This window comes from Benincasa hispida, chromosome 9 (genome assembly GCF_009727055.1).
Source record: "Benincasa hispida cultivar B227 chromosome 9, ASM972705v1, whole genome shotgun sequence".
NCBI lineage: Eukaryota > Viridiplantae > Streptophyta > Magnoliopsida > Cucurbitales > Cucurbitaceae > Benincasa > Benincasa hispida.
The window spans coordinates 4,475,779-4,547,718 of record NC_052357.1 but is presented as its reverse complement, the minus strand read 5'-3'; the positions used below and the strand labels follow the sequence as shown (position 1 = coordinate 4,547,718).

Below are 71,940 nucleotides of genomic sequence, written 5' to 3'. Positions count from 1 at the left end.
GTATATCTGAGCCCACTTATTCACTAAAAAGGTGGACTTCCCAGGTATGAAATGTGCTAACTTTGTAAGTTTGTCTACCATAACCGCTATCACAGTGAACACTTTGACTGTCGGAGGCAAACCTATGATGAAGTCCATAGACACATGCTCCCACTTTCATTCTGGTACACTCAATGGCTGTAACAAGCTTGCTGGTTTTTGCCTCGGGGCTTTCACTTGCTGGCACACCAAGCACTTACTGACGAAATCTGCAACCTTTTTTTTCATATCATTCCACTAATAGTAACGTTTCAGGTCCCGATACATCTTGGTGCTGCCGGGGTGAATCGAAAATAAGGAACTATGAGCCTCTAACAACAACTCATCTTTAATATCACTAACTGCTGGCATGCACAAACGCCCCTGATAAAGAAGGCCACCTTCCACTAAAATTGAGAACTTGCTAACCTGGCCTGATTTCACCCTACAAACTCTCTCTTCCAGATAAGAGTCGTCTCACTGCGCATCAATAATCTTCTGCCTTAGGCTCGATCGCACCGATAACTGTGCTAACTGTGTCGTGACCTTTCCCACAGCCACTGCAATCTTTGCCCTATCTAATTCCCTGCACAAGTGAGTCTGTCTGATAATGAGGGCTGTTGAATGAGCCACCTTTTTGCTTAGAGCATCTGCCACTACATTTTCTTTTCAAGGGTGGTACAAAATTTCACAGTCATAATCCTTCACCAGCTTCAACCACTTTTTTTGCCTCATGTTTAACTCTTTCTGAGTGAAAAAGTACTTCAAACTCTTGTGGTCGGTGAAGATTTGTATCTTCTCTCCATATAAGTAATGCCTCAAGATCTTGAGAGCAAAAACCACTGATGCTAACTCTAAGTCGTGCATGGGATAATTTTGTTCATGCTTCTTTAGCTGATGTGAAGCGTAAGCAACTACTTTGCCCTGCTGCACCAATACGCATCCCAACCCCTTCTTGGACGCATCATTGTAAATGACAAAACCATCTGATCCATCCGGTACTATAAGAACTGAGGCTGAATCCAACCTCTGCTTGAGGTCCTGGAAACTGTTTTCACAAGCCTCATTCCAAAAAAATGTTGCTCCCTTCCGGATCAACTGAGTAAATGGGGCGGCTATGCGAGAGAAGTCCTTTACAAATCGTCTATAGTAGCCTACTAACCCCAAAAAACTGCATACCTCACTGACTGTGGTTGGACGAGCCCAACTCGTAACTCCCTCAACCTTTGCAGGATCCACATAGACACCTTCCTTCGATACTACATGCCCTAGAAAGGACACTTGCCTCAACCAAAATTCACATTTAGAAAACTTAGCATACAACTTATTGGCCTTCAACGTCTCTAAAACTTTCCGCAAATACTCCTCATGCTCGGCCTCTGTCTTAGAATAAACAAGATGTCATCAATAAAAACAATCACAAAGGTGTTGAGGAATTCCTTGAACACCATATTCATCAAATCTATGAACACTGTTGGTGCATTCATTAGACCGAACGACATCACTATGAACTCATAATGTCCATACCTCGAACGAAAAGCTGTCTTGGGTATGTCACTGTTCTTTATTCTCAACTGGTGGTATCATGACCGGAATCAATCTTAGAGAATACCGTAGCTCCCTACAACTGGTCAAACAAATCATCAATCTTGGGAAGGGGATACTTGTTCTTGAAGGTCATCTTGTTCAGCTCTCTGTAATCAATGCACAGACGTAACGATCCATCCTTCTTTTTCACAAACGAAACAGGTGCACCCCATGGTGACACGATAGGGCGTATGAAACCCTTGTCCAACAACTCCTGCAATTGGACCATCAGTTCCTTCAACTCTGTCGGGACCATTCTTTATGGAGCCCCCGAAATAGGGGTTGTGCCTGGCTCCAACTCAATAGAAAAATATATCTCCCGCTGTGGGGGCAGTCCGAGAAGATCCTCTGGAAAAACGTCTGGAAAATCCCTCACTACTTGCTCCAAAGTCAAGGTGACTTCAGTCTCTCTAGTGTTCACCACACTGGCCATAAAGCCCCAGACTCCTTGGTCGAATAGTCTACTGGCCTTCAATGCAGAAATCACTTTGGGTAGGACTACGGTCCCAATCCCTTTAAACTTAAAAATGGCTCCTGTAGGAGGGTTAAAGATGACCTCCTTACGAGAGCAATTTATGCTAGCATGATTAGCAGCTAACCAATCCATGCCCAATATCACATCAAAATCGCGCATATCTAAAATTATCAAGGTTACATCTAATGCATGATTGGCTACATCTACCTGACATGTTTTTATCTTTTCTGTAGCTAACATGATCTCTCCTGATGGAATGGAAATGAACAATGCAAATGGCAAAGGTTCTGAGTCTAACATGGCATGCCTCATAAATATAGCAGATATAAACGAATGCGAAGAGCCAGATCAAATAAAACTAAAGCATGGTGCCCCAAAATGGGAAGTGTACCTGTCACCACTGTGCCTGACTTCTCGGCCTCACGCCGAGTGGTAGAAAACGCCCTACCCAGTTGTTGCTGATGACTCGGGCCTCCCTGAAATGAACTTACGGGCTGGCCCATGTGTTCAGACGCATTCCTCCTCGGGCATCTATCTGATATATGCCCTTTCTGGCCACATCGAAAACAGATCTCAGAGTCGGCTAGATAACATCCTCAGTGTCGCTTACCACAAGTGGTACATATCGGCCTATCCTCCCTGCCAGTCATAACCTGGGAACCCTGCTGTCCCCACTGACATGGAGCATTCACTATGTTCTGGCTCCTCTGCTGATGCTCAGGAGCCCTGTGTTCAGCCTTCCTTTTCTGACCTGCGGAGGCCCCAATCCCGAGCGACCTCCTGTATTCCTCTCCCACCTAGGAGTCAGTATCAATCCTCACGACGGCCCGTAGTGCCGCAGCATACGTCTTGAGATCCAAGACATGCACCATCCCTCGCATTCCGCTCCTCAAGCCCTGGATGAATCTCTCTGTCCTTGCTGCCTCGGTGGCTACTAGTTCAGGAGTAAAGTGAGACAGCTTATCGTATTCTTGTTTGTATTCCTCCACCGACATAACTCCCTGCCTCAAGTTCAAAAATTCTGCCTGTTTGTTGTATCGGGTGTTGGCCGAAAAGTATTTCTCATAAAAGCGCTTCTTGAACTGCTCCCAGGTTGCAAGTTCACCACCAATATCAATCATCTTTTATGCTAAACGCCATCAGATTTCCGCGTTACCAGTCAACATGAAGACTGCGCATTGAAGCTTGTGCTCTTCCGGGCACCTCATAAAATGGAATATTGTCTCAATAGATGACAACCACATTTCTGCTTTGGTGGGGTCCCCCAACGATCCATCAAAGGGGCGAGGGTCATACTTCTGGAAATCCCTCAGATGTTTAACCTCAAGAGACAGGCCCTGCATGTCTCTATCCTGCGGTCGGGTCTGTTGTAACGGCTCGGGTGGCACCAGTTCCTCCTGAGCTTGGGTCTGGGCAAACTGTCCTGCCATCATGCTACGAATCATCTCCTGTAGCTTTCCCATTAGAGAGGATGCAACAGCTTCACTAATTCTAGCTTCCATCGCCTTTTCATCAATTTAGGTCACAGGCAGATTTGGAGCTGCCGGAACAGTCTGGCTACTCTCTACTCTCTCTGCTTGTGTTTCTTCTCTAACTGTCTTTCTTGTTCTAGGTTTAGGTGCCATGTCATGTCATAAATTCATACGTTAACTAGCTATTTCTGGGTCTTTCTCAAACGTCATGCACTTAAAACACTACATCAGTGTTCTTATATATGCATTGAAACTTTCATTAGTATAATGTACCTGGCGATGACGAGGGATCCGTTACTAGGCCACGAGGACTATCTAGACTTACGTAGTAAGTCAGTCTACAGAACCCAAAACATGGGCTCTGATACCAACTGTAACGAACCGACTCCCTAGGACTTAAGTTAGGCCGTTACTAAATACATGCATGCATGGAACTCAAAACAACACTCTGTTATGGCGAAATAAATGCTAATTAAATAAGGTAAGTTCAAAAGACTTTCATTAAATTCAAATATTAAAACAATAGTAGGGTACCTATGAATCATAAAGGATAGTAAATAAGTATGAAAAACGATTCTTAAATGTAAGTTTTAAACATCAAAACTAAAAGTTAAGAGAAACATGAAAAGAACTCTAAATTTCATGATGCGGAAGCGTAATAACTAGTCCCAGTGGCTCGATCACGAATTTTGCTTGTCCATCGCTGGTGCATCTCTACCCTTACCTGAAACAACAACATGAGAAAAAATGAGTATAAAATACTCAGTAAAAAACCCCACTACTGGGGTCAGGCTAGGAATCTATGTCCTCTAGATATCCACCTCTGGTGAAACATATACACTGCTCTAGTCCTCATGGGACACATATACATGAAACAAGAAGGAGACTATCAGTTTCCAACAATGTGCGGGGTGTTATAGAGGCAATGTGGATCAAAGTCAAAAGATCTATCAGCTTCCAACAAAGCATTAAACAGTCAAGCTATTTTGGAGAAGTCCTTCACAAATTTTCTGTAAAACCCCGCGTGTCCTAAGAAACTCCTCAAAGCTTTCACATTTGCGGGAGATGGAAGTTTTTCTATAGCTTCAATTTTTGCTTTATCCACCTCTAGCCTATTCTTTGAAATCTTATGTCCAAGCACAATTCCTTCTTTGACCATGAAATGACATTTTTCCCAGTTCAGCACTAGATTAGTCTCTTCACATCTTTTCAGTATTCTCTCCAAGTTTTGCAGACAGATTTCATATGTTTGCCCATAGACTGAGAAATCATCCATAAAGATTTCAACAGAGTCTTCAAGGTACTCGGATAAGATTGCCATCATACACCTTTGAAACGTACTAGGCACATTGCATAGTCCAAAAGGCATGCGACGAAAGGCGAACTTTCCATATGGACATGTGAACGTGGTCTTTTCTTGATCATCTGGTGTGATCATAATTTGGTTATAGCCTGCGTACCCATTAAGGAAATAGAAATAGTCATTCCCAAATGAACATTTCGGGGATCTAAAGCGAAATGAGGAAATTCACGATCAAAATGTTTCCACCCCTCTACATCAGCTGGATGTCTCAATACATCCTCCGTTTCAACTCGCTTATCTTTATGCCATCTCATGTCAAAAGCGTCTTCTTTTAATGCAAATACTCTTTTTAATCTCGGTATCAATGGAAAATGACGCAATACCTTATGTGGTATTTTTTTACCCTTGTCATCATTAATTTTGTACCGAGACTCACCACAAATTGGGCATTGTTGCAAATCTGTAAACTTTTTCCAATACAATACACAAACATATTTGCACGCATGAATAGACTCATAATCTAGGTCTAAATCACGCAATTTTCGATTGGTTTCATAAAAGGAAGTAGGGTAAGAGGTGCCAGCTGGAAACGCTACTTTTAACAATTTCAGCAACATGTCAAACGATTTGTTACTCCAGCCGTTGAGAACTTTGATATGCATCAACTTCACTAAAAAGTTCAAGGACGAAAATTGCGAACAACCAGGGTCTATATATATATACTATATCTTATATCAAATACAACACATAGTCTATAGTTTTTATATTGTATAAAGTACAATATAACCTATGGTTTTATTTTCTCTCATCATTACATGACATTTAATATAAATCATATTTATATCAAATTCAATTATATGAATCTCATCTATATAACTAATATTTGAATCATATTCAAATATTTAATTTCTCTCACAATACTTTATATTATAATGTAATTAATACATTATATTAAGTATATCATATATAATCAATTTAATTAATTATATCACATATAACTAATTATATCATATATAACTAATTCCCTCGTTTAATTTGAACAATTCAAATTTGTCCAAAATCAATTCTCAATGATCGTTGTCAAGCTACAGAGGGGACCTTATGGACATAGATTGAAGCTCCAATGGTACTTGGATAAATAATAAAACTCTTTAACGAAAATACCCAACGTCCATCAACTGTCGGTCACTCCACTAAAGATCGATAGTTGCACTCTTCGCACTGCAGAGATATTTCTGTATCCATTAGATATAACTTTTGGGGTTGATGCCCTAAACTCTCGTTGGGTCTTGTAGTATGTAAATATTTATTTTGAACAAACGCTTGTGATGTAATAATATGAGATATTTTCTTCACTGTTGTCTATGAAACATTAAATGTTTTATTTGCTTTACTACAAACTAATAAACTAAGATCCCTGGTTGTTGTTGTAACTTAAGCATGTATGTGGAGACATACAAGTGGATCATGTCTTAAGTGATAACCTAAATGGTCTGTAGTATATGGATATAGGAGGGAAACCTTATCCTGGTGACACTACGGATGCGGCCCGCTTTGTAGATTGTTACAAGTGTTGTGACGTGCTACGGATGGTTTGATCCTGATCATTCATGTGGAAACATGCGAGCGGGGGCATCATATACAAAGGAGTTTGTATAAGATCGGACCACGAAGTGTATAGTCTCGTTATATAACACTGTTCTATAGAGACTTCACTTCAACTAGGATGACTATAGGTAACATGACCTTAATCCTAAGTGAGTTGGGAACTCATGTCTTTGAGGGCGGTCCTTTAATTTGCATGAGTGCGAATGGCCAGATTGCTGACTCAAGCCAACCATTTTGGGGATTTGTCTAATTGGGAAGCTGGGAACTTAACTACACAAATGGAATTCACTTCTTCCTCGAAGCAGAGGTAAGTAAATAGATTGCTCCCTTAATGGTTGATTTCGGGGCTTGAACGATGTGGCGCCACACACCTTCTCATGACCCGAGAGGTGTCTACTTATAGTAGGACTATCATGTATTGTTTATTAGAGGGATCAGTGGTACTTAAAGAGTTAGATGTAACTAGGGGCAAAACAGTAAATTGGCCCAGCTGTACTTACGAGCATCTGTGAAAGGTTATCATACTGTTGATTGTTTATATCCGAAGGACACATAAATATATCTGTAGTGAGAAGAGTCCAACTATCGGTCTTTAGTGGAGTGCCCGATAGTTAATGGATGGTGGATCTCGTGGCTAAAGAGTTTAATCAGTTATTTACGTACCGTTGGAGTTTCAAGCTACATGTTCATAAGATCCCCTTGGTAGCTCAATGGATTTAAAGTGAGAATAAGTTTTTGGGTCAGTTTGAAGTGTTCAAATTGATAAGAGGGAGTTTGATTATATATGATATGATTAAACTGGTTCAATTATATATGATGTAGTTGAACGATGTTTGAGATACATTAATTGGAGGAAAATGATATAAATATGATTTATATCAAATAAAGGAGGAAAAGACCATGGTTTAAATGTTGCATATGATGTGATATTAATACTGTAAGTTATAAATATAATATGATAAGTTAGTTGTTATATTTATTTATAATTAAAACAATTATGAGATAATTATTGGTAGTTTTTTCATAACCGTGCATGAAAGTGGGAGGTTGTATTCAGTTTTCATAACTAAAGGATAAAATGAAAAATATTTTCATTTTGGAAAAGGTTCGTTGCATTGCTTCATTTGAGTACACAACCCATCGTTTAGCTCACGAGAGACTACACGACAGCTTCAAGTGTTTGTCTAAACGATCGTGTACATGCGTTATTGACTAAACAATTGTGTAAGGTTTTACTAAACAATCGCGCGCCTAAGCGAGCTTCACTAAACGATCGTGTAAACGATCTTATCTGATTTCTTAAACAATCATGTACCTTTACTAAACGATCAAGCATGAGTCTATACGATAGACACTTTCCCTCTCCCACTTGCTTGGTCGTCGAATACTATCGATGTTTCCTCCTTCCCTCTACCAAATCCAATAGAGCTCACACCTCTTGGATTCTCATTCCGAGAATACCAAGGTCACTAAGTGGTGGTGTCTGAGAGGTTGTTTGTTCATGGATAAGATTTTTTGTGTACTAAGCAACAACGAGAGATTTGGGTAGACGATTGCAGCGATAGCGAGAGGTTGCTGGTCCCAGTTCTTCACGAGAGCGAGAGAAAAATAAAAGAAGAGTTATTAAAAGGTGAGTCTCTCATTCCTTTATATTTATTTATGAAAGCATGTCGTAATTTGTACTGAAATGTATAACTAGTTTGTATGTTTGTGAATGCTCGTGATTCTGTCATAACGAATTTAGAACGATCTTGCTTCCACTCATAGGTCCTCTTTGATAAGAGTACCTTCAATAACCAGTCAACAGTGCAATGACCCTTCACAAATTGCTCTTAAGTACAATTGGACCAAAATTACCGTTTTGCCCCTATAGTTACATCTAACTCCTTAAGTACCACTGATTCCTCTAACGAACAATAGGTCATAGTCCAACTATGACCAACTCCCTCTCAGGCCAAGAGATGGTATGGCCATATTGTTCAAGCTCCGGGATCAGCTCTTAAGGGAGTAATTTATCTACTATCCCGACATCAGGGAATGAGTGAATTTCGTCTTGTGTAGTCGTGTTCCCAGCTCCCCAATCAGAAAAAATTCCAAAATGGTAGGCATATTGAGTTGATAATCTGGCCACCCTCACCCATACAAATCAAATGAGCGCCTTCATAGGCAGGAGCTCACGACTCACTCGAGATTTAGGTCATGTTACCTATGGTCATCCTAGTGAAATGCAAGTCTCTACTATTAATGGTGTTATATGATGAGACTAATCATTTTGTGGTCCGGTCTTATACAAAATCTTTATATAGGATACCCCTACTCACATGTGTCCACATGAATGATCAAGATCAAATCTTTTGTAGCACTTTACAACACATATACAAAGCGGGTCGTATCCGTAGTGTCATCAAGATAAGATACCCAGCCTTATTCATCTACTATAGATTGTTTAGGTTATCCATCTACTACATGAATGATCTTAGATTATTGGATTGAGTGTATGCTCATAAAATAACAATTATTTTATTAATAATAATCTGTTCATACAAAGTTTATAAACTACGAGAATACAATAGAGATTTAGGACACCAATTCCAACAGAAATGACTAGTCTCATTATATGATGTCGTTCATAATAAAGATTTATTTTTCACCAGGATGATAATAGGTGACATGACTTGAATCTTGAGTGAGTTGTGAACTTCTGCCTACGAAGGTGATCATTTGATTTGTATGGGTGATAGTGGTTAGATTGCCGACTCAATAAGCCTACCATTTTGGGATTCGTCTGATTGAGGAGCTGGGAACATAGTTACACAAGACGGAATTCACTAATTCCCAAATGTCAGGGTAAGTAGATAAATTGCTCCCTTAAGGGTTGATTTTGGAGCTTGAATCATGTGAATTGGATTCATATAATTAATTCTAATATAAATAGAATTTACATTAAATACCATGCATTGATGAGAGAATTAAAAACTATAAGTTGTATTGTATTTGATATAGTATAAACCATGAGTTACATGTTATATTGGATATAACATATAGTAAGTATATATTATATGTTAAGTTAATTAATGTATTTATATTTGTTTAAATAAATTAAAATTAGTTTTAATTTATTTAATTTTAATTTAATTTTAAAATTTTAAAATTTAAAATGAAGGGATAACTCACTCCCCCTAATATCTCTCATCTCTCCATGTGTGGTTAAGGATTGGGTAGTTTTTTGTTATTTTTTCTTCTTCACAAAAGAGATTCACAAAGACTGTTCAATATATTTTTTATCTAAGAAAATCTCAAATTGCTTACTCTCTCCTCTCAATTTCCTTTCCATTTCTTTCAAAACTAAGAGCCTACACACTCCTTAATGATTCTCATAAAAAAAAAAAAAAAAAATACAGGACCAGGAGGCTCCAATTGGTGGTGGTCATTTGAATTGTTTGTTTTTGTTCGTGGCCAAATTAGGAGAAGAGGAAATTTGTGAAGACTGCGAGTCTTCAAATGTAAGGTTTTCTAGAAATCCTAATTTTTCATTTTCTCAAATTTTTGGCATGCTATAATTATGTGATTTTGCATAATTTATCTTCTATATTTTTCGATTTTATGAAAATCAAAATTAGCACAATCCACGTTTTCGTTCAGGGCCTTCACAGGTTCCTTCAACCATGATTCATTGAGTTTAATCTCGCTGATCTCTCATCATCAAGCACTGTTGGTTACATTGAATTTCTCTTCCAATTTCCATATATTAGTGCAGTAATTGTCTATTGATAATGTTGATGGTTGAGTATTCATAGACAATGGAATATCATCCTTTTCTCGACTAAACTCATACGATTCTTCGTATTATCCGTTTACACCCGTATCATCAGAACTCATATTCACATTTTCATTATGGTTTGATTTTAGCGACAAAAATAACTGAACTCTACAAAGATCTTATTAGAAAATAAGGAAACGAACAACACCATCGTTCCATATGTACTGTGGAGGGGCTTCATAGTCGAGCTTATATTTAACTCTCACGATAACTTCGAACTCTGAAGAATTTGCATTTGTAACTCTGTAATTGTGAGTTTTAAGTTCTTTGTACTTCAATGTAATAGGCATAGTGGTTCTTGTCAGCTCGCCTCCAATATATAAACTTTGGTTCTCATTCTAATCACCTCTGTATCGAATGAGTAGACACTTTTTTGTCATCCTATAGAGCAAGAGAACATTTGTCATTAAGTTATATAAGCAAGTGAATATCCATCCATACATAATTTTAATTTTGCTTTGCTCTCTCTCGCTTTCGATCTCTCTTGCTCTCGCATTCTCTTACCATCGTTCTCTCTCGCTCTTTTCTAAAAACCCTAAACCAATGGTAATGATCTCTCACTCTCACTCTCCCATTGGTTTCACTCTCCACCTTTGATCTCTCTCTCACTCTCCTAATACACAATTCCCATTCGTAATGCTGTTTTCATACTTCTTTTTTTTTTTTTTTTTTAATTTTCCATTTTATAAAAAAATCTAAAAATATTTTTTTTTGAAGAAATCACACAGTTCCAACAACACACCTAAGCAATGAAACTACGTTATGGAAAAAACTCATTTCGGTATGAAAAACTCCATTATGGAAGACCTCGTACAATAAAACCCCGTTCAATAAAACACCATTGAAATGAACCCCTCTCGAAGAAAGCAACCATAGTTGAAATGAAGTTCTAAATTTAAAGAATTCACCATTGTATATTTAGGGTGTTAATGATTTGAGGCTTAAGACATATGATTTCGTGAAAATTATCAAATTAGATACTGACAAGTAATCACATCACGAAGGTAGAGCGAGAGCGAGACCAATATTGTGAGAAGGCAATTCCTGTAATGTGGCATGGCGATAATGTCGATTCATTTGACATCATTTTGAAAAAGAGGTCATTTGATATTTTAGGCCCAGATATTAGATCATTCCTACAATTTTTTCAAAAAAACAAATATATTTTCAAAAAGAGGTCGAGAAGTTTTTGGTATTTGAGTCAATTTGGGTAATTTTCCAATTTCGCTCCTCCATGATCCATCCGCTGTACTAAACAAAACCTCAGAACGTGCATGCGGATGGCAAAAATTAGGGTGTAGTTACGCATTTTAGTGAGTGCGAGGTTGTATTTCCTTTCCTTTCCTTTTGTTTCGTTTCCCGCGCCCCCCAAAACCGCCAAGCGAAACTGAGAGGGCGAGTGACTTTGATTGCACAATCCTCGCCCTATCGTCACCGGCACCGGCACCGGACTCACTGACCAAGCCTTGTCGATCAACCAAGAATAAGATTAACCAACCGAGAACAAGACCCTCTTTTCGAATCCCAATCTCTTCTCTTCTCCGTCTCTTCCCAGTCATCCACCGCCATGCATTCCCTTCTTATCTTTACTCACTCTCGTCTGCTTCCCATTTTATTAGCTTAATCCCACTTTCAGACTCTGTCTCTGGTCAATGACTTCGATGGCCCCCACGAAGACACAACTATTGGCCCGCTGGCGAGGCATCGAGGAAGAAGACGACACCGGCGGTGGCGTACACTTACAACCTCATCGTTTTCAACAGCTTAAAGAACAATGGTCTGTCGTTTGTATCTCATCCATACGGTCAACTCTGCCATTCTTCCCTAACTCCCACTTCAGTAAATTTATTCCATGCTTCCACTCTAGTTACTCTAGATGTTGCCAGAACAGGAATTTCATTTATCACATTGACATTTTAGCGGCATCATTAGTATTTAGTTACAGTATTGCAAATTTGCTACTTTTTGTGTTTTCTCAATTAAAGATTGTTTTATGTTCTTTCAAGTTAATATAGGTAAACTATGTTCTTTCAAGTTATGTAGCTTTAATTCGTTATGTGTTCTGTCAGGTTTGCAGACGCTTTCACTTATTTGATTAGTTTGCCGCAAGAAAGTCACATTTGGTGTGCATCTTGGGATATAATGGGGCCTCTTCTGGAAACATTTTACAATTATTTCAAAGATGAAAGCCACGACTCTCCTCTCAGGCGCCTATGGAAGAGGATCTCTATGGAAATGAATCATTGTATCCAGTGCATCTGCCAGCATCACCAAGCCAAAGATATGTATAGTTCGGAGTATGAGTCGAGTTCCATCGGTCCCCTTCTTGATGTATTGAGAAGACTTGACGAGGAAAGGGTCACTCAGTACTTGAGAAATATCAATCACAGAATATCACAGAATGAATATGATGCTGCAAAGGATAATTCTGAAGTTGTCAGTGTCGTTTATGAGGTTTGTCAATTTCTGGCCCCATCCCCCACCTTCTATTGCCTATTTTTCCAACACACATCTGAGTGATGAATTCTCACTTCCAATCTTTTCTTTGTTACTGCTGACCTTTTGTTCTCCTTCTTTGGAAAGGAAACAAAACTTTTCATCGATGAAGTGAAAAGGGTCTAATGCTCCAAATACAATGATACAAGATACAAATGAAAAGACAAGGAGGACTTTTAACAGATCAAATAACCATCAATATAACTAGAACTATTTATAGAAAATAAATGCTCCTCAATTCCAACAAATAACTTGAATAGAGAAATTAACATATAGCACACAAAGAGAACACCATGAGGATGCATTTAACCGTGCCGCTTCAAAATGCTCCACCCATGGAAGAGGTTTGTCATGAAACACCCTTTGGGAGAAACCAAATTTCTGATCGTTAACTTGAAATGCTGATACATTTTTAGGGAGAAAGGGTAGAATTTTTTAGAGAGGTCAAGAGATTATAGGAGGAGGTTTGGGAGGTAGCTAGATTTAATGTGTATGTTATCCGACTTCATTATAATTATGGTTTTTTTTTTTTTTTTGGATTGGAGACCTTTTCTGTAACCTGTTTGGACTCCTTTTTTTGTGGGCCTTTTTTTATGCCCTTGTATATTCTTTCATTTCTATCAATGAAAGTTCGGTTTCTTAAAAAAAAAAAAAAACGCTGATACATTTTTTGCGTTTAATCTTTGGTTTCATTGATTGTTTGACTGGTTGACGGCATTCTATTTACATGGTGGCTATTGGTGGTTGACAAAATGAGAAAGGCCGACTTCATGGGAAAAAGATTACTTTTCCAAAGCAGGGAAACACATTTTGATTCAGTTGGTCTTAAGTGGCATCCCCATCTACTTCTTCTTTCTGTTTGGAACTCCTATTAAGGTTTGCAAGGACATCGGAAAACTTATGCGTAACTTTATTTAGGAAGGGTTGGATGAAGGAAATGGGTCACACTTGGTTAGGTGGAATGTTGTTGTGAATTGAGGGGGTTTGACATTTGTAATTTGAGGACTCGTAACCAATCCCTGTGAGCCAAATGGCTTTGGCGATTCCCCCTTGAGCATAATACCCTACATAAGGTTATTACTAGCAGGTATGGGCCTCACCCTTTCAAGTGGTTATCGGGTGGGTTAAAGGCACCTACTGGAATTTGTGGAAGGATATCTCGAGCTTCCCTTCTTTTCCCTTTCTGTCTGTTGTGTGGTTGGAGAGGGTAAAGAAACATATTTCCAGGACGACTGTTTGGTGGGGGATGGTCTTCTTTGCTTCTCGTTCCCTTGCCCGTTTCATTTTTTTGAATCAAGAAACAACTTATTGTTGTAAGGAAAATGATTGGATGTTTAGGAGATACAAACTCTTACAAGGAGAGGGAAAAGAAAGATATGGTCAGCCAATACAACCAAATAGAGATAAACTTTCAAACAACTCCAACCTACAAGCCTCCTTCAGCTGCTGAAAAAGTAAAAGCTACTACAAAACTACCAAAGGAACCTAAAAGTTGGCCACTAACCAACAAGAGATCAACAAAGAGAAAATTGAAAACTTTGTAATGACGCACAAACTAAAAATCCTATGAAAGAAGCTTCTAATGAAGCAACATGATAGGAATGGTATTAGAGAGATATTAGGGGTAATGATAGGGGTATGTTAGTAATTAGTTAAGTAGTTGGTTATAAATAGAGGGGTAGAGAATGGAGAAGGCAAGCAATATTTTGGATAATGGAATAGGTCTCAAGAGTATCTCAAGATTAGGGAGGGTCCAAGTACCTCGAATGGTTTATCTTGTATTTTCGTTATTGTTTATTTTTTAATATATTCGGGGTTCTATCACAACACCAAGAAACTTGAAAAGAAACCTTTTCGTAACTCTAAAATCTTTCAACAGGGGAATGAAATGTAGGCTAACAAGTAATATTAAACCGCCACCACATAAAACTTCCAAAAACAGCGAACTAAAAACCAACCACCCTTTATAAAGCAACCCCAAAGAAAGTACACCCTACCTCCACTTGTTTCATTTATCCTCCTTTATTTCTGATTTCTTGATTTGGTCGGGAAGCTTGTTTTCCTTTTCTTTTGGATTTAGTCATTCTCTAACGAATAGGGAGGCGACCGACGTCGTCTCTGTGTTGTCGTTGTTGGGGGAGGTTAACTTTAGGTGTAAGAGAAGATATCTGCTGGTTTGGGATTCCTACCATCGGACCGGTTTCTCTTGTAAATCCCATTTCGATGTTTGTTGGATCCTTTCCCTCTAGTCTGTCTGTTTTTTCAACTCCTTGGAAGATTAAGATTCCTAAGAAAGTGAGATTCATTATCTGTTTGAAGGTGGAGGAAAACCTTGATCACATTGTTTGGAAACATGATTTTGCGTATTTTGTTCGGAATCTTTTCTTCTAAATGTTTGGCTTGACTCTTGCCCACTTGAAGGGCACCGAGGATATGATTGGGGAGTTCCTCCTCCATTCGCCCTTTCATGAGAAGAGTTGTTTCTTATGGGTAGCTGATGTGTGTGCTATTATGTGGAATCCTTTGGGGGGGGGGGGGACGATGGAGTATTTAGAGGATTGGAAAGGGAATCTAGTGATTTTTGATCAGGTTTCATGTATCTCTTTGGGTTTCTACCTCAAATTTTTTTCCGTAATTATTCTATAGGCACCATTTTCCTTGATTGGTCCCTTTTAATTTAGAGGGGTCCCTCTTTTGTAGGCTTGGTTTTTTGTCCACCCTCTTAATGTTTCATTTTTTCTCAATGAGAATGGTTTATTTCATTGGGAAAAAAAAATTACCCTTTGTTTTCTAAGGTTTCTTTGCAAGAATGTTTGCTGTATACAGATTCTTTTTGAGATGTCTAACGAATATCTATACTCTTTAATTGGGGATATTTGGAGTTTTGTTTCATTTTGTCCCATTCCTACACAGATATATATTTTTTTGGTAAATGGATACATGCTGTTGTCATCATTTCACATTGTAATGTTTGGGAATGTATGATTGAAAAGTTGCAAACTCCTTTTCTTTCCACAATATTATGTAATTGTATTTGCACGTGTAGTGACTGCACAAGTTTTGGTCTTATGACAGGTTCTAATGTTTCCTGTCCTTCTGGATGATCAATCGCTGTTTTCTGAATTTGGGAAGTTTATCGAATCTGTAGATGATATTCATGAACTTGCTTTGGATGGACAGCAGCAGTTTCCGGTACTAAAGAGGAATACCTAATTATTTTGTCCTTTTTTTTTTTTGAACAAGAAATACTCTCTTTATGATTCTTATATGGTGCATATTGTCTGTCAGGGTGCTTATGCCCTATTCTTTTTCAATAGAAGAGTGCGTTCTGTAGGTCATCGCTTAGCTGCATCAATGGGAAAACTGAGGTACTTTTCAACAAGACTTAGTCATCCATCTAGTTAACCATGTGAAATTTATTACCAGTCCTATCATTTTGTTGATGATTATTATGGACATTCTGTAGAAGCCTAATAGTACTTTTTGTTGTTTGTTGTTGTTGATCTTCTTCTTTCCCATACAATGAATCAGATGAAGCATTAGATATAAGTGTTAGTAGTATTGGGTCAGAACCATCGGAGTTGATTACTAAAGAAATTGATTTGATTTTAGGCTTGAGAGAAAGGATGCTTATATTTGGAGTCCTAATCCTTTAGAGGGTTTCTGTTGTAAGTCCTTTAGGTCTGTTGGATTTCCTTTCTCGTGTAATATTAGAGGTTTATTATGTGTATATTCATCATTTATGTTTATAAGATTTTTTTCCTGGTTGGTAGTTGTTTTTCTTCTATATAAGATGACTTTGTATTTGATTCATGATATAGAAGAATATAACAATATTTTATTCCCATTTTCAACTAGGTTTCTATTGGACACCTCTCTAGATCGTGAGTTGGTTTTTGATGTGTCATGGAGGATTAAGATTCCTAAGAAAATTAAGTTCTTTACTTGACAAGTTTTACTTGGCCGTGTGAACACCATGGATAGGCTTTGGAGAAAGATGCTTTTGGGTCCTTTTTGTTGTATTCATTGTCGGAGGGTAGAGGAAGAACTAGATCACCTTCTTTGGAGTTGTAGTTTGCGAGATCTATGTGGAATTGCTTTCTTCATTAATTTGATTTTGAGTTAGCTCGTTAGAAGGATTGTCGTGTGACGATTGGGGAGTTCCAGCTCCATCTGCCATTTAGAGAGAAAGGCTATTTCTTGTTGTTTGCTGGGGTGTGTGAAATCTACTGTGGGATCTCTGGAGGGAGAGAAACAACTGAATGTTTAGAGGTGTGGAGAGGGACCCTAGTGTTGTTTGGTCCTTGGTGAGGTTTCATGTTTCTATTTGGTCAACGGTCTTGAAGGCTTCTGGTAATTATTCTCTAGATAACATATTACTTAGTTGGAAACCCTTTCTTTATTGAGGTTGTGTAGATTTCTGTATAGTATAGTTGCATTTGGATTAGTCATCTACATTTTTTAATTTTTTTTTAGATGTCCTTTCCTTTTATAATTAGCTCCCTTGGTTAGAATTTATCTTGTATTATATTTACTCATTATTGGGTCCTTTTAAGAAATAAGAGAAAAAGATTATTCCTCTAAAAATAACATGGTATTAGAGGAGAAAACTAAACCCTAAACCTAACCCTAGCCATTAGCTGTCTTAAGCCATCGTGCCATCGCCACTATCAATTGCCACCGTTGTCGTTCTCTATCAACGCGTTTGTCAATGTCTGTCATAGAAGCTATTTCAATTCAAGACATTTAGTTTGCTCTTTAGGTTTTATGTTTCCCATTGTTATGTTGTTTTGTTTATGTTTTTGGAACAATTATATCTCTAAGGTTTGTCTTTTCCTTTTTGCTTCTAATTTGTTGTATCTTTTAGCACTAGTCTCTTTTTATTTACTTAGTGAAGAGTCTTGGTATCCTTTTTGAAAAAAAAAAAGAAAGAAAAACTACTTTCCAATCGGTAATTATCAATTTTTTTGTAGCATATAAAATCTTGTGTGCAAACTTGAAGAGCATGTTATCCTTTGTTTCTTAGCACTGAAGATGCAAGACTAAGATTTTTTGGATATGTTCCCTTGGTTGTAGGATGGCGACAGATTTGGAACCTTTGCAGCCCTTGCTTAAGAAATTTATAACTTTTCTGGAAACAGAAGTTCTGCCATCAACTTCTCAGATGATAAGGCCAAGAGTACAGCTAGACCGTTTATCTGTATGGCTTGGGATTAAGTCATTGTAGGAAGTGGTTGCTAAACCTTTGATATAATTATGATAATCTTTTCTCTTTTGCTTCTCATATACTATGTTTTTTGAAGGCTTGGATTCTTGGAGCCTCCTGCGTTTGAAGAAGGGATATTGGAGCGTTATCCCATTTTTCTTGACATCGTACTTAATCATATAAGTAGTGATTCACTTGAATTCTCTCATGCAGTTACATGCTTAAGACTACTCTTTGAGATGCTTGGTCAGTGAGCCACTTTCTGCTGTTTCCATGTGTGTGTGAGTTTTCAGTAAATGGCACAGGTTTTAACAGTTTTCTTCATTTTTTCATTTTCTATTTTTAAATTTTCTTTTAATAAATGTCCTTTAAGGCTGTGAGCTTTGGTTGAGGTCTACATTATCTCCTAGTGTGATGCGTAACACTTTATTGGGTCAGTGCTTCCACACTCGAAATGAGAAAAGTCATAAAGACATTTTTGATCTTTTTCTGCCGTTTTTGCGGGCAAGTATTTGGGGCCTTTGGCTAAGTTCATTTGACTTATTTATTTTTTTGTTGCTGTTGATATATCTTTTTTTCCTTTTTATAATTTAGTATATCCTCATTACTGAACTTAATGTGCTATGCCTCCAGTCTCTTGAGGCTTTGCAAGATGGGGAACATGAAAAGCAACGTAGGCATTTTCTTTATTTCCTTCTTCATCAAGTGCCAGTTAGCAGTAATTTTAGTGTCCTAACCAGGCAAAAGGCTTGTCAGGTTGTTTTTTCTCCCCCATGGATGGCCATACTAATTTCATTATTCAACAATTAAGAATTGTGTCACACACATTCGGTATATTTAGTGTTTTCTGGTTGTATGTATACGTAATATGTATCTATGCATGTAAACTTATTGCTCGACTTTATTTTCAGATAGCTCTTCAAATTGTTCACCGAGGATATAAGATGAATCCACCATGCCCTCCTTTTGAGTGCGCACATATGTGGTGAGTTAGCCTGATTATGACTTCGATTTAAAATGTGGACTATATATTTTTTTTCTACCATTCAATATGAACTATCTGATATATGCTTTCCCTGCTTCTAAAAAGAAACTCCATGTAAATTTATGCATTTGGGCGATAAGCCCAAGCTTAAATTTCTGCATGCAAGGCAGAGGAAGACGTGTGAAGATAGCAAGAAAATGGGAAATGAACAAAATGTGGGGAAAGTGCTAGCTTTATCTATTACTGCATGAAAATAATAGGAATGCTAGATGACGAGGATTGGTCTTTAGCATAGTATTCATCTTGCCCGTAGATAGTTGCTCTAGAGTTTTTGAAACCATATATATATATATATATATATATATATATTTTTGAAAGGAAACTAAACTTTTCATTAATAAAATGAAAAGAGACTTGATGTACCACCGAGTAGGAATTTTATTCAATGATCAAAGTCGTGAAAATACAAGAGAAGGATCCTTATTTATAGGTAAGATAGGATAACTTAAAGGGAATTAAAGTGTAACTAATCTAGGATTAATCAAGATTAACTTTGAATTTACCATTTTACCCAAATCCTATTACATCATATTCTATCCCTCCATAAAAAACTCGTCCTCGAGTTTTAAAATGAAAATTCTCTGCTTGTTGAGTATGATAGACTCCAACTGAAAATTTTCAGCATGAAATTTCCCAAATCCAAGTGGGAATTAAAATAAGTCTCCATGAAAATCTCATACAAATAGAATGGAAATTAATCATCAATTTGTCAAATTTGTAAATAGATTGAAATTGAAACTTCTGATATGAATGGCCCACTAGGTCCATTAGGGTTTTGGTGGAAAATATAAAAAACGCCCCTGATTTTATGATCCTTTCTTCCTCATTGTGAAATTGAAAAGCCGCCTTCCGCTGCTTCTTCCTCATCGTAGGGTTTTCTTCTTCGTCTGGTAACGTTGCGATGGCCAACTTCTGGTGCTCCTGTTTGATAGCGTGAACGTTCTCCTCCGACAAAGCTGCTTCACCTTCTTTCTCGTGAACGACTATGAACGAGGTGTTAACAAGCTTTCGGTGATCTCCTTCTTCAGTCATGTGATCTTCTTCTTCATCCGTCCTCGAGTTTTAAAATGAAAATTCTTGGCTCGTTGAGTGTGATAGACTCCAACTGAAAATTCTCATCATGAAATTTCCCAAATCCAAGTGGGAATTAAAATAAGTCTCCTTGAAAATCTCATACAAATGGAATGGAAATTAGTCATCAATTTGTCAATTCTGTAAATAGATTAAAATTGAAACTTCTGATATGAATGGCCCACTAGGTTCATTAGGGTTTTGTTGGAAAATATAAAAACCGCCCCTGATTTTATGATCCTTTCTTCCTCATCGTGAAATTGAAAAGCCACCTTCCACTGCTTCTTTCTCAGGGTTTTCTTCTTCGTCTGGTAACGTTGCGATGACCAACTTCTGGTGCTCCTATCTGATAGCGTGAACGTTCTCCTCTGACAAAGTTGCTTAACCTTCTTCTTTCTCGTGAACGACTATGAACGAGGTGTTAACAAGCTTTCGGTGATCTCCTTCTTCAGTAATGTGATCTTCTTCGTATTGCCAATGAAGCAGTGGAAGATTATCGAGTGAAAAAGAAAAAGAGGTGGATCCTTAAGCTTGACATGGAAAAGACTTTCGACCGTGTTGACTGGGATTTCTTAGAAAAAGTGTTGAGAAACAAGAATTTCAGTCTGAAATGGATAGAATGGATTATGGGGTGTGTAAAAAATCCAATGTTTTCAGTCTTCATTAACGGTAGACCAAGGGGAAGAGTGGCTGCCACAAGAGACTTAAGACAAGGTGACCCCCTTTCACCTTTTCTTTTCCTTCTTGTCAGTGAAGTGTTAAGTGCGTTGGTGTTCAAACTTATTCAATCCGGCCTTGTTGAAGGATTTGTGGTTGGCAAAGAAAAAATCCATGTTTCCATTCTTCAATTCGCAGATGACACTTTATTATTTTGTAAATATGACAGCACCATGCTTGCAAAACTTAAGCAAACAGTGGAGTTTTTTGAATGGTGTTCAGGTCAAAAAGTTAATTGGGATAAATCAGCCCTTTATGGTATCAATGTGGATGAAAACGAGGTGATATCCACAGCCGCTTCTCTGAATTGTAAGGCTGACCACCTCCCCTTCTCCTACCTAGGGTTGCCTCTAGGTGGTTATCCGAAAAGTCTTTCCTTTTGGCAACAGGTTTTGGACACATTCCAAGCTAAACTAGACAAATGGAAAAGATTCAACCTCTCAAGAGGAGGTAGAGCCACCTTATGCAAGTCAGTCCTATTAAATCTTCCAACTCATTACTTGTCCATCTTCCTCATGCCTGAAGGAGTTATTTCTAAAATGGAAAGGATAACAAGGAACTTCTTTTGGGAAGGACATACCTGTAGCAAGCTAAATCACTTGGTGAAGTTGGACTTGGTGCAAAAACCTTTAGCGGATGGAGGCCTTGGCCTCGGTGGCTTCAAATCAATGAATTTAGCACTCCTAGCTAAATGGGGGTGAAGATACTTTAACAAGGATGATTCCTTTTGGGGCAAGGTAATTAGAAGTATACATGGCAAAGACTCTTTTAATTGGCATACAGCTGGGAAAGGTGGTAGAAGTTTGAGAAGCCTTTGGGTTAGTATCTCGAAGTCTTGGCTAAAAGTTGAATCTTTGGCCAAATTCAAGCTTGGAAATGGCAGCCGGATTGCGTTTTGGTTAGACCCTTGAGAAGAAATGACTCCCTTCAACACCTTGTTTCCATGTCTTTTCAGAATCACCATGTTCCTAAATGGATCAGTAGCTGACCATTGGGACAGCCGCTTGGCCTCTTGGTCAATTTCCTTCCGCAGATTACTTAAAGATGAGGAGGTGCTGGCTTTCCAAGAGCTGCTGGGGAAAATTGCAGCAAGAAGAGTCGTCGAGACTTTTGATAAAAGGGTGTGGTCCATTTCAGCTTCGGGTCTTTTCACGGTCAACTCTCTTAGAATCTCACCTTTCCCCCACCTCCCCTTTAGATAAGTTTCTCTACTTGGCCCTATGGAAGACAAAAAGTCCTCGAAGAGTTAGCATTCTCATCTGGATAATGCTAAATGATAAGCTGGACGTAGCCTCAGTTTTACAAAGCAAGCAGCCATCCAACTCCCTCTCCCCTTCAATCTGCCTGTTGTGCCTTCACTCTAACGAAGATCCTCTCCACCTCTTCTTTTTGTGCCCTTACTCAGCTTGGTGCTGGGAGAGGCTGCTGTCCATCTTCAATTTCTCATGGGTTATGAGCAATGATTTTAGGGGAAATGTGCTGCAATTTCTAGCTGGAACAAGTCTTCATAATCCCAGCCAATTACTTTGGTTTAATGCCGTCAAAGCTCTCTTGGCAGATTTATGGTTTGAAAGGAATCAAAGGGTGTTCCATAATAAATCTCTTGGGTGTCACGATCGCCTCGAATCTGCCCGTCGTCATGCTTCTTCATGGAGTATCCTCTCCAAGCTTTTCAATAGCTACAGTTTAATGGATTTCAACCTAAATTGGAGAGCCATTATCTCCATTCCCAACGGTGGATCTTAGCTTAGCCAGCTGTTTGCTCTCTCTCGTCTAGTTCAACTTGTTTAGTTTTAAGTTTTCCCCCCTATTCGGCCATTGTTTGGGCCTAGTTATGCTGTTTTATCTCATGTTTTTGACTTCTCTATTTATTAGTTTTATATCCCGTTTCTTTGGATATGATGAGGGCGCTAAGGGGGTGTCAACCTAGTTGAGATGCCCGGGTGCACCTGCTGATTCTTAAGTCTTAGTCTTTGCTTTGCTCATTTGTGTGGGTTTCCCAATTTTTCCTCAAATTTTGACGTCGATTTCTCCTTTGAATTAGGTTGTGCCAATTTGAAAATACTTTTCTTTAATTTTTTCTTCTTCCAAAATGAGGTCCTCCTCACACATTCGACCATTTTTACTCGGCTCATCTTCTTTATTTTTTGTCCCGAAAGAGCTACCAAATTGGAATTGCTTTCTAGCCTCTGTATTTCTTCGTGGATAATCATTGAAAGGTTTTTCCCCGTGGTTTCCTTCTGTTCTTGCAGCCTTTTTTCCATTTTCTGTTCAGTCTCTGGTTTTGTAGTTCTGTTCAGCCTATGAAATTTCTTAGTAAAGTCGATCACTATCCGATTTTCTCGTTTATTTTTCTGATATTGTTGATAAAGAGTCTGTTCATAATCTGGTTTTCATCATTTTCAATATTCGTGGCCAACTTCTAATTGGACTTTTGCCAATCAGTTTTTCTATTCATCTGAATTTGATTCCACCAAGCTGATCTGCCTCCCTTTAACTTCAAGGCTATGAGCTTGACTTTCTTTCCTTCGGGAGTGTTCATGTAATTGAATAAGCTTTCTACGTTTTTGATCCAATCAAGGAAGGCTTCCACGTCCAATTTGCCGCTGAATGTAGGTGAGTAAATCTTCTTCCTATAATCTTCCTGCCACTCTTCTATTTCGTGTTCATAAAATCTTGGAAAATGATGTCTTCTTGTTGGAGTTTGCCTCTGTTCTTCACTTTCAGATGAAGGAGATTCATAATCTTGAAGTTCTTGAATGGGTTCTTGGGATCTTGGAGATTGAAAGAGTGTGCGATCTCCCCTTGGTAAATTCAAATTGCCCATGTTTTCTTCTCTAAAACTTCTTCCCGCAGTTACTAGGGTAGGTCTTCTTCTCCGTTCATCCCCTCTGTTTTCCTCTGCTCATTGAGGAAGGTTAGCCGAGACTAAGTCCATCTGTCTTGACATTCTGGCCATTACTACATTCATTGCATCGATGCTTGATTTCATTTTTTCCATTTGACTCTTCTACAACCAACAATCGGGCAGTAGTTGATCTTGGAGAAAGGATTTCGATATACTTGGGGAGGGTTTCTGCGTCCTTCCCTTTTTCTGGTGTTGGCAGTGTTCTTACCAGCCGTGGAGCTCTATACCAATTTGATGTACCACCGAGTAGGAATTTTATTCAAGGATCAAAGTTGTGAAAATACAAGAGAAGGATCCTTATTTATAGGTAAGATAGAGAAATTACAAAAAACAAAAGGAGAAGAAATACTATTGAGATACAAAGAGGAGAAGATATAAAAAAGCAAACACTTAAAACCTAATAAACCAGCTCCAAAAAGGAAGACCAAAACTAGAGAGCACATAAATTGTAAAGCCAAAGCTGATAAAAGTCTAAGGTAAGAAGTCCAATAAGGCTGGAAGTGCGAGGATCAAATCACAAATTAAACCAACTTCTAAATTGTCACTTCCAAGTTTACAACTACTAGGAGAAAAAATGCAACTTCACAAGGACAAAACTGTCTTTATCATATTTGATATTTGTGTACTGTTGGCTATAGGTCTTTTGCATTGATGAAACATATTAGAACATTTTTAGCTATATGTGTTCTTGTGCTCACGCACACATGTATATTGCATGGTGCTCTTTCCAAATCTTTTGTTGATTGCTCGTTACTGGACTTGGGTCTTAATTGGGATACTTTTATCTTTCCATTGTAATTTTGTATTTATATTTTAATTTCATTTATTGTCTTTTCACCCTGATTTGGAGTTTGTATCAAATGAGGATTCATCTCTTTTCATTATATCTATGAATGGTGGCATGTTGTTCAAATATATATATGTATGTATGTATGCATGTGCTCCCACTTGATTCCTTTTCTAATTTACTTTATTCAATAATTTGAATTTGGTCTTTGAAAACCTGAGTGATATGTGTAAGGTTGCAGACATGGTGCTTAGTTTGGACAAATTATGAAGAGGCACCTGAAGTGCATAAGGTTCAAATCCTGGTCAGCGCTGATGGTCTGAGGAGGCTGACATACAATTACTAGGGGAAATTAATTGATAGTTGTTATGACATTTAACTACATAATTAAGTGGCTTCTAACAAGTTATGAATATTTTTGCCACGTTGTGCTTATTGAATTGAATAGCCAAGGACAAAGAAATTACATGACTACAGATTTGTTAAATCACTATTTAATGTAATGTAAATGTCATTCTTGACTTCACTATTAGATTGTGGGACTTATATTGTCCTTTTTTTTATTGACCAGGGGCCCTGCTCTTGTGTCATCACTGAAGGATTCTTCTCTTCACAGCTCACTGAGGCAACCTGCATTTGAGCTTATACAATCTATTATAGTATCAGATGCTGCTGCATTGATACATTCAATGCTGGATAGTTGTATAGTAGCTCTTTCCAATGAAAGTAACATGAATTATAACTTCAATGTTGCTGAAGATGAGAACATACTTATTTTTTCTCCCAATGAAATGGATGATAATTGTTGGGGTGGATTCAGTCTGCAGAGCCATATAATTTCGACAGAATTTAAACAGTGGATGTGTGTACCTATGTTATGGATTGATGTTCTAGTTGATATTGATCCCTTGGTTCTGCCAATTTCCTTTTCGAAAGCCGTTTTCTGGGCTCGATCACGTTTTTCTATGGTAGAATCTGAAACCACTGCTGAATGTGAACTTCCGCTGAGGGCTTGGATATCGTCATCTTCTTTTGAAATCTCCAGTTCACTGGGATGGAAGGTGCCAACTGGTTCTGATGATGGTGGGGATGGGAAAGAGTCAAAAAACTCACTAAAAGTGTGCACAATGTTACTTCCTTTAATAAAAACATTTACAAGGTTTTTGAATTTATCTTCATGTAAAATTTATTTGAGCTGTTCAGAGTTACCTTTTAAAATTATTTCTATGCTGCAAAGCTTTTAGTACATTTGTGCTTTATCTAGTTGGTGACAGGTTCTTTGATACTTGGTTCACTTCAGTCTATGCCTGTTTCAGGTTGACTGCCCATTTCTTATTTCTGTTGGGGCAAGGAGAGCTGAGGAAGCAGTGGACTTGGGAGCCGAGAATGGGGGAAAGTCTGATCCTTTCGCTTTTTGATTCTACTGATGTAATGCGATACCTTTTTTTTTCAGTTCCTTTTTAAAATTTATTTATGTCTTCTGTTTATTCTTTTCCTTCTCATTTTTATTCTTATCCAAAAATGCACGTATATGGATATATTGTTTTTATTCAGAATGTCAGGCAGTTTGGAAAGCATGTCTTGGAACAAATTTCAAACACAAAGGGTCTCTCTTGTGGTTTGGAGTTCCTTTGTTCTTCTGAGTACTCATTATCTGCCGTCTTTCTGGGCATGAGACATGCTTTGAAACTGGTAATCAAAACTCTAATGTGAGCTAGGTTATTATTCATTTGTATTATTTAGTTTAAATCTAATTGTATTCTCTTTCTCGTTGATAGTTATATTTGCATCTATTTATCTTGTTGGAGTAAATATTTTATTAATTATGTAGCCAAATTTGTTGTTCAAATTTTGCCAAATTTGTTAGTAGTATCTCTCTAACATGCACGTGTTGTCTCGCGCCTCCTCCTTTCTCTCGGCGTTGTCTTAGCCGTTCCTCTGTTCACTGGCCGCCGTCTTCCATGCACGTGTTGTCTCCTTCAGTTGATTTTGCTTTTCTTGAGGGGGTCTTCGTTTTCTTCTGTCTTGTAGCTGGTAATCTCTTCAATTTTCTTCGTTCAATGTCTTTGAACTCATTAGAGGTTATGAGTTGTTGTATTTGCAACTCTTATTATTGGATTAGGAGTGAGAACATGTTTATTATTGAGGACTCGAGTAATAATCAGAAGATCTCCCTTTCTATCTCTCATTTGCATTTGGTTGAACTATTCTTGGTTGAGTTGTTACATGATCCGGTTTATATGTTTTTCTCCAAAAAGGCTGATAAGGCATTGATAACACTTGATAGTTTTGCTGATATGGACTTTGATGGAAAATGAAGAGAAATTGGTAACTTTCATTTGAAAGTAGAATATTGGTCTTACAAATTACATTCTCATTAGAAGTTTCTTGTGGGTTATGGAGGTTGACTTTTGAATAAAAAAACTTACCCTTGCCTTTTTGGACATGTTCTACTTTTGAAGCCATTGGAGAAAACCTTGGGGATTTGGTTAGTATTTCTTCTCAAACCTTGGAAGTTCTTGGATTGCTTTGAAGCCTGTATTGAAGTTAAAAAAATGTCTGGCTTTCTCCCAGCTGAAATTGAAATTAAAGATAGACAAATGGTAATTTTCATCTTAGTTTTTTTTTTTTTTGAAAAAGAAATTCATTCAAGAAACTAATCACAAGCACAAGCCTCCCCAACAAGGGCGGAGGAGAAAGAGTCTGGAATAATACAAGGAATCCCAACCACTAATTCAAAGCTAGAAGAAGAATTAGAAAAAAAAAAAAAACCCACCCAAAGATTTTCAGGTTTGGTCATTTTTCTCCGTTAGACCCTTCAGTCATCCTTCCTGGTGAGTTATATTTCAAAGAATTTTTGAACTCTTTGGATATTGCAAGATTAATTGAAGTTAAGCGAGATGAAGGTTTGAGGTAATTGATTTTGTTGAGGATTGTGTACATGATAAGTCTTTTCCCTGGATTGCTCACTTTGTTTCCGCTCAGGTTCAAGCCGCTTCACATTTGTTCTGGATTGATTTTTTCTCCTGCTTAGTCCTCTTTTCCTTGTATTAGTTTTGGTATGTTTGGTAATTTAGTTTGATTTGTTTGTACTTTGAACATTAGTCTCTTTTCATTTTATCAATAGAAAGTATTGTTTCCTTCTTTTTCATGGGGAGTATAATGATATAGTTGCGATAAGATGGTTACTTTGTTGTTATCAGGGGCATGATAGTAATTAGTTGGGAGTGATTATTTATAGATAGAGCAAGTTAAGGGGATTCTGATTAAATAGACCTCTTGATTTTCTTGGACCCTTATAATTTTCCCCTTCTTTTTTTCTTTGTTGGAAAATTTCCTTGTATCAATAGCATTTTCTATTAATTTGTTCTTCCGCTATGTGGCCGCCAAACTTAATGCTTCTCAGTGGTGTTCTCTTTCAAAGCACTTTGAAGTGAGTGCCTACTCACTTCAAGACATATGTTTGAATTGGCAAGCATTCAACTTCCCGTTTGAACATGGTTCAAGGAGAAGGATCAGCACTACCCAATTTTGAAGACTCAAGTAGCTAGATTTATTTTATGATTCTCTTGTTTTCCTCTTAGTTTGTATTTTGGCCATCAAAAAGAGGGCATTTTCTCTGTTTTCTCATTGTTCTGTAAGCTTTATATTTTCCGTCTTTGTCTAAATTCTATGGATATGATGAGGACGCTAAGGGTATGTCATCCTAGTTGAGATGCCTGGGTGCGTCTCCTGATCCCGTATCTTGTATCGATCCTATTCAAGTACACATCTCTTGTACTTTCTTTTTATGAATTAATAAAAAGTTTGTTTCCTTTTCAAAAAAAAAAAAAAAGCATTTTCTATTAATTTGTCCTTCAATTTCTGCTACTAGTATATGTTGTGTCAGTTTGTTTATTATGAAACCATTTGGTAACTTTTCTTTTGTTTGTTTGGTCATAGCTGAATAATTGTTGATTACTGATAGTCGTATCATCAGCATGTCAAAAGAATTTCATATGTGATTTAGGTATTAAACCCCCAAAATGTTTAAGTTTGAAAATAATTGAACTGCACCAATAATGTATACTGGATTTTGCAGTATTTGGGGCGATCACAGTTTGGTAATTATAATTTGGTTTTCAAAACTGTGAACGCGATGTTGTTGGCCTTTTTCCTTCCCATTTTTGATTGTTCTTATGCAATTTCATTTGTATTGTCTAGGTTCAAATGGATTCTATCCTTGTGAAATTTCAGAATCTGCATCATTTGTTTTTCATACTTCGTAAGCTACTCCAGGAAGGTGATTCACCTCATTCAGCTTTGCCAGAAAATTCATCCAATCATACGGATGTTACAAATACCTCTTCCCAAGGTGGATTTCTTAGACAGCCGGTTTTTGATGCATCAATGCTGAACTTTGGCAAACAATCTTCAAAAGTTGATTCTAAATTGCTCCAACGGGTCAGTTGTTTATTGTCCAATGCAGCGTGGCCTTCTATTTGTAGGCTATTGGTTGAAGGCAAGGCATTTCTCGATTACAGTTTTTGTCAAGTATGTTCATTCTATACTTTTTAAGATGTAACTGGTTATCTGTTCATTTCATTTGTAGCCTGCAATATTGTGAGGTTCGTACCTCCTTCAAAGTCAAATGCCATAATTGTTCTCTTGTTTTTTTTTTATAAAAATAATAATAATTAAAGAGTGCTTTTGGGAATAAGAGGCTTGTTTGCTTGTAAGAAATTGATCGGTTAATTTGTCTGTAAATCTGAGAAAATGCATTCCTCTATGATAATTTAATGTGCTTGTTCTGGATTTTTTAAATTTTAATTTAAATGTACAAAAAAAAAAAATAATGTAAAGAAACAGTGTAGTTGAAGAACTATTGGTGTAAATAAGGTACGTTTCTTTTGATATAATTTAAAAGAAACAGAAATTTTCATTTGATGAAATGAAGAAGTACACAGGTATTAACTTGCTAAGAACATTAAACAAACAATACACATACTAGATTACCAGATTCTGAGCCCATTCATGCTTGAAAAAACTTAACTGCAAAGTTAATAAATAAAAAAAATAAGACACGTTATTTAAAAACAAGAAACAACTTATTATATTGAAAGGGATTAAAGATTCAAGGGGTACAAACTTTGTGAGTGAATATGAAAAATTAAAGACAACAAATACACCCATTTACACCCATTTAGAGAACACCCAAAACTTTTCAGACCTAACAAAACACACCCTATCAAAAATTTACTATTATTAGCTTTTGCTACCATATTGAGAAACTTGAGAAAAGTGTGGAGGGCCTTCCAAATCTGATGGCTATAGCTTTTACTTTGTACTACTCAGAAATGACTGAGTAATCATCATAGAACTCTTGTTTTTATTGGAGAAGAATCTCTAACTTCTTTTGAAGATATTCTATCATGCAAAGAACCATTTCATGACAAATCAGCTCCCGAGCTATTTGATAAAAGAATAAATTGCCAATTGTAAAGATGAGTTCGGTAAGTTGTCTCTCAAAGTGATATTTTTCAAGAGACTATTTAAGAAATGATTATTTTCCTAGATCATCAAAACAAGATGCAGAATTTTGATTAATAAATGGAAAGATGCCAGAATACTCGAGGAAAGGAAACAAACTCTCGAAAGAGCGGGGAGAATATTACAGAATTCTTAGTTGACAAGTGAATCTAAATTTGAAATAATTCTGAAAATTAATCCGTCCTTGAGAATTGTTTGTAATGACATACTTCAAATCTTAAAAAAAAAAAAAAAAGAAAAAAAAAAAGAGAGAGAGAAGAGAAAAAAACAGAAGAAAAAAAAGTAAAGAAAAGGAAAGAAAAGTTAAAAAAGAAAAAGAGAAAAAAGTTGTATCAAACATCCAAGAATTCTGAACTTCTTTTTCCTCCCAGTTTCATGGACGAGGAAATGGATTTGTAAATTCTACGGACCTCTTCACCAACTTCCTCATGTTGGAAAGATCTCATCTTAATATTTTACTTCTCATACTGACAAACTTGTTTACTGATTGCAAATTTGTCTTATCATGATACTTTCTTTGTTTACAGATGACTTGTGTCCGCTTACTTGAGATCATCCCCATTGTTTTTGAACGATTTAACCCATCATTAATCGAACTGTCTGGTACCAAAATGGCAGTGGAAGATGCATGTGGTTTCAATTGGCTTCATGATCTAATGGATTGGGGAAAGTCATCTCTTAAGGTCGTTCTCACTTACTGGAGACGTGCTATAATTTCATTGCTGAACTTCATTAAGGGATCGTGTTGTCTTTCTACTACATCAACAATTAGGGATATTGAACACCTTATGTCCTTAGGTGAGGGTTCTTTTCCCCATTTAAGAAGGCACACTATGGTCTAGAAACTCCTTTTTTCCCCCTCACACAGAAATGATGTTCAATACCATTCATTATGACAATTACACCCATTACTGTCACTGATTTTTTTAATACACTTTGGGTTTAATTTTTCTCTAGATGATGCTGCGATGGATGAGTTAACAGAAAAGGTAGCACACCTCACGATTTTATTATCCAAGAACGAAAAGTACAATATTGTCAAGACCAATTTGGGATCAAATGCTTTAGTGCTTGAAGACTTCCCTTCTGGCCGCAAGCTTTCCACCTCAAAGTTAGAGTCTTCTGGTGCAGAGGATATAGAGGTGCCAACATTGGTGAAAAGGTCGGAGGCTAAGAAGGAAAATATTGGTGAATTGATTGTTCTTTCAGATGATGAATCAAAACCATTTATTTCACCAACTAGAGCCTTTCCATCTGAATCTGACGTAGGTCAATGCATATTGGATGATAAATTAGCTCCCGGTGATGAAAGTGATACACGAGCTGATTTTGGGAAAAGTAATATTTTGGTTATTGAGCCTTCAAAATATGTAGCGGATAGAGACCAAGAAATAAATGATAAATGTAGCTCTACGCTTGCACTCAAAGAGCATGCCTCTGGTGATTCAAAAGTCAGACCAGCAACGTCATCTGTCTTGAGATCTAAGGATGTGGATGTCAAACATAAAGAAATAGACTCTGAATGCATTCTAAGCAAACATGTTCCTCTTAATGATAGAATTGATTTGAAGGTCTTATCTAATAAAGCAACTGGTTCTAAAAGCAAAAATCAATCTTGTGAAACTGCAGTTTCTGTACCAGGTTATGCTGTTTTAAAACAAGTAGTGTCTGATGCTGCCGATGATCCACTAGAAATTGAACTCAATTCTGTAAGAAACCAGAAAACAAATATTTCAAAACCAATCATCACTGTTCCCAAGCGACGAGTCATCCAACTTAAAACACCTGTTGAGAGCAGAGCTGTCCATTTACATAGGCATATGATTGGTGCAAAAAGATTTAAACCACCAAGGCTTGAGGATTGGTATAGATCTATATTGGAATTAGATTACTTTGCCATGATTGGTTTGACATCTGTGACTGAAGATAAGAGTCAAGCCGTTAAACATTTAAAAGAGGTTCCTGTATGTTTTCAATCATCGGAACAGTATGTAGAAATTTTTCGGCCGTTGATTTTGGAGGAGTTTAAAGCTCAGTTACGCAATTCTTTTGTTGAGATGTCCTCTTGGGATGAGATGTATTTGGGCAGGATTTCTGTACTATCGATTGAGAGAGTTGATGAATTTCATCTTGTTCGTTTTGCCTACGATGACAATAATTCAGTGGCTTCTAAAAATTTTGCTGAAAATGACCTCATTTTGCTAACTAAAGAACTTCCACAAAAATCTCCACAGGGTGCACATATGGTTGGAAAGGTATTCTGTGGCACTCTGGAATTCTTTTTATTTATTAAATTGGAGAGAATAATGATATTATGTGATATAGCATCTCAGTGTTGTATTTTGTAGCATCTTAGTGTTTCTTGTATTAGCATTCACCCCGTTAGAATTTGAAATTTACTATTCTTGAATACAAGACCTAGCTGGTCCAGTTCATAGGCCAGGGTGTGCAGTGGCGCATGTGAAAAATTGAGGAAGACAGCGATATTTGTGGCTGCTGGTAGCAAACAACAAGGAGGATAGCATAGCGGCATGAGTTTGCCCGGTGAATGTGACAGTGGCATAGGTGAAATACAGAACATAGTGGCTGCTAGATTAGTTTCCTCACATGGGTAGGATGCCAAGTCGGATTTTAGGTTTTAAAAAAGAAGACAACACAGCACAAGGCCCATATTGTAATAACAATCTCCTTCTTTAAAAACAGATGGGTCTTACCCAATTTATTCAAATCCAGCTCATCAATCAGACTGTAGCCTCACTTACTTCCAGAGTCTTACTTGTTCTTATTTATTCTCACAATCCACGTGACAACAAATGTGCCCATCTCCTCGCGACTTGCATTGTTGTCTTTCCCAAGTCTTCATCTTTGTTTGCCTTTGTGATTGTTGCTGGCCAAGATCTTCATGAGGTACATTTCTTCTTCTATTTCCATTTTCTTTTGAATTGTCTACCTCTGATCTCTCTGCCGTTTTTTAACGACCCTTGCGTCAACGTTCCTTCCAGGTTTTCATCTTCAACCTTTTAAGCCATAATGATCGGAAAAATTTTCGTAAAAATCCCACCTTTGGCCCACCAATTATCTTCCTTAACCTTAACATCTCATGCCTGGTCCTCATTTCCCAACAAAGTACCGGCTGATGATCTCTCTGTTGGCGTGTTTGCCACTTCTTTCCATTCTTTTCTCTCTTAAGTCTCTATCTTTCCTTTCATTCTTGACAAAATCCACTCATTTCTGTGACTAACCGATTGGATAAACATGTGTGTTCGAATTGTGTTTCGACATCCTTAGGGCTTCTTTTCTTGTCACATGTACATTTGTTGCAAGTCTTTCTCCATCGATTCCACCACTTTTTGGATAGAATCAATAATGTAGCCTAAGTAGCTTTGAGTAATCCTCCAAGAATCAAGATTGCGGATCTTTTATTAGAATGATAATATGTTTCATATAGGAGGGGTATGTTCTATTTATAGAGTATTATTACAAGTGGAGGTAAAAAGGGAACTAACCTAGAATGTTGCCTAATTACCCAATTAACCCCTATTCTTCTTATATTATTTTCTACCCTCCTAAAAGAAAACTCCTCAAGTTCTAAAAAGAAAAAGAAATGAAACAATCAAGAAGTAAAATAAACTTGTTCAATGGCATATGGCCAAACCAACCTCCTACATTTTGAAAACCAACCTCCTATATTTTGAACAAAATTATTCTGACTAAAGAAGTAAATCCGAGACAAAAAAATCCAATATTGCCACCAAAAGATGAACTTTTCCATCCGCTATAACCCAAAAAAGAAGTTTCCATCTCATTTAAAACCGACCACTCACAAAAGAATTAGCTTCCAAAGAGAACCCTTCAAGAATTACATTTTCTTCATCTTTTGCTTCAAGTTCTTTGATGTTGTGGTAAACGATTTCCAATGCAATCGGTTTGTCGTTCTTGGTCAATTTTTTGATTTCCGTCTCGATGAGTTTCAATGTTTGATACCTCTTTTCCATCTTCTTCATTGGATTTTTCTTCTTCACTCGAGACTACTTCCGAATCAACCTTTTCAAATTCTTCTTTTTTATCTTCAACTTCGTTTGCGTGATGTTTGTCCCAATCACCCCCGTCAACTACATGGGTCTCAACAAGATTTTTCTCAAATTTATCTTCAAGATTTTCTATTTGAAAACTTTCCGATCATGATTCCTTCGTTTTTTCTTCCATATATGAAATTAATCCGTTCTTGAACTCTTGCAAATGAATTGATAATTGATCAATTTGTTGAGTCATTTTCCCCAATGAACATTAGATTTCTTTTGTTGTTTTCCTTATTTCCTCAAATGCTATGAGATCAAAGTAGTTATTATGTTGGATTCTTGGATATGTTTCAATCTCGTAGTGGGGTATAGGACTCACTCATTGATTTTCGTGAATCAAATCTTTATTGATTGTGTTTCATAACCAAAAGAGTAATTTCAAGTCTCGAACTTCTTCTTGGGTTGTAAACATCAATTTTTTATGTTAATTCATCTAGCTCCCAATCTTACGTCGATTTCTTGAAAAATGGGTCTGATTGGATTGTTGGGCCCTTTTCCAATATTGTTGCCTTCTTATTCCATCCTAGACTGTCTTAGAAATATCATCGGAATCATTGGAATCACTAGAATCAAATTTCCAATGTGGATCATGATAGGTTCTTTGAGAAAATCGAGCATGGGGACAATTAATATGTTGAAATTCTTCTTCTGAATCACTTGAGTCATAATTCCAATATTGTTTTTGGAAGTAAATTTCATTTTCTTGCCCATGTCAACTGCTGTATTTTTTCTTAGACATCTTTGATCAATAACCGTATATTCTAGCAAAATCTTGAAAAATCTTTGATTTCTTCTTTCTTTCTTGGAATTTCAAGGGTTCCCCTTGATTAGATGTGGGTTGTTCGGCAACGAGCACAATTAATGAAGCTCCTTCTTATGATCGGCATTTCCAAAAGTTTGCAGATCTTCCGCTGGCGGCAGTCAATGTTGGCCTAGATGGTTGCTCTGATACCAAATTGATGTAGCCTAAGTAGCATCAAAGAGTAATCCTTCAAGAATCAAGATTGTGGATCTTTTATTAGAATGATAATTTGTTTCATACAAGAAGGGAATGTTCCTATTTATAGAGTTTTATTACAAACGGGGATAAAAAGGGAATTGACCTAGAATATTCTCTAATTACCCAATTAACCCTTATTCTTCTTACATCAATCAACCTCCACTATTTTTCCTTGACATTTGCATCAAGGTTGGCAACCCTCCCCTGCGTAATGATCCTTCAAGCCATGTGAAAAATGTCTTCGTCTCTTCTTTTAGTAACCAACGGGACCCATTGGGTTTGAACTAACATAGGTGCAGATCCATCTTGATCTCCATTCTCAATTGTTTTTATGCTATCTCTTCTCAATTGTTTTTATGCTATCTATTCTCAATTGTTATTATGCTATCTCTATTCTCAATTCTTTTTATGCTATTTGTAAATGGGAATTCATCTTTGCTACCATTCTATATTCTCTGTCCGCTATGTTCACCATTTTTTTTGAAACGGAAACATAACTTTTCATTGATAAAATGAAAAGAGACTAATGCTCAAAGATACAATAACCTTCAAGAGAAAAGAGAAATTGCAAAAAGCGGAAAAAAGGACTAATGGGATACAAAGAGAAGACATCAAAAAGCAATCTCTTAAAACCTAACAAACCAACCCCTAAAAGGAAAGCAATACTAGAGAACACAAAAACTAAAAAGCCAAAGTCGATAGCAGTTGAATGAGCCAGCGAGGTGAGAAGACCAATAAGGTCGAAAGTGCGAGAATGAAACCACAAAACAAACCAGCTTCTAAATTGTCGCTTCCAAGAAAACAACTAGTAGGAGAAAAACGCAACTTCGGACAAAATTATAAGGCTTAGGCTCATAAACACGAGAAAATCACAAAAATAATTCAATTCCTGGACAAGACCACCATGTTATGCTTTAGCTGAAGGAGAATGAGGAGGAATTGATTCCATCTGAAAACTACATTTTTCAATCAAAGCTGAGAACTTGGTAGGAATTTTGGGAGACAATTTTGCTTGAATATTTTCACCCTTCTCAAACAAAGTATCAAAACTATCTGCAAAGCAAACCTCTGGAGCCCTCTCAACAAACTCATCTTGTGCTATAGAATCCGTAATATCATCACTGCTTAAACTAACATTTGAATCTCCATCAGAATCGTATCCAGAAGTAGTGTCTTTAGGAGGTGGATGCCTATAAACTCCTTTTACAAAAGTAATATTTGTAGGAGGTGGATGTCTATAAACTCCTTTTACAAAAGTAATATTTGTAGGAGGTGGATGTCTATAAACTCCTTTATAGGGGGGTGTACATAGTTCGGGTTGGGCCGGGTTGGAAGATTTTTGTGGACTAACCCAAAAATTCGGGTTGGCTAATAATGAACCCTATTAGTTCTTTTTTGGAGGGTCAACCCAATCCAAAATTTCCGGTTGGGCCGAGTTGGATCACTGGTTCTGTTTTTTTTTTTTTTTTTTTTTTTAAATTTTATTTTTATTTTTTAATTTGACTATTTTTTTAACTTTTATATATATATATATATTCGGGTCGGGTCGGGTTGACCCCGACCATGAAATGGGGTAACCCAAGACCCAACCCGAATTTAATATTTTTTAACATTTTTAACCCAACCCAACCCAACCCAAAATAAAATCTAACCCAACCCAACCCTTGCGGTTTGGTTGGGTAGTCCGGGTTGGTCGGGTTACCGGGTTTTTTGAACACCCCTAAATTCCTTTTATAAAAGTAATATTTGATCTCGGAACTTTATTGAATGATTGGCTAAAGTTCAAACTATAAGGCAAAGGATGTGAATTGTCTGTAGGTTGTGAATCAACTTAAAGAAAACGTGTACGTGACTCCTCCAAGACATCTGAATTGAACTTTAAATGTTCCTTTGTGGATGACTGCTTCTTTTTTGTTCGACTGTAAGAGAGGATACTAAGAAAATGGAGAGAACATTCTATGTTCACATTCTCTTTCCTGCTCTCTAAGTCGATAGGTTGTGGAGTACTAACTGCGGTTTCCATGGGACTATTAAGACTCCTTAGAGGAAGCGGGTCTGCCTCATTCGAAGCTGGAGCAAAATTGGTTTCCTTGTCTAACAGAATGGGAACACCCTCTTCGACAAAATCTGAAACCTCAAACACTTTTTCATCATGCTTAACTTCAATCAATCTTGCAATATCCTGAGTTAGAAAAATCGTTGCAAAATAACTCGCCTTGAAGGATATTAGGAGGATCTGATGGATAAATATCACCAAATCCAAGGTGAAAATTCCATTAGTCTTATCTTTAACTTCAATTTCAGCTGGGAGAAAACCACACAAATTTCTTTTAACTTCAATACGAGCTTTTGAGCAATCCAAGAAATTCAGAGTTTGAGAAGAAATACTAACTAGACCTCCAAGGTTTTCTCCAATGGCTTCAAAACTAGGACGAGTCCAAAAGGGAAAAGGTGAACTTTTTATCGACAGCCAACCTCCAAAACTCACACTCGACTTTGGATGAGAATGTGCTTTGTAAGACCAATTTTCAACCTTCAAATGCAAGGATCCAATTTCTCGCAATTTTCCATCGAAAACCATATCAGCAAAACTATCATCAAGTTTTATTAATGCCTTATCAGCCATGAAAGGATTGATTAGAATTTACAGACTAAAAATAATCTTCCAAAGAAAGACGAATATCTTGCCAAGAATAGTAGGCAAACAATCAAGAAACAGATTGTTGAAGTTTATTGACAACACTTATCTTTTCTGACCCAATAAGAGAAATCAGAGTTAGATGGTTGAGAAACGGCTTGAAAGTTTCTAGCCACTTTCAAATCATCTAAGAGAGATGGAGCTAAAAGGTTCACCAAATTCAGGCTCAACAATACCAAAGCGAGGGAAGGACAACAAACAATACTTTGCTTTACCCAAAAAAATCTTTAATCATTTCCCAGAAAACCAACCAACATTTCTTCAAGAAATCAGTTGGAACATGTAGATTTTTCCTACCACCAGTAGGTGGCCAAACAACGCATTTGAAAATTCTTTTATTGAACGATTTGAAATTAGCCAAACGAATGAATCCAAAGCCATCCCGATCTTTTTTGGAGAACACATGAATTAGATCTTGTAATAGCTCTACCAAAAATAGTTCAAGCCAATACAAATGAGAGATTGAAAGGTAAATCTTCTGATTGTTACTTGAATTCTCAATAGAAAACAAGTTCCTCTCACACTTTATCCAAAAGTAAGTGTTCCGTATACAACTCATGGCCTCTATAGTGTTCAAAGACATCTTAAGTGGAGAAGAAACACTATGGATACCAGATCGGTGACCGGAGACACGGCCGAAGAGGCTGAAGGGGTTGAGGTAAAAATTGAGGTCGAATGGTGGAGAATCTAAGATGGACAGCAAAGGATGGAAGAATAACGGAGGTAGGGTGAGGTACCGAGCGAAGTGGCTAGGGTGATGAATGGAGGTAGGATTATCAGAGGATGTTTTGGGGAGGGAGAGAAGCGGCTAGTGTGGGTGAAGAATGGAAATTCAACTAGGGTTTCAGATAGAGAGGAGAGAAGAAACGAGGAGAGAGAAAAATGGGGTTACCTTACAACGGTGGCTAAAGGGGAAGCCCGAGGATGGTTGATGGTTGACGATGGTCGGAGACGACGTTGGCCGGAGAAGAAACAAAAAGGATGGAATCGGGGGGGGGGGAGATTTCGACGAGGCAGCCGGAGTTGATGAGGGCGTTAGAGGTGTTGTTTCAACATAGTTGAGATAGCCAGGTGCGCCTGTTGATCTTGTATTGAGGCCGAATGGACCACCTAGAAGAGGCAGCCGAGGGTGGCGACAGAACAACGATGGTCGGAGTTGGCGGTGATCGGTGAAGTATGAGGCAGAGCTGGTGAAGATCGACAAAGAATGAGGTATCTCCACCATTTTCTCTTCTAACAATACAATCCTACTCTTCTTACCCACTTAAAAACCAAGTGTTCGAGGTATTTGACCCTCTCTCTCTCTTGAGATTTCTCTCAAGCCCTAAATCACTTACTGAAATAATGCCTACCTTTCTCCTTCCCCACTCTCTCTATTTATAACAAACTACCATAACAACTTCTTTATCTTATTACTAATCTACCCTTACAATACTCTAATAGCATTCCTATCACTTTCCTGTACTTTATCCAGTTTTCCTAATCCCCAAAACTGAGTCCCAACCTCAAAACATGCCCTTTCTCAAAGTAGATGAATGGAAAATTTTGCCAAGTAATCATTTGATAACGGAAGTCGTGAGAATATAGTAGTATCTAGGAAAGCTTATTGATGCCCTCAGCCTAAAACCCCATCATCCCAATTCCTACAAGGTTAGTTGGATAAAGAAGGGGGTGAGACTTATGTTAGTGAAATTGCACTATGCCTCTTTCATAGGAAATTCTTGCGAAGACCAAATCGTTTGTTATGCTATGTTTTAAACATGAATTCCTGTCATATCTTAATTGGATGACCTTGGCAATATGATAATCAAACTATTCACAAAGGGCATTTGATAACGGAAGTAGTGAGAAATATGGTTTGAGTGAAATCAAAGGATTTTTCATGACAAAGCGACAGATTGGTCAGACCATTGTGGAACAATTCGACTCTTAGCTTCTACATCGTGTTCCTCTCCAAGGCCTTCGAAGACTACTCCATCTAGGATATTTGCTTGAATTGGAATGCTTTTATTGTTTCACCATAATTATGTTTTCTGTTTGAGACATCTGTTATGGTTTTAATTGTATTTCTATCTGATGTATTTCTTATTGATGTACTTCTTTCTATTAGGATGTGATGAGGACGTTAGGGGTGTGTCAACCTAGTTGAGATAGCTAGGTGCGCCTGTTGATCCTCGTTCTTTAAGTTGTAACTAGCTCTTATATATCATTGTACTTTGAGCACTAGACTTTTTTCATTACATCAATGACAGGATTGCTTTTGTTTGAAAAAAAAAAAAAAAAAAAAACAAAAAAACAAACAAAACAAAAGAAAAACTACTCACAAAGGGCATGAGAACACCTATGAATTTTTTGAATTCTCACCTTGAAACTTTTGTCTTCAACCTCCCTAACCCCTTCTCCTTTCTTCTTTTTTTTTTTACCTTTCTTTCTTTTCTCTACCGCCATTCTCATCGGAGAGAGAGCTGACTGCCACTGCAACCAGCTGACCTCCACCTTCTACCTTCTCTTTCTCCTCTTCTTTTCTCTCTCTCCCCTTCGTTTTTTGTCTCCCCTTTGCTTATTTTCTTCTCCATTTTTCTTTTTCTTCTTCTTAACTTTTTTTCTTTTCTTCCTTTAGGATTTTATTTATTATTATTATTATATTATTATTATTATTATATTGTTACTTCACTACATTCACAAAACCGACCAAAACTGACCAGCCGGTTGGCATATCCTACCCCTCCAAAAGCTTTGGAAACCGACCAATGAAAAATCGGTGGTCGGCATTGGTTTGGGCCCAATAGTGACTCCAACTGACTAATGAACACCACCTACTCTACATTCAACTTTTGCACTAGTTACAACCATAAACTGCTTTTTTGCTTCTCCATGTAACAAGATTACCCCATATAAAGGAAGAATAACCAACTACATCTTCTATTTGTAACATCACCTGCCCAATTTGCATCATAGTATACCTAAATCTTTCTCGTCAGTTTTTTAGAAAAACAGTCCTTTTCTAGGAGTCATCTGTAAATATCTCAAGGTTCAATAGGGTAGCTTCCATATGTTCATCAAAATTATGCATAAATTGACTAGAGAAACACAGTTTATGCCCCCCTACAAGACAAGACGTAGGTATCTCCCCCTATCTGTAGGTATGCTCTCATGATTGAGTCCAAATTTCTTTTGTGGGTTCATAGGAGAGTGTTGGCTTGGATCATACCATGCCTGTTTTTTTTAGAAGATCTAACACAGTTCTTTTGGGATACAATTATACCATTTTTTGATCGAGCAACCTCTATGCCTAGAAAGCATTTTAGATTTCCTAAATCCTTGACTTTAAATTCTTGAGTCAAGTGCTTTTCAAAGTCTGCAATTTTGATTCATCATTCCCATAAAGAATGATACCATCAACTTATACTATTAAGAGGACAAGTAAATTTTCTCATCTCCTTTTGAAAAACAGAGTATGGTCTGATTGACATTGTGAATATCCAAGATCGAGAACAAAAATTGCAAATCTGCCAAACCAAGCATTGAGTGATTTCCTGTATTTGCAATTTATCTTTATTCGAGAGGAATATCCATGTATACTTCTTCGAAATCACCATTCATGAAAGCATTCTTAATATCTAACTGTTTAAAACCTCAATCAAGATTGGTTGCTAGAGATAAGATAATTCTTATAATAGGTGCAAATGTTTCTTGATAGTCAATCCCAAGTAAATCCTCTAGCAACAAGTTTGGCCTTCAATCTCTTAATGCTCTCATTTGCCTTATGTTTCACCATAAAAATTCACATACATCCAACAATTTGTTTCTCACTAGGTAGATTCGTCGTGTCCATGTTCTAGTGTTTTCAAGTGCTTCAATCTTGTCTTGTACTGCTTATCTTCCAACTCACTTCTATCCTTATGCATTGTTCATTGGAAGTAGGAACTAGTTCAGATGCTTAGGAGAGTTGATCTATTTCAGAACCTATCCTCTCACCTTTTCGTTTCTTCTTGTGTAAGTGAGGAGACTTTCACTAGCAATTGGGGGCATGAGACTTAGATTTACTGCCGGAGGTACTAAAGGAGTTACGGGTATACTTGGTGAAATTGAAATTGTGACTTGAGGATGAGGATGAAGAAAGGTGACTAATTCAAGTTCAGTCTTAAGTAAAGAGGTCAACAATTGATTGTCGCCTACGTTCTCCTTCTAACCATCAATTTTGGAATAAAATGGTATATGTTCAAAGAACATGACATCTATAGTGACATATACCCATTTTTTGGAAGGATAATAGCATTTGTAGCCTCATTTAGTGAGAATCCAAGAATATTCATTTATGTGCCCAAGGATCCAACTTGCTTCGATGTTGGGAATGGATGTGGACAAAGGGACTATACCTGAAAACTTAAGGGATCAAATCAAGAGACTAAGCACAAAGATGAGGAAAGGATTGAAAAAAAAACATGATGGGGAGTGGAGAAGCCAAGAACACGAGAGGGCATACAATTGATTAGATATCTAGCAGCGAGAATGACGTTACCCCAATAAAATTTAGGAACATGGGTAGAGAACATCAAGCATCAAGTGACTTCAAGGAGATGACAATTATTGCGTTTAACTACTTTATTTTGTTGGGGGATTGTCAACATAGGAGCTGTGGTGGAGAATTCCTTGAGTAGTTAGGTAATCTCCAACAATGTTTTTTAAAGCTCGAGGCTCAATAAAGCTCAATAGTCTTCAAGAACTTAAGCACGATGTTTTTTTTAAAGAAAAAAAATATTAGATGCACTAGATATAAAAGTACTATATAAAAAAGAGAAAGCATAGTTGAAGTGGGAATACCAAAGAAGCAAAAATAAATAAATAAAAATATCAAAGAGAGAAACTAAAGAATTCTTTCGCATTATCTGTATTGAGGACACAAACTTTGGCTTGATATTGTTTAAATCATAGTATGAAAGTCTTTGAAATGTTGGTAAACTTTCATTTTTTCTTTCAAAAAGAAGATCCATGTAACCTACGTATGATCATCAACAAAAGAAACAAACCATCGAGTCTTTAGATATTTAGATATTTAGATATTTTTATTTTCCAAGGACCCCATATATTGCTATGAATAAATGAAAAATGACTTGGTGTATAAGGAATGAGTAGATAAGGGTTTTGAGTATGTTTAGCAGTCTGACGAATCTGACAATTGCAAAGCAGAATAGACAAAAGATTTGGAAACAATTTGGAGAGGTCAAATGATGTAGTAAAGGAGAGTCTAAAATTCCAAAGAAGTTCGAAAGTGTTTTATTAAAATCCAGCAGCACCTTCAAATAAGCTGAAAACTGGAGAAACTGAAAGGACAGCTGGACATTAACTAATTATAGACGTGGTTCCTTTTAAACTAGGTGGCCAAAACATAAAATACAACCATTCTTAGGACAAAGAACCAGGAAGGACTGTAAGACGAAGTCCACCTGGAAACAAGAACTTCAAGAATTTACAAGAAAGCCGACAACTTTATCAGGGAAGTAAAAGACCCAAGAATAGACTAGAGATGTCCTACATCAGAGAACGCTCTAGAGGTTTTGAACTCAACTCTGGGTATGGATCCAGAAATTTTGTTGATGGGGACTTTATATAATTTAATAAAAGTAAATGTAATGAGTGGGGCATGACCATACTTGAACAAGATCTGTTCTATATAGGTTGTACAACTGTGTCCTTGAGTTCTAAGGAGACAAGAATCAAAGTCTGGTGGATGAATAGCTGCCTTGTGACTAGAGCATGATTAACTATCAGCCTCAAATCGTTTTCAGCAGGCTAGCCTGTCGGAATGGTCGCAAGGTGGTTTGACAGACTTCAAAAAATGTAATGATTGGGACTTGAACCTTGGTTTAGAAGGGGTTGGAAGGTATATTAACACTAGGCTAGCTAGTAGTTTTGATACTATGTCAGTTATATATATGCGCACACATATATATATATATAAAGAGCATAAAGTTGAGGGGGCTTCTAGGCCCATAATAAATCTGCCCGACTCTGGGGCAGGGGGTTGGGCCTTTGTGTCACTGGGGCATATGCTAGTTTTCTAAATTTTTATGAAGTTTATAGTATTAATATATAACTTTTTTAACTTGAGGGTGCTTGAACCTCCCTTGGGCCTACTATAGATCCGCTGCCACTGCTCGACCCTAAATATTTCTTAGGGTATAATAAAAAAATATTTTGTATGCATTCTAGTTGATTTCTAGAAGCCGGAGAGTAAGATTAGTTAGGAGAACTGCTCGAATGATCCTTGATAGAATATGGAGGGATTGAACTCTGCAATCATTGTTGGAGTACCTGCATCTTTTTGTTGACCTCCCTCTTCATTTTTAACAAGGATTCTAAACTTACCTGTTTGCTTTTCAGGTGGATAGGCGCGAGAGAGATAATAAAAGAAAAATGAATTTGCTCATAGTTAGGTTCTATTTTTTGAATGGTTCTTCACGACTACATCAAGCCAGAAAGAATCTAATTGAACGTAGTAAATGGCATGCAAGTCGGATTATGAGCATTACACCTCAATTACGAGAATTTCAGGCACTTTCGTCAATAAAGGATATTCCCATTGTTCCAACGATCTTAAATCCCAAAAGTTCTTCCATTCCTCATGATGAATCTAAAGTAGTTGATCTAAGCAAACTGTCCCGACCATTGCAACAGATATTGAAATCATCCTTTAATGTCAGTCAACTACAAGCAATTGATATTTCCATTGGGTCAAGAAATATGAAGAATGACCTGGAATTATCACTCGTTCAGGGGCCACCAGGTATGTAATATTCAGGATCTGACATTGAGCAGTTATAGTGTTCTCTAATTGTGCTTTGTTTTCTGTTAACAGGTACTGGGAAGACTAGAACTATATTGGCCATTGTCAGTGCCTTGCTCGCTTCTGCTTCACAAAGAACTAACCTTGCTGCATCCTCTCTTAATAGAAGTTTGAAACAAGACAATGTCTTGCATGCTGATTCAAGGCCACAGATTAGCCAGACTGTTGCAATTGCAAGAGCATGGCAAAATGCAGCATTGGCTAGACAATTGAATGAGGACAAGCAAAGGAATTTAAAATCAATAGATTGTACCATGAAAAGAAGGATCCTTATTTGTGCTCAATCCAATGCAGCGGTTGATGAATTGGTATCCAGAATTTCCAGTCTAGGTCTTTATGACAGTGATGGTAAGATGTACAAGCCATATCTTGTCAGAGTTGGAAATGCTAAGACAGTTCATCCAAATTCACTGCCATTCTATATTGATTCTCTTGTCGATCAGCAGTTGGCTGAAGAGAGAATGAGTTCTAGTGATGTGAAGAATGATTTAGGGACAAATTCGTCCACGGAACTTCGTAGTAATCTAGAAAAGTTGGTAGATCGTATTAGATATTGCGAAGTCAAATGTGCAAACCTGAGGGATGAAAATCCTGAGCCGAAAAGTTCTGTGGAAAACTGGATGGGGGAGGATGAAAAGGAGATGTCTTTGAAGGAATTAGAATCAAAGCTTCGAAAACTATATGAACAAAAGAAGCAAATATATAAAGATATTAGTATAGCACAGGCATTTGAGAAGAAAACTAACGAGGAAGTCAAAGCACTGAAGCACAAATTGCGAAAGTCAATACTAAGGGAAGCTGAAATAGTGGTAAGTACTTTAAGTGGCTGTGGAGGAGACCTTTATGCAGTGTGTGCTGAATCAATACTAAGTTGCAAGTTTGGAAGTTCATCAGAAAACACTCTATTTGATGCTGTTGTGATTGATGAAGCTGCTCAAGTAAGTTTGTTTCTGTCTAGAATTTAATCTCTTTTTATTTTTCTTTTTTTTTTTTTCAAAGGACAATCTAGAATTTAGTTTGCAGTGGACAAGTTAAGCCTTGGCTTTTCCCTACTCTTTTTTAAATGTTCCTTCTTGCTTTAGGCTTTGGAACCTGCTACTTTAATACCCCTTCAGCTTTTAAAATCAAGCGCAATCAGATGCATAATGGTGAGCAGTATTTAATTTATTGACTTTCCAAATTCCAATTCATTGTTGAGCATCTATATTGAGTCTTCTATTTATCACTGAAGGTTGGAGATCCAAAGCAGCTTCCTGCAACTGTTCTTTCTAACGTTGCAAGTAAGTTTTTGTATGAATGCAGTATGTTTGAGCGATTACAGAGGGCTGGCCATCCAGTTGTCATGCTGACAAGACAGGTAAATTAAATAAAAGGATTAAATATCATTGTCAATATCGATATTTCAATTTTATAGATATATTGATAAAATATCGATATCGACCAATATTTTTGTAAATAAAAAAAAATTATAAAAGTTATTTAAATTAACTATTAAGTTATTTTACTTCCAAACTATGTTATAGATTTTAATATTAATGTAAATCTTCATATTGGAATTTATCGATGATATTTTTTATATCTTATGGGTACTTATAAGAGATATCAAAGATATAGATTAATCCTTAATATCAATATCGAACTCTCTAACTTATGGATATGTTGACAAATATTTCAATATTTAATTTAAATTGCATGATTGTCTTCGATCTTTCAATATGCCACCATATATCACAATTACAGTTTTATCTTCTCTAGTGGTCAGTTGGAGGATTTTTTTTAGCCTCTAACGGATTGATAGTGTTTTCCCCTCTCTTTGTGTATTATTTCATTAAATGAGTAAAACAATAGTACATTTCTCATTGAAAGAAAAAGGTGGCCTCCAAAAATGATCTCCAGCTAGTGACTAATGTAGTTGGACTATAAAATCTATAGAAGGATGAAAGAATTTACACTGATAAAGAGCTTTACAAAGAACAATTTCCATAAAACTTTCAAAAGGAGAACTTTTCGTTGAGGATCTGGCCATTCCTTCACACTAGGTTCCATAGGCTCTGATGAAGGCAAGCCAGAGGGATTTTTTTGCCTCTTTAAAAGGATGCTCCCGCGAAGGAGAGGAAACCCCTTTGGTTGAATTATTTATTGTTATTATTTTGTGAGAACATCGGTTTTGGACTATTGATTTCATACTTTCATGAATAGAATGCATCGTCTTTATTTTTCGATTTTTTTGGCTTCAAACTAGATGGTATGGATCTTAATGATTGGAAACTTGTAATGCATTAACTGACAATGTCCATACCATTCTCAGTATAGGATGCATCCAGAGATCTGTCATTTTCCAGCTCAGCATTTTTATGATGGAAAATTACTTAATGGAGATGGGATGTCCGGAAAAATTGCACCCTTTCACGAGACAAAAGGTTTGGGACCATATAATTTCTTTGACATTGTTGATGGCAAGGAGCTTCGAAGTAAAAGTGGTGGTGCATTTTCACTCTATAATGAACACGAGGCTGATGCTGCAGTTGAGCTAGTGAAGTTTTTCAAAGAGAGGTAGATGACTTGCTTATTTCAAATTTGTTTATGTATACTCGGAGAGAGCCTATTGCTAACTGCTTTAAACTTTTGACTTGTGATGATCAGTCATCCGACGGAGTTCAGCAGAGTAAGAATTGGCATCATAACTCCCTATAAGTGTCAACTGTCACTCCTGCGATCCCGTTTCTCCCATTCATTTGGAGCTTCTTTGATAGTTGACATGGAATTTAATACTGTGGATGGTTTCCAAGGACGTGAGGTTGATATTTTGATACTGTCAACTGTAAGAGCAGTAGATCCAAGCTCAACTTCTAGAAAAAACTCTAGTGGTATTGGGTTTGTTGCTGATGCTAGACGTATGAATGTTGCTCTGACAAGAGCAAAGCTCTCTCTTTGGGTATTAGGAAATTCAAGGACTTTGCAAGTGAACCCTGATTGGGGAGCTCTTTTGAAGGATGCTAAAGAGAGAAATTTGGTTGTATCAGTAAAAAAGCCATATGACTCGATGTTCAAAACTGCCACTCCTAGATATCCTTGTCCACAGACTATGACTAATAATTCAAGAAACCCGAAGCATACTGACAATGTTAGAGCAAGGCGCCATGCAAAACGTAGTGGAAAAGAAACCTTTGAATGTGAAGGGAAAGACATTCTCACTCAATGTACTAAAACTAATGATGTTGATTCCAGTCGGTATAAGGCTCCTGTTAAAGAGGATGCTATTCCTCTGGTTGCTGGCAGTATCGATCGATCCTCAAAAGCTGCGAAGAGTGCTGTTCGCATGGAACATGGTGCAGATTTTGGAAGTAAAAGTGGAAAGAGTACTGAAAAGAAATTCAACATGGGAAATATCAGTCAGGGTAAGAGGAAAGTCGACCGGGAAAAGTCAAGTAATTTTGATTTTTCTGAACGAGGTATGGTTGATAATCATGCACTGCAGAAATCAAAAACCTCAAAAAGATTGAAAGAGTCACCTCAGGAAGCTTCAGATCCCTTGATTGAAGGAAGCTCCAAGGAGGAACATAATGATGGTGTTGCAATAAGTCGATCTGACAATGAAAAAGAATTGATAGTGAAAAGGAAACAACAGCGTGAAGCTGTTGATGCCATCCTTTTTTCATCACTAATTCCTTCAAAGAAGTCTGAAATGTCAATGAAACATATCTCAGACAAAAAGCCTCATTCACTTTCAAATGTTCGTGGAAGCATGAAACCTCCAAAGGGAAGAAAAGGCTGATATCTGTCTATTCATTTGGGGTTTGGAACATTTCTAATTCAATTTTGGAACACTGGTGGTTGGAGATGTCATTTTTGCACCTCTTTCTGTACTACACTTGTAGAATTTTGTCAATATTTTGATCTTTACTAAAAATGAAAATTTTTTTGTTGACTCCCTGCCCTTGGTTGATAAACTGTAATGAACATTCAGCTTTATCCACAAGTAGTTAGAAATTGTGATGAGTTAAATGTTTTCAAATAGTTATTCTTGGAAGTTATCCTTTGTATTGATGAACGACGAAAAAGAAAGAATGTATATAACTGAAATGGCTGATCATTTTATTATTTTCATGCTTCCGTCTAGCACAAGGAAAACTCTCAGAAGTAGTAGACATTTCTTTTATTTTAGAGATCAAGTATATTCGATATTTTGTACAATTTCTATGATTTCAAAGGTGCAATTATCATGGGGTACTTAAATTTAAAGTTAATTTACATTTTCATTTATCATGGAGTACTTAAATTTAAAGTTAATTTACGTGCCCTGATTTTTTTTCCAGATGATTTTCTTATATTTTAAAAATAATTCCAAACTTCTTTACAGCTTACCACTAAGTTACAAGTTACTTGCATGTTAAGTTTTAGGATTTTTATTAGGTAGTATAACTTTCTAAAATATTTATAAATATGTTTGCAAAAGTAATTGCAAGTGTATTTTATTTTTCAAAAACAATTACAAATATATTATTTTGAAGAAGTGTGTGTATTCATCAGTTATACATTGATGTGCTTGTTTTTTGTTGATCCACGTTCGATTTCCGAGTTGTAAGAAGAATACACACACCCTCAAAATAATATATTAATTAGGATATATTGCTTAATCGAATCATGCTCATAAAGTTGCTAAATTATTGAATATACTTGCACTATTTTTATTTTATTTTATTATTATTTTTTAGAAGAAAAAAAGATACAGACGTCGACTGAATCACAATCAAAAGACAATAATAAAGTAAACCATTTAAGATAAAGGAAAAGAAGTAAATCACTCGCTCCTCCAATATCCTACTTGTAGGGAATGGACAAGGAAATTGTGACATCGCCTTACATGGAGAAAGAGGCAAACTCCATTTCACTTGTTATGGACTTCACCTCAATAAGAAAGGAGACTTTAGTGAGATCCGAAGCCTCATTATTGATAAAGAGAATAACCTCCTGACAGTCCAATTCAACTAGAATATTCTGATAGGTAAAATATCATTCAAACCATCACAAAATAGTCATAGCTTTAAGAAGCCTTCACCAAACATGAAATAAACTTGAACCACCATTAACGTGCTTATTGATTGATGAACTCTAATCATCTACATGCATTCTAATTTTTGTGTTACTTGGAAAAATATTTCTTAGGTTCTTTTTGTATTATTTTATGTACATTATACTAGATCTATGATCATCCTAATAAAGTATGCCAAGTTGTTATGTTAGAATTCATCATTTTCATAACATGCAGGTATGTTTTACACTAAAGGGCAATTTCAATCTGACTTGTTCTATGGAAATATGGGATCAATTAACCACCTTGTTTTGACCTTAAAATTTAATATTATTCATTGATGTGCTTGTTTTTTGTTGATCCACGTTCGATTTCCGAGTTGTAAGATGTGAGTACAACATGATTTGATTTGGATTGGCGATTACTCTCTGTTGTGGATGCAGGATTGGAATATTTTATTTTCTCACATGGGAAATCATCAAAGCGAGCACCTGCAAGATCTAACAACCAGATCATATTCATTAAGAGAGAGAGAGAGAGAACTATAAATTGGGTGGAGAGGCTTCAAATATGTGTATGTAATAATGAGTCCGCAAGAGGAATCAAAGGATTGTCCAAAGAAGTCAAACAAAATCAGAGAGATTGTAAGGCTTCAACAAATAGTGAAGAAGTGGAAGAGATTAGCAAATGGTGAAAAAAGCAGCAGCAACAAAAGTAAATTGTTAAAGATAAGTGGGGTTTGGTTAACGGACGTTGTTCCAAAAGGGTATTTGGCAGTGTGTGTGGGGAAAGAGCTTAAGAGATTTGTAATTCCCACCCATTACCTCACCCACCAAGCATTCAGAATATTGCTGCAGGAAGCTGAGGAAGAATTTGGTTTTCACCAACAAGGTGTTCTTCAGATTCCATGTCATGTCTCTGTTTTTGAAGATATTCTCAACACTGTCCAACAACAAAACCACAACCAATTCGCTCCTTCAGATAATGAAATCATTGGATTCTTTTGCTCTCCTGATTGCAACTTAACTCATCATCATCCTCCTCCTCGAATCTGTACATTACTTTCATGAATCAATATGTATCAATCTTTTAGTGGTTGTTTGGGACACTGGGTTGAGTTTTAAAGTCTAAATTAATATATTAAAATTAATAAATATGTGTTTGGAGTTTAGAGTTGTTTCCTCTAAAGATAGAAAACATTTGTGAGAATAGAAGTTTCAATAGTGAACACTATTGAAGTCGAGTTATTTAACAATTATGAAGTTGATGAGTCAAATAGCCTTTTTATTGTTTTATGTAATGGATCGCTTTTGTACTTCTTTTTTATAATTTAGCTCTTCTTTACTTGAATATGCTTTGCAGCCATAATGACATTAGATGTAGTGTTGAGTTTGGTAGTAGTGAACTTTTCCTGATGACCTAATAGTGGCAATCACATCCCATTACTCTAATCAGATCGAGATCTTAGAGGTTGTTTGGGGTGCTGAGTTGAGATAGGATGTCTGGAGTTCATGTCTGTGGAGTTCATATATCTGTGTTTGGGGTGCAAAGTTATTTGATCTAAGTTCATATGTCTGTGTTTGGGGTGTAGAGTTGAGTTCATATGTCTGAGTATCTGATGCAGTTTTTTGAACTCTAAATAATATGTTTTTATGATTACTATTTTTGTTTTGAAACTTTTTTATTTAATGATTCTACCCATCTTTGTTTGAATAAAATATGGATTACAATTTTTTCTTTTATTTTTGTAAACTTTTCTTTCTTTCTTTCTTGGGTAATGAACAACAATTAATCCATTACATTTCTGGTAGAAATATGGTTAAATATAATGAGAAACTAAAGCGAAATCAAAACTTTTGATTCTAGTTAATTTTTCTCCATGAATTTTATTATCATCTTCTTCTTTTTCTTCTTCTTCTTTCTATTATTGCTTTACATTTTTACCATGTCATGAATTTGTTTAATTAAATCTCCCCCATCATTGTAACAACCAATGGAATGTCACCACATTTCTTCAACAATTTCACTTTCATTTCTCTAAATTTTGAGAATCATCAAAGAACAAATCTCTATTTTCACTCATTCTTGTTAAAAAATGTTCCAGGAATTTTTTTTTATTTTATGATTTTTTTGTTATATGTTACATACTTTTCAATTACATACATACTTTTCGTCTAAATATTCTTAACACTCATTTGATATGTGGATTCATTACATATAAATATTGCATTTAATGTAGACAAAATAATATTTTTTATATAATCAACCCTACAACATACCTTAACAATCATCAGTCTTATAATAGTCAGAAGTGATTGTCGAAGTTGATTATCGAAGATGATTTTTGCTAAAGTTTGTAGTCGGATGTGGTTGGTCACATGAAGGTGTATTGGAGTTGGTTGTCGAAGTTGTCATCGGAGGTGGTTTTTGAATCCTGGAGTTGGTCGAGCAAAAGTGGTTGTTGAACTTGATTATCGAAGATAATTTTCACTGGAGATTATAGTCGGAGGTGATTGTTGGAGCCTAAAGTTAGTCGCATGAAGGTGGTATTAGAGTTGGTTGTCGGAGTTTGTCATCTAAAATGGTTGTCAGAGTTGCTCACTTAAAGGTGATCATCGAAGGTGATTTTTATTGGAATTTGTAGTCGGAGATGGTTGTTGGAGCCTACGAAGGTGATTATCAGAATTGGTCATCGGAGTTTGTTGGAGCCAATTGGTCGTCGAAGTTGGTAGTGCGAAGGTGGTTGTCAGAGCTAGGTCACTGAAGGTGGTTGTCAGAGGCCAGAATTAGTTGTCGGAGATCAGAGTTGGTCGTCGGAGCTATAATCGGAGGTGGTTGTCAAAATCCAGATTTCGACACCAAAATTGTCATCAAAGATGGTTGTCAAAACCTAGAATTGGTCGCTGGAGTTGTCATCGGAGGTGGTTGTCAAAACCCGGAGTTAGTTCTCAGAATGTGACAGTGGTTAATGGGTGGAGTCATTGAAAACATGAGGAGAGTTGGGATGAGTTGGTAAAATATACTGACTCAACTCCACCAACATTTAAAGTTGGTAGGTCAAACAATGAGTTGATATATTATACCAACTCAACTCATGTTTGTGAGCCAAAGACCCCTTTTTATTATCATTTTATACCTGATATATAAAGTGAAAAATTCAAACCTCCAATAAAAAGTCTAAACAAGTTAGTCAGGCTCAAATGGGCAAAATCTAGTTATCATTCAAAAATTGCTGACAGATAAAATTATTTGAATTCAGTTTCAATCCCAATATTTGTTCGACATTATATAATTAGTAAGATATATGAATTATGAACCGTCAGAATTCATTCAGACGAGTCTTGGACGCCAACTGTCAAAAAGAGTGAATTTATGATTGTAAAGTTCACGAGTATATTTCAATTCTAAATTTATACACAATATTGTAAACAGAACTCTCATTTGGAAAATTAGTCTCGAAAACATTTAAAGAAAATAGCGAGACAATAACAGTTCTAACAAAAAAGAAAACTACAAATTTTATTTGAATAGTAGGATGAAAAACAAAAATGTTAAGATGCAGGAGAAGCGCCCCTAAAAGGATATTCTGAGGAGGTAGGTAGAAGAAGCCAATCCAACAAAACAAGAGGTTGTAGCGGTGCATATGCAAGCAATCAATCTTTAGAGAAAGATTGGGGCCATGACCAGCGTTATGGTTGCGAGCATTTTTATGAGAACGTGAAGAGAAGGCCCTGCTGTATCCTTGAATGGGTCTCCTACCCTGAAAAACAAAGCTTACCATCTTCATTAATTGAAGATCATATACAATATATATATACATATATATTTAGTATAATTGCTTGAAATGGGGAAAAGAACAATCGACTTCTAGGAAAGAAAGTCAACGTTAATTGGCATAACTTAATAAATTCAAAGTAACAATATAAAACTTACGTGTCACCAGTTACGGCTGCTTTATGACAATCGCTACCTTTGCCTCCAAGAACCCCAGTCTCTATATACTTCTTGGCATTATCCCAGGCACCCCCTGCTGTGTTCAGAAAAAGGGCCATGAGAATACCGGAAACTGTCGCAAACATCAGCATCGCAGCAACAACCTTGGCCCCTAAAAGGGGCTGCGCAGTATAGTGTCCCAATATTCTAAACAGGAAGCCTGCAATTGATATCAGAACAACTTTCTGAACCATACTCCAAAATATAGACTCCATCAAAGGCAAACTAATCAAGATAAGTGGACGACAACATAGAGAGTGCCAAATAGTACCCTCTGAATGTCAAGTTATCTTCAATACAAAATGCAAATACAAAATGTCCAACTATTTTTTATTTTAAAAATAGTTTTTTCTTTTTCATATTAATATTTTTTTGGGTGGTGTAATTAGAAACATTTGAAAGGAGAAGGAAAGAAGAAATTTCTCGATAAATGTCAAAGTGAACACTATTCAAGTCGGTAGGATGGAGTTATTATTTAATAGTGTTGTGAAGTATGTGAACCATATAAGAAGAAGATTATTTTAACCAACTCCACCAAACTCAAACTGGTGGGCCAAACACCACCCCCCAAGTAAGATACTAAATTAACTCCAACATTATTCAAATTCAACTGCTTCCATTTTCTTTTAAATATGCCCGTATCCTAGTTTTTTTAAATTGCCATATCATCATGTCGTGTCCATGCTTTCAAGTGAACAGAACCAAGGAGACAAAAATTAAAGGATTTCACAAAAATATAAGTAATTAACCCACCAACTGCCATGGGAGAAATGATAGCCAAAGCACCAGGTTTAATCATCTCCCTTAGAGATGCTGATGCTACAATAGCAACGCAACGTCCATATTCTGGTTTCTCCGTGTAATCCTGAAAATAACATGCTAGATTAAGATGCTAAACTGACACTATGAAGAAAATACAACTATTAAACCTTGCACTTACCATTATACCAGGCCTCTCAATGAACTGTCTTCTTACTTCCTTTACAACCTCTTGGGCTGTTCGGCCAACAGCAGAGCAGGCCCAAGCACTAAAGAGAAAAATAAGCATGGAACCCAACAAACCACCAATGAAAACTTCTGGAATTGCAATATCTACCTGAAACCATTTAAAGAGAGCACGATAAAATTAAGGAATCAGTAGAAAAGGACCAAGTACCCTCGTGTCAATGCCTTACCTGTTTAAAAGGTTCATGAGCAAATGCAGCTACCTCATCCATATAAGCACTGAAAAGTAAGAAGGATGCAAGTGCTGCAGAGCCAATGGCAAAACCTTTTGTGGTCGCTTTAGTTGTGTTACCTACTGCATCGAGAAGATCCGTAATCTCCCGAACGCTCTCTGGCTGTAACAGACATGTATTAAAACAAATACCAACAGATAAATATTTCAACGATATAATAATCAGTTTTACAACCCTATTGCCTTTGATCCCTACATTACCTGCTGACTCATCTCAACAATTCCACCAGCATTATCAGCTATTGGCCCAAACATATCCATAGTGAGAACATAGGCAGCAGTGCTGAGCATTCCCATTGTTGCTACAGCAGTACCAAATAGCCCACCTGTCGGATTTCCAGCTTCGTCAACAAGTCCTGATGTGCGACCCAACCAGAAAGCTGAAACAATAGAAACACTAATAACAAGAACAGGAAGTGCTGTTGATTCTAGGCCCAAACTGACTCCAGCAATTATGTTTGTCCCATGGCCTGTGGAGCTAGAAAGTGCTAATGAACGCACAGGTTCATGCTTGTAGTCAGTGTAGTATTTGGTGATCCAGACAAAAATGTAAGCCGTTATAATACCAACCAAGCCACACAACGCAAAGTTGAACCATGCAGAGGGTGCTTGTTCAGTATGAAGCAACCACCGGGTAGACTGAAAATTGTTCAAAATCACTGGCAGGGTTAGAACGTATATAACTTATCCAGAGAAAGGTACTACATGGTTGATGCTTAAAGACAAGGAATAAATTCTAAATATTTGTTTAGAAGTCAAATGCAAGTACATGACTTCGGAGTGGTCCTACAGAAAATAGAATGATATGTACATTACCACGCCAAACGTTAGAACAGCTAAAACGATAGTGACAGAGTATCCTCTCTGCAGAATAGCCATTGGATCCTCTATGGGACTCTTAACACCAGCTTCACGAGTACCCCTCCTGATAGAAAGAATGCCAATTGATGAAATCACCAGATCAAAGGAGTGAACTACCAACGGAAATAAAATGAAACCAGATGGATCTGCATGAACATCAAGAGTGCATCAAGAAAACAGTTAGACAAGGTTTTCAATCATTCAAAGAAGGCTGATCATCATAAGAACTGCCAAGAAAATTCCTCAAAAACAGTTTTTAAAATATTAAAAGACCTTCAATTTTACAACGTTCAGCCATTGTTCCTCCAAGTATCATGGCGCTAATAATTTCAGCAGCAATGCTTTCAAAAAGATCTGCACCTCGAGCGGCACAATCGCCCACATTGTCCCCAACCTGGAGATAACCAAAAATACTTTAGTCAATAACAAAAAGGCAAAATTTAGTCATACAAGAAAAGCATGACAAGGCAGAAAACTCCAAATAATCAAAGTAAAGGCACCAAGACTTTAAGCTACGTGTATAAATTAATAATTAAAAAGACTACCAAAGTTGCTTTTTCTTTTTGGAAGCAATACCAAAAAAAAATATGACTTCAAAGCAAATGGATCCAGAAACAGAAGTCTACTAAGTGTAGACAAATCGAGTTTGAATAGGTAAGAAGAAATAGGCATACAGTCTTGAACAAATAACAAAACGTATTCATTTGCAGACTCGGCCTCATCTTTAGAATGACCTGCCCTTGGACTTATCAATTGAAGCAATAAGACCAAAATAACAACTTTTCTATCGGCAAAAAAGGATGTACTGCTATACAAATGAAAGTAACCCCAAGACCATAATAAAACCAAGGGGGTAATTCAGGTCAAATTAGAGAAGCTCTGCAAGATCAAACTGAGACCGATGAAGATTTGGATGGAATACAATTGAAGCCCACAAATGTCAAACAAACAAAAAAAAAATTGATGGAATAAATTTTCAAAAGGCTCCCCAACCATATCCTCTGAAGAAAGCTCAGGAATCTCTGTTTTGGGAGGATTTGGGTGTTTTTACCATTTAGGGGATATTTGGAGCATTGGGTTGAGTTATAAAGTTAGGACTCAATATGTTAGAGTTAGGAAGCCTATGTTTGGGGTAGATGAAGTTCTTCGAAAAATTTGCAAACTTCAATAGTAAATTCTATTGAAGTCAAGTTATTTAACACCAAATTATGAAATTGGTGGGTCAAACACCCCTTGATATTAATCTTTAAGGCTTTGACATTTTATGTGACTATATGTATATAAACCTATTTATTTATTTATTCATTGTGCTCGCTTAACTCCAGAATCAGCTCTTGCTTTGAGACGATCAAGAGGCTTGTTGCCTTGAGGTGCATTGTGCTTTGAAAACAACCAATGAAATTTTGTTTCCATTAATATACTAAAAATAGCAATACTAGGATATAATACAAGATTGGAGCTCCTAAATAATCAGTCTCTTAAATCAGGTGAGCAAGAAGAGAGGAACAATCACCAGATCTGCAATAACAGCAGGATTTCTTGGATCATCTTCTGGTATTCCCTGCTCAACTTTTCCAACAAGGTCTGCTCCAACATCAGCAGCTTTGGTATAAATACCACCACCCAACTGAGCAAATAGAGCAACGAAAGAAGCTCCAAAACCATAACCCACAAGGAGAAGAGGCACTGCAAGATACATTGTGATAAACACCAGAATGAAGAAACTACTAAAATAGCTACTTAAAGAAGGCAACATGAATTCGAAAGAAAATGATACACTTCTCTCGTCGGTTGGTGAAAATTTATAAGACAAATGACTCAACGCTGAATACCTCCTCATAGGAGTTAACAAAAAATCACCACAACTTGCATTATTTTCAAATGAGGTGCAATTGCAAAAAGATTTTAGAGAGTAAACACAATGATAATTATTGAATTTGGCCTTCAAAAACCTCATACAAATATCAATCCTAATCATTTTATACTCTCGTTTCATAGCCCATCAAAAATTTTTAACTGTATACATCCCTTCCCAACAGCTCTTATTTTCCACTCAAACCATATCCATGTGGTATTAAAACTATGTTGTTCTTTTCCAAGCTGTCCACCAACTTTCAAGAAATATTGAATTCCCTCTAAAAAGAGTCACAGTATGGAAATGGATGGCGAAGAAAGATAACTGCCACAAAGTCTCTTCCAATTTTTTAAAATACAGTGCACCAAAGAAGGAATGGCAGATCATTTAATTTAATGTCATTGTCCATTTTGGGAGGTATTAGTCAATGGTGTGTGTGTTGTGTGTGTGTCAAACATTAAGTACTAGGTTTTCCAATAAAAAGCGCAAAGGAAAGAGCCACATACAGTCAGTAACCTTGGTTGAACCTGGCGAACCCACATCCAACCAAACATGAAATGCAGCATACAGGATGGCAATACCAATAACAGCCATGCCAACAACAACTATGGCAGAAAAGCCACCAGCCCGGACAGCAATCTGCAGAACATTCCCAAGTAAGGTATGGACGAAAAACCCTCTTACATAGTTAACTGGAAGAAAGGACAACCTGCAACGCCTCCCTTGCAGACCGTCTGGCAGCACTAGAGACCCTGACATTTGCACGAACTGAAACCCACATTCCAACATACCCTGCAATACCTGAACACAAGGCTCCTAACAGAAATGCTGCAACAGTAATATAAGCAGTTGTTGACCTGCAATGGAATAGGCTCGATAAAAATATTTTACAGGAAAAAATGCTCAAAACTAAGTTTGGTAGTACAGGATTTCCCACCTCCCTATTCCGGAAGATTCTTGTTGAGGAGTAGTACTACGAAACAAGTATATGCAAAGAATCACAACTGCAAGTAATATGGCCATTTTGGAGATGGTACTATACTGCGTCCTAAAGAAACCTTCTGCCCCATCACGTATTGCCTCTGAAATCTAAGAACAGTGAAAGAGACAGACAAAAAAAGTCAAGAACAGTGGTTTAACTAGGAGACAAATTCCATAGAATGCAAGATTCACCGTACCATGGACCATACTATTTTCTCAATAAACAGGACGTTGCCAACATAATGTCATTACAGACATCAAGAAAAGTGGCATCTACCATGAAGAACAGATAAAGGAATAAAAGACCCATAAACCACTTGTATAAAACTATATGGTGAACAGGATGTCACAGTACACCAACCATTTCTTTTCCTCCTTTTCGGTAACCTAATCAACAGAGAATTCATAATTTCCTCCATGATACTATTGAAGATCATATGCTTAGCACTGAATTATTTCCAATCAAGTTCCAAAATGAACTTTTGGAGGAGTCGAACAAAGACCCCAAGAGTAACTATTAAAGATCATATGCAAGACTGATCCTCGCGTGTCAAGTCATATTTCTTTCTTTCTTTCTTCCTTCCTTATTATTGTTACTAGGATAAAAGATTATAATGAGCGGTGAGGCAGGCTAACTAAGCCCCAATGGCCAAAAGAGATTACAAGAAGATTTGACCAATCGGTTTGAATTGTAAGAACTTACAGTTACAAAATGTTTTTATCATAAAAGAATGGTCTTAGTCTTATCAAATAAGTTTACTACTATTTGATGCCATGGTTAAAACTTTGGGCTCAACAGTTCACATAGTTGACCGGTGGCAATTCAAGACCTTTGGGTTTCACTATAGTAGACTGACCAACTTTGTCACGAAATCATATTAAGAGTCTGTAGACCATTAGTATCACACTGCATGCTAATTATTGAAGCTAAATGATAATGATGCTAAAATAAATAAAAGCATGTCTCCCGATCAAAGTTTGCAGAAACCTCCAAGTAGTAATAAAGCTTTACATTGAATTAATGAAATGAGACTAATACTCAAAATACAATGGCAAAAAAAAAAAAAAAAAAAAAAAAAAAAAGGAAAAAAAGGAAAAAAAAAAGGAAAAAAAAAAAGTAAAAGTAATCAAAATCAAACCTATAACCATAATGCATAAGACTAAGCAAGAGACCTCCAAGTATTTTAGTATACAAGTCTTAAGATGTACCTGAGCCATCTCTTGTGGCCCTTCATCTTTCGAGAGCACCCATTTGGTGAGATATATCGAAAAGCAGAAGCTGACAATGCAAATCGAGAAGACAAACACAATAATAGGGGAAGTGCTTGCTCCAATGTAGAATATTACTCCAAATGCGAAGAGAAGAAGTACTAAGAGAACACGGATATTTATCCCCATCAAAATTCGAAATATCTGCCAAAAGGAAGGTCAATACTATCTTCGCAAAAATTCAATGCAGAAATAAGTGCAAATTATTCTATAATACAGAGAATGAACAAATAGAAAACTAAAATGAGAAGTACAACTCTACATCACCAAGATGAATGGAAGAACAAAAACAGGAGCCACACATAAACAAAGGCCCACCATAATTAAGAAAGAAAAAGGACGGGATAAACTCAAATGTTCTATATAAGTTATGATACTGAAAATTATTTGCTTCTCAGTAAACTTATCTTGCCCTAATCTACTCCCACAAAGCTGCAACAACTGGACTTCTCACCATCTTATACTTTTGGGTTGATGGGTGATTTAATATGATGACATAGTAAGGGAAAGTAAAAACACTAGTTGTCATTAGACACAACATTCTATCAACAAGTTTTAAAGTCTCATAACTGATGGTCCACAACAAAACTTTAACCTTCTTTGGAATTTTACCACTTCTTCAAAGTCTTTCCAAGGGATAACTCTACCTCATACGTATTAACAAAAACTTAAATGAAACAGCCTTGTATAACATGAAGACCTGTTCGGATTAGTTTTCAAAGGAGAGGTCTAGGAACATTGTAAAGAGGATTTTCAAAAAGATGCTTCAAATTCAACTGGGAAAAAGAAACTTAAAATGCTAAAACTGAAAAATAAAGTTGACAACACAAGCAATAAAATAAAAAAAATAAAATGTAAACCCTAAAAGCTGTAAAGTCCAATACCAAAATTTCCCAACAGGACAGGACTTGGAACAACCTAGACCTTAATTGTACAAGACAGTTGTATTCAATTATAATGTCCATCAAATTCAGTTGTAATATGCTAAGCGGATAAACAACCATATTAACTACATAATATTACTGATTAAGTCATTAAGAAGAGATTCTACTAAAAGCACATTGTACAAGTCAGATAAGGGATAACCACGTCTTTCAGTCCAGAAGTAAACATATCAACATACATTGGAAGGAACTACTATACAGATTATTGGCATGGTTAAGCTACATACCAATGGGGTGTTGACTTTACTACGCATGTCAGGGAAAGTCCTTTGCCTGTCTTGGTACACCCCCAAACTAGCATTTTCAATGTCATCATCCATGAGCACAGTATGGGAGGAATTTACCCTCCGTGCAATAGGATAAGGGTTGTACTCGCCACCCTGGGGCAATTCGCCCCCCGATCCTGGTCGCTGAATTTTGGAAATTCCTGACTAACCAACCACAGATTAGAATATCAAAAGCACCTATTACAATAGAATAGCGAAGAATTCCTTGTTTGTGAACCGGAGAACCTTCAAATCTACTTAAAATCTATTTCCATTCACTTTGCTCTCCAGTAAATAGGATCAAGGGTGGTAATTCAAGCCAACCGAACCTCCTGATACAAATGAAAACGAAATATGAAAATAAAGCAACTTAAAATCGTCACTTGGGGGTTAAGTGGATGGAATGGACGAATAGAAATTTCCCAAGCAAGACTAAAAGCAAAACAGAGTTTGGGGAAACTGGAATAAGGTAGAAAATGATGGAAAGCGGTTTATAGAAGACGTAATTCTAAAGACTAGTCGAGTTAACGCGAATCAGTAGCAAGGTGGTCCAACTCGAAAAGCCGATAACTTTGAAACGAGATATTCATCCCGAAACAAAAGCCGGTGCATAATGCGAAATGGAACAATGTAAAGGAAATACAAGACCAAGCGTATCAAAACCCTAAACGATCTAGTCGATCTCGGAACCGAAGAACAAGGATTAGAGACAGAGATCTAAGGAGAAGATTGATTGATTACCTCCAGTATGGAGTTGGACAAAATGCTGAGAGACTAATGATGCACCTTGGACTGATGCAACTCTGAGAATTGAGAGAGAGGATTGATTGATTGGGTCTCTGGTTGTGTTCTGGTTCTTCTTCTTCCTCTTCTCGTCGGGTGATTGGCGTTGTGAAACTGGAACAAAACTACTGTAATTGGAACGTATGGAAAGCGTTTGGGCTGATCCAATTCCAAACTACTGTGCCCCTCAGCGTCTCCAGGGTCTGGTCAACCATGAGAATGAGCATCGAGCGGGGTCCTCAATTTGCCATCAATTTTCATTTTCCCATTATCTAACGCCTCCCAGCCAAATTAATTACCGTCTTCTTTCAGCGTTATTTCCATTATCTCAATAATTACTTTTATTCTATATTTCTATCCTTTTATTTCTTTTTTTTTTTTTAAGGCCTTTTATTCTATCTTTTTAACGCTCAACTTTCCAAGTATTCTATTCTCATTCTTAAATTTTAAGTTTAAATATTGTTTTCGTGATGTCGATTTTAGTTTAGTATGGTTTTTAGATTCTATAGTGTTTGGAACCTCGTAATACAATTACATTATTCTTATAGATGACTTTTGACTAAAGGACATAATTTACCACAAGTAATAAAACAAAAACAATATAGCTAAGAAGATGGTAAGATTTGGTCAAGAAGTGGCAACTTAGGATTAAAATAGGTCAAAAAAAAAAAAGGAGTTAGCTTAGGCTAAGGTCCAATCCAATGTGTTGGGCCTCGACCAAGGCCGAGGGTCACCCTAGCAAAATACATTAAATCGAAGAATAATCAGTTATATAGCAGTAATTACACTATCATTTGGAAAGATAGTAAAAGACGGGATTCTTTTGAATTATAGCAAAACGCATGAATGTTACATGAGTCCAATTTTCTAAAATCCTAAAATGCCCTCATCGTTCCTTTTAATTGCAATGTAATTAACTCGACATTTTTATTAATGAGACTGTAATTAATTGTTCAACTATATATCCTAGCAGACTTTCAACATCAACTAAGATCATCTTTTCAAAAGGATAATTTATCATAAATCTCGCGATTTAATAGTTGTTTTGAATTTTTTTTTATCAAATTTAATAGTTGTTTTGAATTTTTGAATTGTGTACATCGACTATTTTCAAATCTTATTTTGAAATTTAAAATAACATATCATATTAATTATCCTAACTGAGATTTTTTATTCTTATTATACTTTCTATTAATCTTAATTAAAATTCACAAGTTTTTAAATTATTTTGAATGTTATATTTAATGTCTTTTTGTTTAAACATAAAATATTAGAATATAACACGTAACCCTAGCTTTCTTCATCCTCTTTACTGAACGCTTTCTTGTTATGGTTGTTCAACGTTAAGAATTTTGTTCAATGGTAATAGGGATGAAAATAACCACTATCATGACTTTCGATTTATTGAAGTTTTTATTGCTTTGAACACATCTTTTTCAATTTTCATCTTTTTTTTTATTGATTTTATTTTTTGTTCTTACTCAACGACAAGTCTACTTTGGATGCTTGACTTAATCGATCAAATCTACTGGTGCATAGATGAAAGGATCGACTTAGTCGTCCATCAACCAAGAGTCGTAAAGTCTCTTCTTTCCAAAGTGGTCAAGCATATGGACGGTGTTGGTATTAACCAGCTTGCCTTAGGAGTCTTAAACCCACCTTAATAGATTCGATTAAGGAAGGATGTACCATTGTGAAATATTGTTTGTTTCTCTTATGTTCATGAGATCTCCATGATTGACATCAACACCACATCATAATTGGTTATAATTTCAATTGACGATTTTTAGTTGGGACTTTCATACTCCAATCTAAATCGATTTCGTTATTCATAAATGTAATTATTTAGATGAAGTTTTTATCAGTTCAGCTCTCACTTTCTAAACTGATATTATGGGTCTAGAACAAGAAAAAGTATTGTTAAAGAATTTTGGGTAAGTTCAAAAGCGATTTAGATGGTTTGGTTAATTAGTTTTCAATTGTAGTATATTTGTTTTTAAGTTTAGTGTATTTGTTGGGTGTAGTTTTAAGACTAATTACAGTATATTTGTAGGTCAGGTAAATATCTCATATGAAATATAGCCAAAAAAATTTCAAAAGATATTTTATAACTATAAAACCCTCATCCAAATTATAGTGTGACTAATTTTTTCATTTGCAAATTTCTTTTATTATACATTTTTATTTTCTCCTAAAATATCTCCCATGTTTTAAATCATCAAATCATATATATTTTTTTCAAATATCAAAACTAAACCAATCTTTTTTTTTTCAAATATCATTTTATTTATTTGTTTTGATTTTTTAATATTTTTTCAACTTATTTTATGTTTTTGCATTTTGATTTTTTAATTAGTTTGAAAAATTTAGAGCGAAGAAAGAAAGGTCAATCACATTTAAAGTAGTAAGGTGGAGGAAATTATGACTGGATGATAGATTCAGAGACAGTGGCACCATTGTTAGGAGTTAAGGTTAGCGATCGGAGGAGTTGAAATAGAAGAAGATGGAGTTGGAGTGATTATTAGTGGCTTCGAATGAGCAATAAATGAAGTTGATGGAGAAGGCATCGAAGTCAAAGCTGATGGTGAAGTATTGATGGAAGGAGAGAGAGCCACGTCCAATGGAACAAGGGATGAAGACAAAATTCAAGTCGAAGATGTCGCCATTGTTGGTGGAGGAGTCGACTTCGGAGAGGAAAATGACGACAACTTGGTTGGAGAAGAGGTCGGTGCAATGCTTAGAGCATGGCCAACTGATAGTCCCTAGATGTTTGTTTTAGTTACAGTGTAATTACGAAAATTTCTTAAGAAGTCAATTGCAATCTCATTTGTATGGTTGGGGTAGTTTAAACTTTAATAAATCTATTTATTTTTTATTTTTAATATGTTTTGTCATTTCTACAAATGAAATGTTGATTTGCTATTTTTACAAATGAAAAGTTAAAATGTCATTCTTCTTGTTAGCCCTTAAATCAATATAAGAAGGATATCTAGAGCTTAAAACAACATATAAGACCAACAAGGAGGTCCATGAAAAGAAGGAGTGGGTGGGAGCCCATTCCGAGCTGACAGAACTATCCCACTAGCACAACCTAGACCAATGAAATAGGAAGGAACGGGTTGGACCCCATTTCGAGCTCCTCAACCGAGCCTAGCGAATCAAGCAAAAAATTATCTTGTTCGCTTTGCTTGATCTAAATGTCTTAAAAACCTTTATAGATTTTGAAACCTAATCCTTAGAGGATTAAGGCATGAGAACTTATAAATAGACCATGGAAGCTTCGTGAAATGCAAGTGAATTTTGAGTATTTCAGCTTTATACTTATTTCATTTATTTGTTACTGACTTGAGCATCAGAATGGACGTGGCATTTGCTACATCAGTGTGTAGTGTTATTCTCTCGTCTTCTCTATACAAGCAAATTTACCATTTCTTGCTACATAGTCTAAATTTTGGCATCAACAATTATGATGAAATTTTATTTGGAATCATGATAATTGGGAAAGTTATAAACATATAATAATTCCTTAATTTATGACCATGACCATTTAAGAGATAATTAAATTTTAATTTATTACAAACCATTTTTTTCATTATATAAGAACAAACCATATCTATTTTTTTAGTACAATAACTCAAATCCCTAGACTGAAGATAATGTTAATTATCACTGAACTAAACTTATTTTGGCACAAACAAATAATTTCGGTTAGTTTTAGTGATTTCTCTTTTTTTATAAAATCTTTTAGTTGTTTTTCATGTATGCTCCTAAATGTACACAAACAAATTTTAACAGAGACTAAAATGAACTTAGCTTAACAGTAATTGATATGATCTTCCTCCTTAAATGTCGGAGGTTTGAACTCTCATCCTCGTAGTTGTTGTAATAAAAATAAATAAATGAAAAGAAACCGAGTGCATAAGGGAAAAAAATGTTCAACAAAGTCATATGCATAGGAAATGAGATTCCTTTGATGATGTTTACTATAAATTATAAATTGATGCAATTGTAATAAAAAAATTTATTGGTATCGTTTACTTTATGGAAATGTAGCGAAATATAAAAGCTTGTCGACCCTTTTTTATATTTATAATTAATCAAAATGTAGTAACTGAATAATATGATTTAAGAATGAAACACCCCATGATTTTGTTGGGAATGGGTTCCTAAATCTCCTTGTAATCTCGTAGTTTGTAAACTCTATATAAACATATTGTGATTAATAAACTAAGTGTTATTTTATAAGCATATACTGAATTCAATATACTGAGATCCGTGGTTATTTCATGTAATTTAAACAAGTATGTAGAGACATACAAGTGGATCTTGTTTAAATGATAACCTAAATGGTCTGTAGTAGATGGATAAGGTTGGGTACCTTATCCTGGTGACACTATGGATACAACCCACTTTGTAGGTGTTACAAGTGTTGTAAAGTGTTACAAATGATCTGATCCTGATCATTCATATGGAGACATGCAAGCGGAGGTATCCTATACAAAGAGTTTGTATAAGACCGGACCATGAAATGATTAGTCTCCTTATATAATGCCATTAATAATAAAGACTTACATTTCACTAGGATGACCATAGGTGACATGACTTGAATCCTGAATGAGTTGTGAACTCCTACTCATGAAGGCAGTCCTTTGATTTGTATGGGTGAGAATGGCCAGATTGTCAACTTAACAACCCTACCATTTTGGGGATTCGTCTAACTAGAGAGCTGGGAACTCAGCTACACAAGACGAAATTCACTCATTCCTCGATGCAGGGGCAAGTAGATAAATTGTTCCATTAAGGACTGATTTCGGGTCTTGAACATAGTGGCCACACCCTCTCTTGGCCCGAGAGGATTTGGTCATAGTGGGACTATGACTTATTGTTCATTAGAGGAATCAGTGGTACTTAAGGAGTTAGATGAAACTACAGGGGCAAAACAATATTTTGGCCCAACTGTACTTACGAGCAATTTGTGAAGGATCATCGCACTGTTGATTGGTTATATCCAATGGACATAGAAATTTATCTGTAATGCGAAGAGTGCAGTTGTCGGTCTTTAGTGGAGTGGTCGACAGTTAACAGATGTTGGATAATTTGATTAAAGAGTTTAATTAATTATCCGAGTACCGTTGGAGCTTCAATCTATAGGTTCATAAGGTCCCCACTGTAGCTCAACAGAGATTTAATCTTTGGATTAATTTGAAGTGTTCAAATTAATTGAGGAAATTAATTATATATGATATAATTAATTATAATGTATTTGATACATTATGAGAGAAATTTGAATATGATTCAAATACCAATTATATGAATGAGATACATGTAATTAAATATAAATATGATTTATATTGAGAGGAATTAAAATATTTGGATATGACCCAAGTATCATATATATGGATGAGATTCATATAAATGGATTTTAAATGTGTTTTATATTAAATGTTATGTATAGTTAAGAGAGAATAAAATCTATAGTTTATGTTGTATTTGATGCAATATAAAACTATAGGCTATATGTTATATTTGATATAACATATAGTGATATATAATAATGTAGTTATTATATATATTATTAATTTATTTAAAATTAATAAAAGGGAATGAGTTATAACTCCCTCCCCACATTCTCTCAAAGAAAACTAACAAGTGATAAAAGAAGTTGAAAGGATCATTTTTTTAATCGATTGACAGTCACAGAGAAAAGTTCTTTGTGAAAACTTCTCTCTCATCCTCTCCATCTCCTTCCCTCTTCCTAGGACTTAAGCAAAGCCCACAACTCCTGCTTGAGTATTTGAATCCCAAAAGAGAATACAGAGGGTTCTTGCTTGGTAGTGTCCGTGTGAGAAGAAGGAGATCCACGAAGAAGGAGTTCTGTTCATGGCAAGTACGATGGATTACTTGAAGAAAGGTTTTTCAAAGGTGAGGTTTCTTGAAATCTGTTTACTTTGTAAAAGCATGTTGTAATTTAATCTTGAATGCATATCTATTTGTATATTTACTGTAAATTCTGTATTTAATAATTAATGGAATTTAGACGATCCGCTTCCGCTCAAGGATCTCCTCATGTTGAGTTTTCTTCAGTTGGTATCAGAGTCAGGTTGTTGGGATTCCAAATTCTGTTCTTGTATCGAATTCATTTATAGTACTAGTAGGTTTTAGAATCTACATTGCGTTTATGTGATAAATGTTTGTAGATTTATTATTGAAGGATGTTTACAGGATACAAGTCTCAGTTTTATGGCTTTCTATTTAAATTTACAAAGTTAATTTGTAAGCGCCCCTGCATTTTTGGGTAATAATTTGCAATCGAGTCTATAAATTTGTTAAGTTTTTTAGTCGCTCGTGAGGCTTTAGATGAAGGATTACAATGCGTTTCGATGGAGAAGACGAAACGGAGGATGTCGCATCATGTAGCTAAAGCTAAACGATCGTTTAGATTGTGTCATATGATCATGTAGGGTTTGCTACACGATCGTGTAACATTTGCTAAACGATACATAGTAATGCTATGCGATCGTGTAGAGTTTGTTACACGATTATGTTGTGTTGGCTGCATGATCGCATAGGCGCTGGCTTGGTGGATGATCGTGCGATAACTGATACTTGACGCAACCTTGCGTGCTAAACGATCATGTAGACTATCATGCTCATCGCATAGTCATTAGCTACACAATCACATAGTATATGATACTCGATGCGTGGTTGTTTACTAAACGATCGTGTATGAAGGATCTCTAAATCAAAGAACCAATGAGCAGAAGCAGATCATTCCAAATCCCATAGTGAAAGAACAAAACATTTACAATCAAACAATAATAGTTATGCATCAAGGATAAAATTACAAGCATGCTTCTTAGATAGAAAAAAAAACAAAAGATCGAGTAAACAGACCTTTGAAGAAACACTTTTTCAAGTATCTCTCGATCAAACTCAAATGCATTGATTAGCACGAACACAACGAGCAAATCAGCAAACAGCAAGGAACTGGTAGATCCTCAAATACAATCGAGCAAAACTCGATCCTCGACCTTTGAACACGAAACTCGACACTACCACGAGGCTACCTTGGTATTCTCGGTGTGAGAATACAGGAGGTGTGGGCTCTGTATGGATTTGGTAGAGGGAAGGAGGAACTGGACGTTCAAGTAAGTGGGAGAAGGAATAAGCCTATTGTATAGACTCGTGTACTCGATCGTTTAGCAAGCTAATAACTATCGTATAGAATGAACTCAATTGATCTTTACTCTCTCAACAAGCTATCGTATAACTTGATGCTTTTTGCGCGTGGTATCGAATGAATAATAAAACTTTTTTTTCTTTTATCCATTTGATTGCCATAAACTTACCAAAACCACCCACTAAGGTGGTTATTGGAGAAACCGAAAAACAACTATCTTATAATTAATTTGTTATAAATAAATACAATAACTAATTTATCATATTATATTTATAACCTATAGTTTTAATATCACATCATATACAATATATAAACCATAGTTCTTTTTCTCTTTTATGACATTTAATATAAATCATACTTATATTAATTCCTCCAATAATAATGTATCAAATACATTAAATCAATTATATAATATATAATTTAATTAATTTAATTATATCATATATAATCAAATTTCCTCTTGTTAATTTGAACACTTCAAACTACCTAAAAAACTGATTCTCATCATGAATCTATTAAGCTACCAAGGGGACCTTATGAACTGTGCCTGAAGCTCCAACGGTACGTGAATAATTGACTAAACCCTTTAATCAATATCTACCATCCGTTAACTATTGAGCACTCCACTAAAGACCGACAGCTACACTCTTCGCCTACAGATTTATTTATGTGTCCATCGGATATAACCAATCAACAGTACGATGACCCTTCAAAAAATCGTTCGTAAATACAAATGAGTCAAATTACCATTTTGCTTCTGTAGTTACATCTAACTCTTTAAGTACCACTAATTCCTCTAATGAATAATACATCATAGTCTTACTATGAGTAAACCCTTCTCGAGCCAAGAGAAGGTGTGGCGTCACATTGTTCAAGCCCTGGAATCAGCTCTTAAGGGGAGCAATTTATCTACTTACCCCTACTTCGGGGAAGGAATGACTTCCGTCTTGTGTAGCTGAGTTCCCAGCTTCCCAATAAGACGAATCCCCAAAGTGGTAGGTTTGAGTCGGCGATCTGGCCATTCGCACCCATGCAAATCAAAGGACCGCCCTCATAGGCAGGAGTTCACAACTCACTCAGGATTAAGGTCATGTTACGTATGGTCATCCTAGTGAAATGAAAGTCTCTGTCATGAATGGTCTTATACAAACTCCTTTGTATAGAGCATCCCCGCTCGCATGTCTAATACACGAATGGTTAGGATTAGACATTTGTAGCACTTTACAACACTTGTAACACCTACAAAGCGGGCCACACTTGTAGCGTCACCAGGATAAGGTTTCCCTTATTTATCCATATACTACAGACCATTTAGGTTATCATTTAAAGCACGATCCACTCGTATGTCTCTAGATACATGCTTAAGTTACAACGATAACCATGGATCTTAGTTTATTGGTTTGTGGTTAATGCAACTAAAATATCTCATATTTCATAAACTATTGTGAATAAAATATCTCATATTATAAATCACAAAACTATTTGTTCTTACATGTGTTTATAAACTACGAGACCCTATGAGATTTAGGGCATCAACCCCAACAATCTCCCACTTGTCCTAGAGCTAGTGGGGTGTACAAGATAATCTCATACAGGTACACAAAACAATAAACTAGGGCACAAAGGCCCCTAGTACAAGTTCTCCCACTTGCCCTAGTCCCGTCGCAGTTGGTCCCGTAGACCCATACTCTGCAGGTGACCCTCAAACACTGTAGCCGTGAGAGCCTTCATAAAAGGATTAGCAACGTTGTGCTCCAAAGCTATCTTCACGATAATCGCATCCCCTCAATGCATAATCTCTCGAATGAGATGGTATTTTCGCTCTATATGCTTGCCGCGCTTATGACTCCGAGGCTCACGGGAATTCGCCACAGCATCATTATTATCACAATAAAGGGTGATGAGCTTAGACATGTCTGGAACAACTTCCAGATCAGTTAAGAACTTCCTGAGCCAAACTGTGAAACTCGGATCTCAATTTCCCTACTTACGCAGGTAATTAAGGGAATTAACTATGTATAAGTTAAATCTTATGTTGAAGAAAAAGGAAATTCTAAGTATTGGAATAGATTGCTTGAGTAGCTTTGAGTTGAGCCTTAACTAGTAAAAAATTGGCTAAGTGTGAAGTCAAAAGAAAGCATGTATTTGGTGTTAGGAAACATTAACGCATGAGGCTCTAATAAAACTAAGTTTGTAGAGGTTATAAGGGATTAAGCATTGAAGCCAAGGACAACCATGCGTTGAGCTTGTGAGGTTTGGACGCATGTTGGCCGAAGCATTGGCAAGAGGCATTGCCCAAAGGTTGCTCATGCGTTGGGATGATAAAAAGTTGCGTGAGCGAGAGCGAGAGGGCTAGACAATGAGTGCAAGGCACTAGGCATTAGGCATTGAGACTGGGCATGCGTGCTGACTAGTATGCGTGAGCATGGGCGCTGGGTGTTGAAGCATGCGCGCACACAATTGTGTAGTTGCTTGAAGCGCTAGACGATGGCACTAGACGATAGTGCTAAATGATGGACTTGGGCACTAGACGATAAGCGTGGACGCTAGACGATGTGTTAGGCGCGAATACTAGGCGATAGACGTAAGCACTAGACGATGCATGAAGCGCTACACGATAAGCGTGAGCGCTAGATGATAGGCAAATTAGTCAACTTTTGTTTAAGAAATAAACAAGTTCAAGTAGTCACATTTAAACACTTTAATGGACTGTCCTTAACTTGCATGTATGCATCAAATTTATCCAATTCACCTTTCCAGGTAGGTTCCCAGATAGGGGTGTTATGTTTCCGTCAACTTAAATACCCCAGCCTAGCCAGAACCCGCCTTAAACCTTTTATCAATAAATTTAATCCTATTAAACTGATTAAAAG

The 71,940-nt window shown here is 36.5% G+C and overlaps 4 protein-coding genes and 1 non-coding gene across 11 annotated transcripts; 3 read left to right on the top strand and 2 right to left on the bottom strand.

Annotated features, from left to right (window-relative positions):
- Positions 1–495: 495 nt before the first annotated feature.
- LOC120086817 (uncharacterized mitochondrial protein AtMg00860-like) lies at positions 496–1,520 on the bottom strand. The gene is made up of 3 exons (XM_039043608.1): positions 1,467–1,520; positions 836–1,401; positions 496–604 (listed from the first exon to the last, which is right to left on the bottom strand). Exons 1-3 carry the CDS (start codon positions 1,518–1,520, stop codon positions 496–498), a joined length of 729 nt encoding a protein of 242 aa, XP_038899536.1.
- Positions 1,521–11,504: 9,984 nt separating this feature from the next.
- LOC120085485 lies at positions 11,505–48,767 on the top strand. Of its 7 annotated transcripts, none has more exons than XM_039041467.1 (21): positions 11,508–12,060; positions 12,353–12,737; positions 15,855–15,971; positions 16,068–16,147; positions 17,856–18,002; positions 18,083–18,231; positions 18,359–18,489; positions 18,619–18,741; positions 18,897–18,970; positions 25,085–25,672; positions 25,830–25,941; positions 26,068–26,205; positions 28,717–29,014; positions 30,661–30,840; positions 31,000–32,297; positions 44,204–44,606; positions 44,679–45,604; positions 45,749–45,814; positions 45,898–46,023; positions 46,975–47,219; positions 47,310–48,767. In XM_039041467.1, exons 1-21 carry the CDS (start codon positions 11,936–11,938, stop codon positions 48,439–48,441), a joined length of 6,843 nt encoding a protein of 2,280 aa, XP_038897395.1. In that variant the 5' UTR covers positions 11,508–11,935; the 3' UTR covers positions 48,442–48,767. The 7 variants fall into 7 exon arrangements, with proteins under 7 accessions (XP_038897401.1, XP_038897395.1, XP_038897394.1 ...); XM_039041466.1 differs by having other exon boundaries at positions 28,717–29,046; positions 30,570–30,840; XM_039041473.1 differs by lacking the exon at positions 47,310–48,767 and having other exon boundaries at positions 11,505–12,060; positions 28,717–29,046; positions 30,570–30,840; positions 46,980–47,163.
- On the top strand, positions 43,464–43,651 carry LOC120087436. Its single transcript, XR_005484574.1, has one exon. It is a non-coding gene; the product is annotated as a small nucleolar RNA U3 (small nucleolar RNA).
- Positions 48,768–50,282: 1,515 nt separating the features above from the next.
- On the top strand, positions 50,283–50,768 carry LOC120086794 (auxin-responsive protein SAUR71-like). Its single transcript, XM_039043589.1, has one exon. The coding sequence runs from the start codon at positions 50,283–50,285 to the stop codon at positions 50,766–50,768; it is 486 nt and encodes a 161-aa protein (XP_038899517.1).
- A 2,283-nt stretch (positions 50,769–53,051) lies between these two features.
- Positions 53,052–62,143, bottom strand: LOC120085968 (pyrophosphate-energized membrane proton pump 2). The gene is made up of 15 exons (XM_039042323.1): positions 61,846–62,143; positions 61,066–61,436; positions 59,835–60,038; positions 58,582–58,733; positions 58,354–58,501; positions 58,151–58,283; positions 57,303–57,475; positions 56,063–56,183; positions 55,745–55,935; positions 55,130–55,567; positions 54,867–55,031; positions 54,632–54,787; positions 54,445–54,556; positions 53,632–53,851; positions 53,052–53,458 (listed from the first exon to the last, which is right to left on the bottom strand). Exons 2-15 carry the CDS (start codon positions 61,156–61,158, stop codon positions 53,359–53,361), a joined length of 2,406 nt encoding a protein of 801 aa, XP_038898251.1. The 5' UTR covers positions 61,159–61,436; positions 61,846–62,143; the 3' UTR covers positions 53,052–53,358.
- Between the last annotated feature and the right edge of the window lie 9,797 nt (positions 62,144–71,940).

Bases quoted from the DNA above. Each gene is read 5' to 3' on its own strand.
- LOC120086817 (XM_039043608.1), bottom strand. From the start codon at position 1,520: ATGTCGTTCGGTCTAATGAATGCACCAACAGTGTTCATAGATTTGATG. The intron at 1,402-1,466 runs GTGTTCAAGGAA...GTTTATTCTAAG, and splicing joins TCATAGATTTGATGAATATG to ACAGAGGCCGAGCATGAGGA. The intron at 605-835 runs GCATTACTTATA...TCACTTGTGCAG, and splicing joins TTTGCTCTCAAGATCTTGAG to GGAATTAGATAGGGCAAAGA.
- LOC120085485 (XM_039041466.1), top strand. From the start codon at position 11,936: ATGACTTCGATGGCCCCCACGAAGACACAACTATTGGCCCGCTGGCGA. The intron at 18,232-18,358 runs GTCAGTGAGCCA...ATGTCCTTTAAG, and splicing joins ACTACTCTTTGAGATGCTTG to GCTGTGAGCTTTGGTTGAGG. The intron at 46,024-46,974 runs GTAAATTAAATA...TACCATTCTCAG, and splicing joins TTGTCATGCTGACAAGACAG to TATAGGATGCATCCAGAGAT.
- LOC120086794 (XM_039043589.1), top strand. From the start codon at position 50,283: ATGAGTCCGCAAGAGGAATCAAAGGATTGTCCAAAGAAGTCAAACAAA.
- LOC120085968 (XM_039042323.1), bottom strand. From the start codon at position 61,158: ATGGATGATGACATTGAAAATGCTAGTTTGGGGGTGTACCAAGACAGG. The intron at 56,184-57,302 runs GTGATTGTTCCT...GGTTATCTCCAG, and splicing joins CTGCTGTTATTGCAGATCTG to GTTGGGGACAATGTGGGCGA. The intron at 54,557-54,631 runs GTAAGTGCAAGG...TGTTATTTTCAG, and splicing joins TTGAGAGGCCTGGTATAATG to GATTACACGGAGAAACCAGA.